The sequence below is a fragment of the Phaseolus vulgaris genome, chromosome 4, assembly GCF_000499845.2.
Source record: "Phaseolus vulgaris cultivar G19833 chromosome 4, P. vulgaris v2.0, whole genome shotgun sequence".
Lineage (NCBI taxonomy): Eukaryota > Viridiplantae > Streptophyta > Magnoliopsida > Fabales > Fabaceae > Phaseolus > Phaseolus vulgaris.
In genome coordinates, this window is record NC_023756.2 from 18,323,966 (window position 1) to 18,396,054 (window position 72,089).

At 39.9% G+C, this 72,089-nt stretch overlaps 2 protein-coding genes across 3 annotated transcripts; both read left to right on the plus strand.

Annotated features, from left to right (window-relative positions):
• The first annotated feature begins 31,842 nt into the window (after window positions 1-31,842).
• LOC137838410 (uncharacterized) lies at window positions 31,843-32,562 on the plus strand. The gene is made up of 2 exons (XM_068647656.1): window positions 31,843-32,107; window positions 32,204-32,562. The coding sequence occupies exons 1-2, from the start codon at window positions 31,843-31,845 to the stop codon at window positions 32,560-32,562; spliced, it is 624 nt and encodes a 207-aa protein (XP_068503757.1).
• Window positions 32,563-46,750: 14,188 nt separating this feature from the next.
• On the plus strand, window positions 46,751-57,783 carry LOC137837374 (protein S-acyltransferase 8-like). 2 transcript variants are annotated; one of them, XM_068646351.1, is made up of 6 exons: window positions 46,813-47,263; window positions 52,952-52,995; window positions 53,097-53,137; window positions 55,702-56,007; window positions 56,123-56,356; window positions 56,934-57,783. In XM_068646351.1, the coding sequence occupies exons 2-6, from the start codon at window positions 52,989-52,991 to the stop codon at window positions 57,453-57,455; spliced, it is 1,110 nt and encodes a 369-aa protein (XP_068502452.1). In that variant the 5' UTR covers window positions 46,813-47,263; window positions 52,952-52,988; the 3' UTR covers window positions 57,456-57,783. The 2 variants fall into 2 exon arrangements, with proteins under 2 accessions (XP_068502451.1, XP_068502452.1); XM_068646350.1 differs by having other exon boundaries at window positions 46,751-47,263; window positions 52,952-53,137.
• Window positions 57,784-72,089: the final 14,306 nt, after the last annotated feature.

A 72,089-nucleotide genomic window follows, 5' to 3' on the forward strand; every position in this document is an offset into this window, starting at 1 on the left:
AGCAGGTAGGGCAGATCATGAAGGCGGCCGGCGAGACCACAGGGAAGGTGTGTACAAAGGCGCCCGAACTCGCCATCCGGAAGAGATCACGCTCCAAGGCATCTATGCACTGAGTGTATCATGCATAAGTAACTTAGCCAAAAAACCTGAAGAGTAAGAAGTGGCGCCCAAGTCAAGGATGCTCCAGATGGTGACACGTGTACAGCTGGATGCGAGCCACGTGTCCAGAAGTGTAACTGTCTGGAGAGAGAAAGTGCGCAGGTATATAAGAGTTTCCAACGAACTTCTGAGGTACGCACGCGTTTAGATTACTTCTTTACAACTGCGAGAACGAGAGTACGCTGAGAGAGAACTTGTCACGGTTCCTTAGAGTTCTTGAGTTTTTCTATTAAGTAATTGGTGGTTCAGTCGCTGACTTGGGCGTCGGAGCGTGATCGGCCGCAGCGGCGCCGTTCCGTCTTTTGCAGGTTCTTGAGGTGGATCGCGGTGAAGGACGGAGGCTAACACGGCGCAGAAGTCGATCCAAGTTTGATGAGGCAGGGCTCCAGCGTTTTGGTCAACAGGCAGGATCATCAGGCGCCCACCGTGGGGCCGTGTAAAACATGTTCCCATCCACAGCGTGAGTTCTTGGAAGTTTCTGCGGTTTCTTTGTGGTTGTGTGTTGGGGCAACCATTTTCCGCTGTTCATCTAAGTTTTGTTCGGTAGTTCCGCGTTTTCCACCGTTCGTTCGAGTTCTTGTTCGGTGAGGTGAGGTTTTTCGCTGCTTACGCGAATTTTAATCGGTAAAGATTGAAGTTTCGTCGCTCGTTTGGATTTTGTGGAGGAAGCGGTGGTTTGTGGTGGAGTCGCGAGTTTCTGTGAAGGTTTTGCTGTCGGAGTTGTGTTCTTGAAGTTCTTCAGAGTTTAGCGAAGTTCTGATCGATTGTTCGCTGAGTTGATCGTCGCCGAGGAAGGTGTTATTCGTCGCTCTTTGTGATCTGTCAAGTTTTCATGAGAAAGATGAGAAGCAACCGATCAAGTCCAGTCGCGCCTGCTGCTGCTAAAGGCGCCATGACTATGGCGCAGATGGTGGAAATCATGCGTTCGCTGCAGGCGAATGTGGAAGCCTCGCGTATAGAGCAGGCGAGAATGCACGAGGACCTGGTCGCCTCTCAGGCCAGGAATGAAGAGCTTAGCAGACTGCGTCAAGCTCTTCAGGAGCAGCGAGGGCGTCCAGTCGCTGAAGAGGTCGCACCGTCAACGCCGCCTCGCGTTTTCCCTATGCCTTTCGCTCAGGCGATTACAGACACGCCAATCCCTGCGAGTGTGGTACCCGTGAAGGCTATTTTTACCGGCGTGGAGGATCCTGAGGCACATCTCACCACGTTCCACACGCAGATGATGCTGTCAGGAGGGTCGGATGCTGTGTATTGCAAGATGTTTGTGAGCACACTCCAGGGGACGGCACTGGAATGGTTTGTGAGCCTGCCTACGGGCCACATAACCAACTTCCAACAGTTTTCGAAGATCTTCGTCGAGCAGTACGTAGTGAACAAGGCGCCGCCTAGGGTGTCTTATGATCTGTTCGACATAAGGCAGTACCAGGGAGAGTCCCTCAGGGACTACTTGAATCGTTTTGGGGCGCAGATGGTCCACTCGCCGGCCAAGGACGAAGAGATGCTGGTATACGCATTCAAGAAGGGCATGCTGTCGGGACCCTTCTGCGAGGCGTTGATTAGGGCTCACCCCGCCACGTTTGCTGAGGTTAGGCGACTTGCGGTGGCCCACATCGCCGATGAAAGTGAGGTCGTCGAGAAGAGGGGAAACGTGGCCCCCGCTAGGCCACGTGCCCAGACCAGGATCCAGCCACAGAGGGTGCTGGAGACAGCGGCGGCCAAGAGGGATCAGAGGACTCGCCATCCTTATGATCCAAGGAAGAACAAGGGCAAGGGCCCAGGGCGCCCTCAGCCAGCACGTCGGGAGTATAATCGCCCTCCAAAGCATAAGTTTGTCATGGGGTTGGCGAATCTGATCGCCATTCCCAATATATCAGCTAGGCTGAAGGCGCCCGAGAAGGTGGGCGACAAGGTGTTGGGACCAAAGCCAGACGCCTGGTGCGAGTTCCATCAGGGCTTTGGTCACACCGTTGACTCATGTTTGGCTTTAGGATACCAGCTCGACGACCTGGTCAAGAGCAGGTTCCTGAACGATTACTTGCTGGATAGAAGGACGGGGGGCGCGTCGAGCTCCCAGCCAGCAGGTGGTGAGGCTCAGCAGCACGAGATGCCTACCCACGGAGAAATCCACACCATTGCAGGAGGTTTCTCGGGTGGTGGATGCACCGCATCACAGAGGAAGAAGTAGGCGAGGTCTGTGATGACGGTGGACATGTTCGAGGACCACTCGCCGGATGTGGACATTACGTTCACAAAGCAAGATCTTCGGGACGTTGTGCCTCATGACAACAACCCCATAGTCATCTCGCTGATCACAGCAGGAAGGAAGGTCCACAGGGTTCTGGTGGACCAAGGAAGCTCGGCAGATGTGATGTTCTGGCCGACTTTCACGCAGTTGGAGCTACCCCTTGACCGGCTGAGGCCCTATGGAGGGTGTTTGTATGGTTTCACAGGCGACCAGGTGGAGGTCAGGGGGTACATTGAGTTGAGGACTACGTTTACAGATGAGGCGGGTTCGAGAACAGAGAAAATCAAGTACCTTGTCGTGAACGCTCCTTCAACATACAACATTCTGCTGGGAAGACCCACGCACAACAGAATAGGCGCTATACCTTCGACCCGGCACATGAAGGTGAAGCTGCCGTCTATGGAGGGGGTGGTGATCACCATCAAATCCGACCAGAAAGAAGCAAAGAAGTGCTATGAGAATAGCCTGAAGAACAAGAGGTCCGTGAGTTATGCGACAACCACCCCGCCTCCCGGTGTGAAGCCCAGGCCGACGGTAATAGAAGAGACCGCCGGAAGCGACGTGCTGGAAGAAGAGGCGAGGAATCGCCCTGAGGAAGCGAGGGAGCTAGGAATCGCCAGGGCGGTGATCGCCAGAGAAACCAGACCAAAACCCGTCGAGCAGTGGCTCGAAAGGGAAATCGGGGGAAAGATCTTCAAGCTGGGAAGATCTCTGGAGGCTGAGCTCCAGGACCAGATCGCCAAGGTGATAGAGCGGCATCTGGATGCGTTCGCATGGTCCGCTTCGGACATGCCCGGGATTGATCCCGACTTCTTGTGCCATCATTTGGCGATGGACAACCAGGTCAGACCGGTATGACAGAGGAGAAGGAAGTTCAACGAGGAGAGGAGGCAGGCGATTAGAGACGAAACCCAGAAGCTCCTCGCTGCAGGCCATATCAGGGAGGAGCAGTACCCTCAGTGGCTGGCCAACGTCGTGCTGGTGAAGAAGAGCAATGGGAAGTGGCGCATGTGCGTCGACTTCACTGATCTGAACAAAGCCTGCCCAGAGGATTCATATCCTTTGCCAAGTATAGATGCCCTGGTCGACAATGCTGCAGGGTGTAAGTTGCTGAGCTTCCTGGATGCCTTCTCGGGGTACAACCAGATAAAGATGCATCCTAGGGATGAAGAGAAGACCGCCTTCATGACCGAAAGGTCGTGCTACTGCTACAAGGTGATGCCATTTGGACTGAAAAACGCGGGGGCCACGTACCAGAGGTTGATGGATCGGGTACTTGCACCAATGCTGGGAAGGAATGTGCAAGCCTACGTAGATGAGATGGTCGTGACCTCGCCAGAGAAGAGCAAGCACGTTGCGGACTTGGAGGAATTGTTTACTACGATCGCCAAGTTCAGGTTAAAGCTAAATCCCGAGAAGTGCATCTTTGGCGTGGAAGCTGGGAAGTTCTTGGGGTTCCTCTTAACTGAGAGAGGAATAGAAGCCAATCCTGATAAGTGTGCTGCCATCTTGGCGATGAGGAGCCCGGCTACCGTGAAGGAAGTGCAACAGCTTACAGGTCGGATGGTGATGGAGATCAAGCCCAAGAGAACATGGAGGCCACTCATCAAGCTCAAGAAGAGGTGGAGGCACAAATGGAGGACGGCCATGGAGGTCAAAGTCCACCTCAAAGGATTACAAGAAGCATGTTCAAAGCCTTGGGAGCTAGAGGACATTTATTTTCTCTTTTTGTAGTGTCTTTAGTTGAAGGTGCTTAGAGGGAAACCTTAGAAACCTCCTTTTGTTATAGCATCTTTTAGGTTTTTAAATAGGAGCTTTAGGGGGGTGTATTAGTAGATAGGTGTAGGAGTAGAATAGGGGGTGCCAAAGTGAAGGAAGGGATCACACCTTCCTTGCTTGGCAATTAGCACCGGTTCTAGATGACTTTTGGAGGGAATTTTGAATTGTTTAGCTTTCATTTTTCAGCACCTTAGGCTATAAATAGAGGTGCCTTCCTTGTAAAATTCAGATTTGAATTTTATCTAAAGAAACTATACTCAAAATTGGAGTGAGCATTTGGAGAGCTTTGAGCTTCTTCTCTAGTCTTATCTTGAAGGACCATGGTTTCCTCAAGTGGCGGCTTCCACACTCATCTAGGAGCATCCATTCTTCTAGTGGCGTGATCATCCAACCATTCCTCCATCTTCATGAGCATTCTCTTCTCCTTCCTTTCTTCTTCTTCAATTTGTTCTTGTTGCCTTGAGTTTTGAGTTGTTTTTGTTTCGGTTCCTTTAATTTTCCAGCACCTATTTTCTGTTTGCTTCACAATTCTGTTCGGTACTTTTATTTTTTAATTCAATTCTGTTCGGTCTCTTCTTTTCATTCTCATTTGTTGATTCAATTTGACAATATTTGGTTCATCCAAATGAGTTTGGGATTTGGTACTTGTTATTGGTGAGTTCTTGAACTTAGAACCATGATCCAACTTCTAAGAAAGTGCCTCTACATTTTCCAGCTCAAGGTGATTCCTCAAAGTGTCAAGAATCTTGTTCTATGTAGCTATTGGAATCACATCATGTGGTATCATGAGTCTTAGGTTCATTCTTGTTTAATTGTTGAGTTGTGTGCACTTTAATTTCAAGAGCTCTTTAATTTTTTCTTGCAATTTAAGTTTCTGTTTTAGAATTTTAATTGAGTATTCTTGCTGTTTTTCTTTTGCTCCAAGTGTTTGTGGAAAGGTTTATGGCACTCATAATTCTTATGAGTATGGTTGCTCTTTTGGAATGGCATTATCCTTCCTAGAGTTTACCTTAAGCTTCCTTCCACTTGTTACAATTTGTGTTGTGTCTTTTAATTTTTGAATCATGTTAAGTTTTGTCTTAGTCATGTTATTCCATATATGTCATTACTTCTAGTAGTACTTTTATTGTTTTGATTGTTTCTTGCTTTGGTGTCATATAATTTTCTGAATTGATGTTGATCCTTTGTGCATTTTCTTTTTAGAATTGAGTTCATACTTGTATTCTAGACCTATACAAGTTCCAATACATCATTTTCTATTATGTCTTTGATAGTTCATCATTCTGTTTTTTTATTCCTATTAGGATTCCTCTGTTTCTGAAAAGAGTGCTTACTGTTTTTCCTTATTGCAACTGATTTACGTACTGTAAAATTCTGAAATTCTGGATTTGAGATATTCAAAGTGTTAGAAAAGAATAGAAAAAAGAATCATTCAAAAATATGAAGTACACAAAAAATGATAAATAAAATAAAAAAAGTGTACATTCCTGCCGAAAAAAATACGGTAATCTGGCAGTGATTTTAAAAAAATTATTTCTCTCAATTGGCTAACTGTTTTTAATTGATTCCAGTGCCATTTTTGAGTTAACATCTTGAAGTTTCTGTGGTAAAAATTTCATAATCCAGTTCGCTCTACAACGTTCCAGTTAAATCAGTGAATATCAAGCACAGTTTGCATATTAAAAAAATTTTCCAGTAGCTAATATTTTTGTTTTCTTCATCTACTCTAGTGCTTTTCCTTAGGTATTCTTTTGTGTGCCTACTTTTCTCATTGAGTTCTTTATTTTCTTGATTGTCTTTCATTCTTACTCTTTGAGTTTGTCTTACATATAGTATTCCTTTTGCAATTACCTTTCCTTGCTTATACCTTTTCTTGTTTGTCTTTATTGTTTCTTTGGTTTTGTGGTGGTTTGCTCTTAAGATTGGTGTGCTTGCTTTGACATATTTCATTTGAGGATTCCAAGGCCTCAAGATCAGATTGGTGCAAGAACATTATTTCTTTGAGAGTGATATCTTTTTCAGCCTTAAATTCACTTCGGCAGTTTCAATTGCAAAGCTCACTGTTTTTGCTAATTTTTAACTTGTTTGCTGTTTTGTGTGTTTGCTGTTTTTTTTAATTACAAATGGCTGGATCTTCAAGTGATGCATCCTACAAGCAGAATTCTCCTTCCAAAGCTTCCATTCTTGGTGAATTACATGAAGCTCAAAGAACAATTAGAAGGTTGGAGGAAAAAATGCAAAAGATGGAGGTCCAACAATCTAGACCATCTCCTTCTATCCATGATGGACATCATTCTCATAGACCATCTTCAAGAGCTTCTTCAAATGATGTTGGCCGTGAAGATGAGCACAGGAGAAGGAGACCTCCACCCCAAGTCCATGGACAAAGACATCATCACCAAGGGGAAAGAATTCACTACGGCAATGGCTTCTACCATGATGCAAAGTCCAAGCTTCCTTCGGTCAAACTACCTTGTTTTAATGGTTCTAGTGATCCAAATGTGTATTTAGATTGGGAGGCTAAGTGTGAACAAATTTTTGAGATCCATGAGATCCAAGATGAGCATAAGCTCAAGCTAGCCACCCTAGAGTTTAGTGATTATGCCATGAAATGGTGGCATGGAATTGTAAAGGACATTATCTATCACAAGGGTCCTCCCGTGGACTCTTGGAACTCTTTAAAGGATCATATGCGCGCTAGGTTTGTGCCCCCACATTTTAGGAAAGACCTCATGTTGAGACTCCAACGGTTTCAACAAGGCACGCTAAATGTGGATGAATATTATAAGGAGCTTGAGACGCTTGTGCTTAAAATTGAATTAGAAGAAAGTGAAGAAGCCATGGTTGCTAGGTTTGTGAGTGGTCTTAGGAAGGATATCCAAGACATTGTTGAGTTACAAGAGTATTCATCATTGGGCTCTTTAGTTCATCTTGCAATGAAGGTGGAAGCCCAACTTGCTAAGAAAAACTCTTTTAAAAATGCTTCCAATAATGGATACTACTCCAAGTCTTGGAGAAACAAAACTTCTTTTTCAAAACATCCTTCCAAAGATTCTTCTTTCAAACCCAAGGAATCTAAGCCATCAACATCTAGACCTAAGTCTCCCACTAGAACATCTAACACTAAATGCTTTAAATGTATGGGTTATGGTCATATTGCTGCAAATTGTCCTTCCAAACGAAGTATGTACATGCATGAGGGCATTGTAGTTAGTGAGCATGATTCGGATTCTTCAAAGCATTCATTGCATTCTCATGCATCTAGTGAGGAAGAGAGCGAATGTCCACTTGAAGGGGACTTGTTAGTTGTGAGAAGACTTCTTGGACAAGTTTCACAACCTTTTGATGAAAGTCAAAGGGAAAATATTTTCCATACAAGATGTCTTATTCAAAACAACATTTGTTCCTTGATAGTAGATGGGGGTAGTTGTGCAAATGTGGCTAGTACAAGAGTAGTAGATAAGCTTGGATTGCCTACTATCTCTCATACAAAGCCCTACAAGTTACAATGGCTTAGTGAAGTAGGAGAAATAATTGTTAATAAACAAGTCCTCATCCATTTCTCCATTGGAAAATACAAAGATGAGGTATTATGTGATGTTGTGCCCATGGAAGCCACTCATGTTCTTTTGGGAAGGCCTTGGCAATTTGATAGAAAAGTTTTACATGATGGCTTTACCAACAAATTATCTTTTGAATTCCATGGTCACAAGGTTACTTTAAAATCTCTCTCTCCAAGAGAAGTCCATGAGGACCAAGTTATCATGAAGAAAAAGAGGGAGAGTGAAAAAGATAAAAAAGATAAAAAAGATAAGAGTTCTAAGCCTACACTCCTTGTGTCTAGGCGTGACATTGAAAGGGACATAGTGGCTCATCACCCTCTTTTTTTAGCCATCCCTAGAACTCTTAGCATAGAAACACTTGTTGATAGTCCTCATTGCTTGGAAAATTTGGTAGAAGAGTTCAAAGATGTGTTTCAAGATCCTCCAAATGGACTTCCACCTTTGAGAGGGATTGAGCACCAAATTGATTTGATACCGGGCTCTTCTTTCCCAAATCGTCCCGCATATAGGACCAATCCAAGTGAAACCAAGGAAATTCGCCAACAAGTTGAGGCTTTGATTGAAAAAGGGTGGGTGCAAGATAGCATGAGTCCTTGTGCTATGCCTATCATCTTAGTGCCAAAAAAGGATGGCACATGGCGAATGTGTTCGGATTGTAGGGCCATCAATAACATAACCATTAAGTATAGGCATCCCATACCTAGACTAGATGATTTGTTGGATGAATTACATGGTTCAAAAATCTTTTCAAAGATTGATCTTAAAAGCGGCTACAATCAAATCCGTATCAAACCGGGTGATGAATGGAAGACGGCTTTTAAGACCAACTTTGGTTTATATGAGTGGTTAGTTATGCCTTTTGGTTTAACTAATGCACCAAGTACCTTCATGCGCCTCATGCATCATGTTCTTAGACCTTTCATTGGTAAGTTTGTTGTGGTTTACTTTGATGACATTCTCATTTATAGCTTATCTTTGAATGACCATAGGTTGCATGTTAGGCAAGTTTTGGAAACCCTTAGGAAGGAACATTTGTATGCTAACCTTGCTAAATGTATGTTTGCTCTTGATCATATAGAATTCCTAGGGTTTGTTGTGAGTTGTAAAGGGGTCCATGTGGACAAAACAAAGGTGGTGGCCATTCAAAATTGGCCTACACCGAAATCTTTGAATGAGGTCCGAAGTTTTCATGGGCTTGCTTCTTTCTATAGAAGATTTGTCCCAAACTTTGGTACCATTGCCGCACCACTCAATGACATAGTGAAAAAGGATGTGGTCTTTCATTGGGGAGAAGCACAACAAATTGCTTTTGATACTTTGAAAGAAAAATTGACTAATGCTCCCATCTTGGCCCTTCCTAATTTCACTAAGACATTTGAGATTGAGTGTGATGCTTCAAGCATAGGTATTGGGGCTGTTCTCCTTCAAGAGGGCCACCCCATCGCCTATTTTAGTGAGAAATTGAAGGGAAGTCATCTCAACTATTCCACCTATGATAAGGAATTATATGCACTTGTTAGGGCTTTGTTTACTTGGCAACACTATCTTTTTCCCAAAGAGTTTGTGATACATAGTGATCATGAATCTCTTAAATATTTGAAAAGCCAAAACAAACTTAACAAGAGGCATGCTAAGTGGGTGGAATTCATTGAGCAATTTCCTTATGTGATCAAACACAAGCAAGGCAAAATAAATATTGTTGCGGATGCTCTTTCTAGAAGATACACCTTGCTAAATCTTTTAACCTCTCAATATCTTGGTTTTGATCACATTAAGGAACTTTATCATGATGACCTTGATTTTTCTCTCCTCTATCAAGAGTGTCTTAAGGGAGGACACAAAGACTTTTTTATTCAAGATGGCTTTCTTTTTAAGGGAAAACGTCTTTGTGTTCCCCAATGCTCTATTAGATTATCTCTTGTTAGAGAAGCTCATGAGGGGGGCTTAATGGGACATTTTGGGGTTGCTAAAACTTTGGATGTGTTGCATGAACATTTCTTTTGGCCTCATATGCATAAACATGTTCATAGTTTGTGTGATAAATGCATAGCTTGCCGCAAAGCTAAATCTAAAATGCATCCCCATGGTCTTTATACTCCTCTTCCTATCCCTTCAATGCCTTGGGTAGATATATCTATGGATTTCATCTTAGGCTTACCCAAGACATCAAAGGGAAAGGACTCCATTTTTGTGGTAGTGGATCGTTTTTCAAAGATGGCTCACTTTATTCCTTGCCACAAAGTGGATGATGCATGCCACATTGCAAACCTCTTCTTCCAAGAAGTGGTTCGCTTGCATGGGATTCCTAGGTCTATAGTGTCCGATAGAGATCCTAAGTTCTTGAGTCACTTTTGGAAGACCTTGTGGGGCAAGCTTGGAACTAAGCTTTTATTTTCTACCACTTGCCACCCACAAACTGATGGTCAAACCGAGGTGGTGAATAGAACTTTAGGACAACTATTGAGATGCTTTATTTCGGGGAATCCTAGAGTGTGGGAGAATTTACTACCCCATGTTGAGTTTGCATATAACCGAGTAGTAAATTCTACCACCTCCCATTCTCCTTTTGAGGTGGTCTATGGGTTTAATCCCCTAACACCTCTTGATCTTCTTCCTATTCCCCTTCTTGACGATGTCTTGTGCAAAGATGGGGATGAAAAGGCTTCTTTTGTGAAAACTTTGCATAAAGACATCAAGAAGAGAATTGAGAAGAAGGTTGGCAAGTATGCTGAACTTGCCAATAAAAGGAGAAAAGCATTGTTGTTTGATGAGGGCGATTGGGTTTGGCTTCACTTGAGGAAGGATCGTTTTCCTACTCAAAGGAAGTCCAAACTAATGCCTCGAGGGGATGGACCTTTCCAAGTCCTCAAGAGGATTAATGACAATGCTTATGAGTTAGATATGCCTGATACTTTCTTAGGTAGTCATACTTTTAATGTCAGCGATCTAACTCCTTTTTCTGTAGGTCTCCAGAATTCGTGGTCGAATTCTCTCCAACTCGGGGAGTATGATGGAGATCAAGCCCAAGAGAACATGGAGGCCACTCATCAAGCTCAAGAAGAGGTGGAGGCACAAATGGAGGACGGCCATGGAGGTCAAAGTCCACCTCAAAGGATTACAAGAAGCATGTTCAAAGCCTTGGGAGCTAGAGGACATTTATTTTCTCTTTTTGTAGTGTCTTTAGTTGAAGGTGCTTAGAGGGAAACCTTAGAAACCTCTTTTTGTTATAGCATCTTTTAGGTTTTTAAATAGGAGCTTTAGGGGGGTGTATTAGTAGATAGGTGTAGGAGTAGAATAGGGGGTGCCAAAGTGAAGGAAGGGATCACACCTTCCTTGCTTGGCAATTAGCGCCGGTTCTAGATGACTTTTGGAGGGAATTTTGAATTGTTTAGCTTTCATTTTTCAGCACCTTAGGCTATAAATAGAGGTGCCTTCCTTGTAAAATTCAGATTTGAATTTTATCTAAAGAAACTATACTCAAAATTGGAGTGAGCATTTGGAGAGCTTTGAGCTTCTTCTCTAGTCTTATCTTGAAGGACCATGGTTTCCTCAAGTGGCGGCTTCCACACTCATCTAGGAGCATCCATTCTTCTAGTGGCGTGATCATCCAACCATTCCTCCATCTTCATGAGCATTCTCTTCTCCTTCCTTTCTTCTTCTTCAATTTGTTCTTGTTGCCTTGAGTTTTGAGTTGTTTTTGTTTCGGTTCCTTTAATTTTCCAGCACCTATTTTCTGTTTGCTTCACAATTCTGTTCGGTACTTTTATTTTTTAATTCAATTCTGTTCGGTCTCTTCTTTTCATTCTCATTTGTTGATTCAATTTGACAATATTTGGTTCATCCAAATGAGTTTGGGATTTGGTACTTGTTATTGGTGAGTTCTTGAACTTAGAACCATGATCCAACTGCTAAGAAAGTGCCTCTACATTTTCCAGCTCAAGGTGATTCCTCAAAGTGTCAAGAATCTTGTTCTATGTAGCTATTGGAATCACATCAGATGGCCGCCCTGTCTCGTTTCGTGTCGGCCAGCGGAGAGAAGGGCCATCCGTATTTTCAGTGTTTAAGGCGGAATAACAAATTCGCCTGGACGAAGGAGTGTGAAGAAGCCTTCGTCAAGCTTAAAGAGTACCTTGCGAGCCCGTCGGTTTTGTGCAAACCGCTGATAGGGACCCCTCTCAGGTTGTATTTTGCTGTGACTGAGAGGGCGGTAAGTGCGGTGCTCGCCCAAGACCAAGATCAGGTCCAGAGGCCTATCTATTTTGTTAGTAAGGTGTTGCAGGGCCCCGAAACGAGATATCAGGCCCTGGAGAAGGCTGCACTGGCAGTAGTCTTTTCGGCAAGGAGGTTACGCCACTATTTCCATAGCTTCACAATACTGGTGATGACCGACTTGCCCATCCAGAAGCTCTTGAAGAAGCCCGACGTCACTGGGAGGATGGTGAAGTGGGCGGTGGAGCTGTCGGAGTTCGACATCAAGTATGAGCCCCGAGGTCCGATTAAGGGACAGATTTCGTGGTCGAGCTCTCGTCAGAAGCTACACGAGTTGAAGGGGATGACTTTCGTTGGGTGCTTTCGGTGGACGGATCGTCGAACCAGCAGGGCAGTGGTGCTGGAGTCATCTTGGAAGGGCCCAACGGCGTGCTGATCGAGCAGTCCCTGAGGTTTGCCTTCAAGGCCAGCAACAATCAAGCAGAATATGAGGCGCTGATCGCCGGTATCTTGCTGGCCAAGGAGATGGGGGCTAGGGTGTTAATGGCTAAGAGTGATTCGCTGTTGGTCACGGGACAAGTAACAGGTGAGTTCCAGGCCAAAGATCCACAAATGGCGGCTTACCTGGAGTATGTGCAGGAGTTGAGGAGTTCCTTTGTCTCCTTTGAAGTGGTGCATGTGCCCAGAGAGCAGAATGCCCGAGCAGACTTGCTAGCTAAGCTCGCCAGTTCGGGCAAGGGGGGTAGGCAGAGGACGGTGATCCAAGAAACTCTGAAGACGCCCAGGGCATTCGTGGCAGATCACCTGGTTCTTCAAATAAGCAAGTCGACGGAGAGAGCGGCGAGGAGTCACAGGTCTTTGACTCAGGAGACCTTGAGATCGCCAAGAATAAGGGCACATCGGGGAGACGATGTGAACTTGGCACAGGTCTGCGCTACCCTTGAGCCAGACACCTGGGTAACACAGTACAAGCGATGCCTGGCGGATGGCCTTCTCCCGCTGGATCCGACGGAGGCCAGGAAGATAAAGAAGAACTCCAGCAAGTTCACGATGATTGATGGCGAGTTGTACAGGTTTGGGTTCACTCACCCACTCCTGGAATGTGTACATGGCGAGAAATGTACAAGAATTATGGCAGAGCTCCATGAAGGGATATGCGGAAGTCACGTCGGGGGTCGAGCTCTTGCCGCAAGAACCCTCCGTGCAGGTTATTATTAGCCTACAATGAGAGAAGACTGCAAGAAATATGCACAGTGTTGTAAGCAATGTCAGCAGCACGCTGATTGGCACAAGGCGCCTCCCGAGGAGTTGAAGTCGATTTACAGCCCTTGGCCGTTTCATACATGGGGAATCAACATCCTGGGACCATTCCCGCTGGCGATCAGACAGATGAAGTACTTGGTGATGGCGATTGAATATTTCACCAAGTGGATCGAAGCAGAACCAGTGGCTCAGATCACCGCACACAAGATCGAGAGCTTTGTGTGGAAGAACATCGTGTGCCGGTTTGGTGTGCCCAAGCGCCTGGTGTCAGATAACGGAACTCAGTTTGCAAGTCACCTGTTGAAGAAGCTGTGCGAAGGGGTGGGAATTCAACAAGTATTTGCATCTGTCGAGCACCCTCAGACGAATGGCCAAGTAGAGTCAGCCAATCGGGTATTACTCAGAGGCTTGAAGAGAAGACTAGAGAAAGCCAAGGGGTCGTGGGCTGAGGAGGTACCCCGTATAGTTTGGGCGTACCACACCACTAAGCAGTCAGGAACCCATGAGACCCCGTTCGGCTTGGTTTATGGGTGCGACGCAATGATTCCAGTAGAGATCCAGGAGAGCTCGCCGAGATTCCAGAACTTTGTAGCGGAAGACTCGAACGAGGAAAGAAGGTTGAATCTGGACTTACTGGATGAGGTCAGGGAGGACGCGAGATTGAAAGCTGAGGCAGTGAAAAGAAGGATTGAACGAAGATATAGCTCGAAGGTGATACCAAGGCAGTTCAAAGAAGGCGACCTGGTGATGAGGAAGGCCCACCAGTACGAGATGGAGAACAAGTTGTCGCCTAAGTGGACGGGACCGTTCAGGATAACCGAGGCGCTCGGGAACGGCGCTTACCGTTTAGAAATGTTGGAAGGAGGGGTGATTCCGCGCACTTGGAACGCCACGCACCTCAAGTTATATTACAGTTAAAAGCTTTGTAAGTAAAAACAAACACGTAGAGTTTGCAAGCTTTCTGTTAAAATAGTTTGAAGGGGGCACTCTTTTTTCCCTAAGGAGGGTTTTTAATGAGGTCACCCAATAAAAGAAGAGTTTTCGAAGTTTAAGATTGTTTAGATTGCATGCTTGTTGTTATTGCGAAAGTTTTGAAGAGAAAAAACCTTGTCACTCGAACGTGATTTAGGGCAAGTTTTGAAGTTATGTTGCATGCTTTCTAAAAAGTTTCTAAGTCCCCATCGTTTTTCGGCGATTGGCGGCATCAGTTAAAGTTTAAAGTCCTCATCGTCTTTAGGCGATCGGAGGCACCAGTTAAAAGACCTCAACGCCCTCGCGCGTCTTGAGGCGAGAAAGAGATAAAGACCTCCTCGCCGTCGAGCGAGTGTAGGCGAGTTAGAGTAAAAAGTCCTCAGTGCTTCCAGGGGAGAGAAGATGTAACCTCTGGGGCAATGTAGAGGCACCAGCAAAAAGTCCTCAGTGCTTCCAGGGGAGAGAAGATGTAACCTCTGGGGCAATGCAGAGGCACCAGCGAAAAGTCCTAAGTGTTTCTGGGGGAGAGAAGATGTAGCCCCTGGGGCAATGTAGAGGCACGAGTTAAAGACCTTCTCGCCGATGAGCGAGTTCAGGCGAGTTAAAGACCTTCTCACCGATGAGCGAGTTCAGGCAAGATAAAATCCTTCTCGTCTTGAACGAGTTCAGGTATGGTGTAAAGGGTGGAAGAAGTTCAGAGGGTGGCTAAGGTAGGTTCGAAGAGAACGCCCAGCCACCCAGTTCTTTGTTCTGAAGCTCAGGGAGGTAGAGAAGGATCCGAAAGGCGCCTCTACCCCCAGATGAGGGAACAATGGCCCAGTTGTGAGGGCCAGAGGAAGCCTACATCGCCAAGACCCTCTGGCGATCAGATTCGGGCGGTGGCACGAGCAAAGGCCCATTTGATGGAGCAGACGAGGTAAGCTATGCCTTAAGCCGTTAGTTGAATTGAAACTTGCTGTTTAGTGGGTAGTTTTACGACGAAGTTCGCTGCTTTTAAAAGTTTACGAGTTATTAGAATGATGTTATTCGAAAGTTAATAGTTTAAGCAGCAAGTAAACAAGTTGCGCCCGCAGAATTGCCAAGTTAATTTCGTTTGAAGTGAATTGTACAAGGAGAGATAAGGCAAACAGAGAAGTTGTAAGAAGAAGCAGAAAAACTTTATAATAAAGTGGTATCAGTTCAGAATACATATACAAAGAGGAAAGTTATTACAATAAGTTGTGTAAGAGAAAGACAGATGAGTAAGTGATGGAGGGAAGCAGCAAGCAGCTAGTCTTCAGAAGGAACGATCTTCCCATCCACCACTTCATTGTTTAGCGACACCATGGAGAGATCCAAGTCAGGGTACTGACAGGCGAATTGTTCCAAGGCAGCGTCAAACCCAGCAGCGAGGATTTGGGCAGAGCTCAGCTCGAGTTCTTCAATCTGCTTCTTGAGCCCCTCGTTCTGCTGTTTTAGTTCTTCAGCCCTCTCCCGAGCTTGAAGAAGGTCTTCAGTAACCCTCTTGTTCTCTGCCTGCTCTTGTTTCAGCTCTGCGGCGATCCCTTCGTTTTCCTTTTTGGCCTCGGCGAGCTTCGCCATGGTGTCATCTCTCTCTTTTTCGGTTTTCCCCAAGAGGACCTCCCGATCTACGGACCTCTTCTCAAGGTTTTCTACCTTGGCGGCATCTGCTTTAATCGACGCCTCCAGGCTAGCCACCTTGAGACGATAGGGGACCAACTTGCTCTCCAGCTCGATCTTCTCTTGAGCTAAGAGGTGCACCCTATGGCGTAGATCAGTGGCCTCCTTGCGCACCACCCGCAGCTCGGTGCTCATAGCATCCTCCACTCGCGAATGATCGATCTCCGCCACTGATCCCCTTCATCCCCACCTGCCGCAGTTTCGGCGATTGAGGCGGTTGAAGGAGGACCCCCTCCAGCAGATACAAATGGCGTGGAGGCGCTTGGGGGGTTCTCCATGAAGTTAGGCTCGGTAGCCTCAATCATGGGGAGTGCAGCCGCCAAGGGAACTGCTTGAACCGGCGGTGTTGCAGCTGGCGGAGAAGGCGGTGTTGGAGTGGGAGCTGGTGGTGAGGACGGTGTTGATGTTGGAAGAGGAGGTGGAGCAGGTAGTGAAGAAGGCGCCACCCTCCTTCTTTTCGTGATGAGACCGTCCTCAGTCGCCTCATCGTCTTCTTCTTCATCCTCATGAACCACCTGAGGGGTTTTCCTCTTTGGCTTCCTGAGGACGAGTTTTTTGCATTGTGGGGCGGGCCGGGCCTCTGAAGGAGCTGCACCTTTAGGGGGCGATCTGCCCTGGGCCGCGGCGATCTCCACCACTGAGTTGGGCACAGTCTGGGAGCCCGACGCCAACCCATGGGCTCGGGCGAGCGCCCTCAATTCCGCCAGTTTTCCTTTGCCCAACATGAGATCTGCATAATACAAAAGGTCAGCCCAAAGAGAAAGATAAATACATGGGTAGATATGCAAATCAGGCAAACAAGTGATGCAAAAAATAAAAACCAAGTCTTGTGCACAACAGACAAGGCGCCCAGCAACAGTTAACAGAGGTGCAGCACAGGGCAAAGACTTAAGCGTCGAAATAGGCACTAACCTATACGAGCCTCGAGTTGGTCTTCGAAGAACTCGAAGGAGATGAGCGCGGTGGTGAGGAAGGTGATGTTAGCGTCTGCCACACTTTTCCATAAAAGGCACAAGTCCTTGTCCAAATCGCCCATGTTGTCAGGGCTTCTTGGCTTCCTGAAGCTTCCCTTGGAGTCTTTGTTTCCTTTGTTTACCCAGTACAAGGGAAAGTCGTCGAGCAGCGAAGCGTCCTGGTCGTTTTGGCGCACTTGGACAAATTTTCCTTTCCAATCCTTGTAGGATTGCTGGAAGATAGAGAGGATCGACCTCCCAGCAATCCCGTTCAAGCTCACCCAAAGACGATCCCCAGGGTTCTTGGCCTCGAACAGAAAGAGGAACACGTCTACCGAGGTCGGTAGTCCCAAGTGCGCGCATATGATCTGAAACGCCCGCACGAATGCCCAGCTGTTGGGATGGAGCTGGGCGGCAGCGATGTCGAGTTCGGTTAGTAGCTCCCTTTCGAAACGAGTAAAGGGAAACCTAAGTTTCACCTTCTTCAATAAAGTGGTGTACACAAAGCAGAACAACCCGCCGTTGTTCCCTTTGTCGTCTGCACAGACCGGCACATCGGGGGGACAAGGCAGCACGGTTAGTTTATCATCGTGCTCCTTGTGGAACGACAGGTGGGGCTCGTCCCCTTTCTTCAATCGAAGCACTGCCCCGGCAGAGTTTATTGAAGAAGTCTCCTTCAGCAAGGTCGAGGTGGCCCATGGGTATAGCTTCTTGTAGTCGGGGGAAGGAATGGAGGCACCTCCGGCGATGGGTGGAGTTGCCTGAGCAAGGTTGGGATGAGAGGTTGCAGGCCTCTCAGCCTGGGAGGAGGAAGCACCAGGTGCTCACGGTGGGTTATGAGCTTGAGATGGAGGGTTTCGTGACGAGGGAGGAGGATTCGGGGTGATCTTTGAACGAGCCATCGCGGAAACTGCAAAGGAAAAAGAAAGGGAAAGGTGAGCGAAGGTTGCAGAGGTTGAATCGATTGTGAAGGAAGGGTGAAAAACGAACGAATGAAAGTTCGTTGTAATGGAGACGAAGCCCTAAGTTACGAGAAGGGAGAAACAGAGGAAAACAACCCACAACGTATGCACCAGACAGTTAATGGATGATGCGAATCGGTTAAAATGTAGAAAAACTTAACAGGAGAAGTAAAGGGAGTACCTTTCGATGATCAGAAGAACGCTGAAGGAAGTTGAGGATTCAGAAGGTTGAAGAGCGTCGTGGGTTTTTGCAGAAGAAACTCAGAGCGTTTGAGAAGGCAAAGAGGTGATGGAACAGTAGAAGGGAAATGGGTTTAAGGGTTTTTCAAATGATTTTTGGAAGCGCAAATGACAACTAAAGACAACCGTTGATGAAGCCACGTGTCGGACGATTGGGAGAGTGTTTGGTGGAGCGTCAAGAAAGCAGAAAGTACAAACGTTTGGAATTCTGCGCCAGCGCCACGTAGATCGGTAGTGACGTGACTTCTTTAGTCTTTTCGCTGGACAAGTCTTCGCTTAAGACTGGGGGGCTTGTGTACCGCCCTGGTAGTCGGAAGTGTTGACGTGGCATCGAGCTATTATAAAGGCGTGTTAAACGGGACACCTGGCTAGCAGAAGGCAAGGAAGTCGGGGGGGCTCGTGTAGTCGCCAGTTATTAAGTTGGCGTGCTCCGATCTCCAGCATACCTAAACCGGCAGTCACCGGTTTAAAGATGAAGTCGCCAGATGTGAACCCAGTCAACCAAGTGATTAGAGATCGCCGAAACAAGGACATCACCGAAGATGAAGGCAGATAGTCATTTCCCAGCTGGCCAGAGGATGAGCTCGGGAGACAGCTTACTTGAACATATACGGTGAAGCAGGTAGGGCAGATCATGAAGGCGGCCGGCGAGACCACAGGGAAGGTGTGTACAAAGGCACCCGAACTCGCCATCCGGAAGAGATCACGCTCCACGGCATCTATGCACTGAGTGTATCATGCATAAGTAACTTAGCCAAAAAACCTGAAGAGTAAGAAGTGGCGCCCAAGTCAAGGATGCTCCAGATGGTGACACGTGTACAGCTGGATGCGAGCCACGTGTCCAGAAGTGTAACTGTCTGGAGAGAGAAAGTGCGCAGGTATATAAGAGTTTCCAACGAACTTCTGAGGTACGCACGCATTTAGATTACTTCTTTACAACTGCGAGAACGAGAGTACGCTGAGAGAGAACTTGTTACGGTTCCTTAGAGTTCTTGAGTTTTTCTCTTAAGTAATTGGTGGTTCAGTCGCTGACTTGGGCGTCGGAGCGTGATCGGCCGCAGCGGCGCCGTTCCGTCTTTTGCAGGTTCTTGAGGTGGATCGCGGTGAAGGACGGAGGCTAACACGGCGCAGAAGTCGATCCAAGTTTGACGAGGCAGGGCTCCAGCGTTTTGGTCAACAGGCAGGATCAATTCTTAATTCTCAAATCTGTTTTTCTGAATATATTCAAAGATGTAGTTTGTTATCAAATCTTAACAAACTCTTAGATTGCATTAAAAGATTGGTCAAAGCATTTAATGACTGGAGCGTAAGCAGTTAAATCATTTAAAGCTCAGTCAAACATAAAACAGTTTTTCTATTATGGTCCCAAAACAAACAATCGGTTGTTTCCTCGAATCAATCGGTTGTTTTGGTACTTAACAGTTCAACCATTTTAAAAACAGTTTTCAATCTTTTTCTCAAAACACCTAAGTACAAACAATCGGTTGTTTTAACTTAGTTTGAAAACATTTTACTTTCACAAAGATTGAGAATGCTAATGCTTTAGATTTAATCAAAGGGTGGATTACAACATATAAACTACCCCAGAACTAAGCTAAACCAGTACAACAACATCAAGCATAGTCAAGGCTTCAACATCCTTCATAGGGTTTGGATTTCTTCAAAACTTGAACACCACTTGGTTCAACAATCTCCCCCTATTTGATGAAGACAAATCCCTGGTGCTTGTGTTTGATCTGATTAAATCTGAAGTAGTTCCTGCAAAAATAGCATTTATACTGTCCAAAGCTTCTTACAGCAGCAAGTCAGTTTATTACTCATCAAAGAATAAAACATGATAAACAATCGGTTGTTTACACAAAAATCGGTTGTTTATATCAGCAGCAGCAGAAAACACTTTCATATCAGATATTTTAACATTTTATACAGTATCAGATAAAGAAATACAAGAACCAATTAATTATCCCCCTATTTGTCTTCACAAAAGGACTTTAGCATGTATCAAAAACAGATTTAGGAGAGATTATTAAAATCAAGGATACCTAACTCATTTATTAAGAAGAAAAACCTCACTTTTGGTAAAGGCTTTGTGAAGATGTCAGCTAACTGCAGTTTGGTCTCCACAAACTTCACTTCACAGTTCCCATTTTGTGATCCCTGATGAAATGATTCTTTATCTCAATATGTTTGGTCCTTGAGTGCTGAATCTGATTTTTGGTGAGATTGATGGCACTTGTGTTATCACACATCAAAGGAACCTTGCTGATTTGTAATCCAAAGTCTGCAAGTTGTTGTTTGAGCCATAGAATTTGTGCACAGCAGCTACCAGCAGCTATATATTCAGACTCAGCAGTAGAGAGAACAACACATGCTTGCTTCTTGCTATGCCATGAGATTAGGCTTGAGCCAAGAAGGTGACAAGTGCCACTTGTGCTCTTTCTATCTAGCTTACAACCTGCAAAGTCAGAATCTAAATAACCAATTAAATGTATTGGAGAGTGAGAAGGATACCATAATTCTACAGATGATGTTCCTTTGAGATATTTCAGAATTCTTTTTGCAGCTTTGAAGTGTGACTCTTTAGGATTTGCTTGATATCTTGCACATAGACACACCGCAAACATGATGTCCAACCTACTAGCTGTTAGATATAGCAAAGATCCAATCAATCCTCTATATTTTGTTTGATCTACACTCTTTCCAGCAGCATCAACATCCATGTAACAGCTTGATGGCATTGGAGTGCTTGCTTCTTTGCAACTCTCCATTTCAAATTTCTTGAGAATCTCCTTGCAATACTTTGATTGACTCAAGAAGATCCCATCCTTCGTTTGCTTAACCTGCAATCCAAGAAAGAAAGATAGTTCTCCCATCATAGACATTTCAAACTCACCTTGCATTGCAGCCACAAATTCTTCACACAATCTATCTTGTGTAGCACCGAAGATGATATCATCAACATAGATTTGCACAAGAATTATTTCTGCATTTGACTTCTTGATGAAGAGAGTCTTGTCTACCATTCCTCTTTCATATCCATGAGATAGCATAAAGTTGCTAAGCCTCTCATACCACTGCCTTGGAGCTTGTTTCAGACCATACAAAGCTTTCTTCAACTTGAAGACATGGTTGGGATACTTGTGATCTTCAAATCCCGGTGGTTGATCTACATAGACTTCCTTATTGATGTAGCGATTCAAGAAGGCACTCTTGACATCCATTTGGAAGAGTTTAAAACCACTCATACACGCAAAAGCCAGCAACAGCCTCACAACCTCCAATCTAGCAACAGGAGCAAAGGTTTCACCATAATCTATGCCCTCTTCTTGATTGTAGCCTTTTGCAACTAGCATTGCCTTGTTCCTCGTGATCACACCATCCTCATCTAGCTTGTTCCTGAAAACCCATTTCGAACCAATAATATTCATTTCATTAGTTTTAGGGACAAGAAACCATACCTCATTCCTTTCAAACTGATTTAGCTCTTCATGCATAGCTTCAACCCACTTCTCATCCTTGAGAGCTTCCTCAATTGACTTTGGTTCAATTTGAGAGACAAAAGCTCTGTGCCTGCAGGAATTGTGGAAACACCTTCCTTTATCTGCCCTATAATGTTTTCCACTGACAGATCTCTAGGAATCCTCCACTCCTTGGGCAGCTCACTCTGTTGCAAAATTTCAATCGGTTGTTTCTGCGAATCAACCGGTTGTTTTTCTACACAGATTTCCAGCTTCTCCAAACTGATGTTCTGTTCATCTTCTTCAGCACTGGTCTTTGGGATTTGACTGATTCTGCGATCTACCTCATCAAAGACAACGTGAACTGATTCTTCTACAGTCATCAACCTCTTGTTGTAGACTTTATATGCATGACTTGTGAGTGAATAACCAATGAAGATACCAAGGTCCGCTTTCTCATCAAACTTTCCCAAGCTTTCCTTTCCATTGTTGAGAACGAAACAGCTACAGCCAAAGACTTTGAGGTGACTGATGTTGGGCTTTCTTCCATTGAAAAGTTCATATGGAGTTTTCTTCAAAATGAGCCTTATAAGCACCCTATTCATCACATAACAAGAGGTGCTCACTGCATCTGCCCAAAAATACTTAGGAAGTGATGATTCACTAAGCATTGTCCTTGCAAGCTCTTCAAGAGACCTGTTCTTCCTCTCTACCACTCCATTTTGCTGTGGTGTTCTTGGAGCAGAGAAATTGTGCAGAATTCCCAACTTCTCACAGAATTTGCTAAACTTCTCATTCTGAAATTCTCCTCCATGATCACACCTTATAGAGCCTATGTTGTTATTCTTTGTGTTTTGTAGTCTTCTTGCTAGCTTTTTGAATGCAGCAAAGGCATCACTCTTTGATTCCAAGAAAAGAGTCCAAGTGTACCTAGAGAAATCATCAATAATAATAAGAGCATAATAATTTCCACCAAGACTCATAGTTCTTGAGGGTCCAAAGAGATCCATGTGAAGAAGTTCAAGAGGTCTCAAAGAAGAAACAACATTTTTAATTTTGAAAGAACTTTTCACTTGTTTCCCTTTTTGGCATGCTTCACAAATGTGATCCCTCTCAAACTTGAGTTTTGGCAGCCCAATCACAAGATCCTTTGAAATTAGCTTGTTCAAATGATTCATCTGAATATGAGCAATTCTTCTATGCCAAAGCCAAGATTCATCTTGCTTGGATAGAAGACATCCAATTGAGCATGGTGAAGAGATATCTAGAAGATACACATTATTAACTCTCTTACCTACCAACATTACCTCTTTGGTGTTGGGTAGACAGATTTCACATGTGTTTGACTTGAACATCACTTGATAACCCTTGTCACAAAGTTGGCTAATGCTCAGCAGATTATGCTTTAGGCCTTCAACAAAAAGCACATCATGGATTACCAAGATGTTCTCATCTCCTATGGATCCTCTCCCAAGGATTCTTCCTTTGTTGTTGTCTTCATAGGTGACATGACCCTCTTGCTTAAAGAAGATACTCAGGAACTTTGATTTGTCCCGTGTCATATGCTTGGAGCATCCACTATCCAAGTACCATAGTTGATGGAAGAGGGCCAAGCACAACCTCATATAAAAAGACAAGAGCCAAGACGTGAGCATCCAAAGCCAAACAAAGAGCGTCTAGGCCAAAGGAAGGAGCGTCTAGGCCAAAGTGAAGAGTGTCTAGCACAAGGTGGATAGCGTCTAAAGGGAGAGCGTCTAGAAGGAAGGGTAGACCGTCTAGGACCTATTACTAGGTCCATGACCAAGCTACGGATGTGAGACTTGGGCCAAGCTATGGATAGGAGAAGAAGCAACTTGTATATGCTACATGAAGGCCCATTAAGGATAGCTTAGTATTAGTTGTGGTGTAAATAGCATAAACTTGATTCCATGAGACTTGACCTAGATTTGCTAAAGATTTGGTCACTTTCTAGAAGGATTCTCCACATGGCCATGTGCTCCATGTGATGTAAATTTGCATTTCATTTTGATTAGCATTAGGGTTGCATTATGGTCTTCCTTAGCCTATAAAAGGAGGAGCCTACACCTTGTATTTTCAAGATTGAATAGAGTATTGTTATGCTGCCAATTTAGTGCCATACATTACTCCTTGCCTAGCTTCTATGTTTTAATCTTCATTTCACCACCTTCAAAGGGGTTGGCCGAACCTCCCCATTTCCACACTCTTCATGCACCTTCAAGGTCACCACACCTTTTAGGAGGACCTTGTTCATCTCTTCCATTAAGCTTCCGCACCATCTTCAACAAACATCCAAGAAGAGCTCATAGGAAATCCATCATTTGGTATCATGAGCTATGGTTCTTCAAAGATGAGTATCTCTTTGTGTCTTTTCTTTTGAGTTCTTCTTATTTCCTAGTTGTTCATCTTGTTTCCATATTGTCTTGTTGTTTTAATTTTCGTTTTGAATTGGTGTGCTGTTTGGAATTTTCCAATCGGTGCATCTTGTTCAATTGTTCTTGAGCAATCTTTGTGCAATTTTTGGTAGAATTCCATATAGTTTGTGTTTCTGTTTTTTATTTTAGGTATTTGAGTCCTTATTGAAATTTTAATTGGTTCATATTGTGTTCATTTGAGTCTTTTAATTTCTGAATCTATATGTGTTTTGTCTAGTCATGTTTCTTCCAAAAATGTCATCAAATCCTAGTAGTACTTTTTTTGGCTTATTTGTTTCTTGTTTTTGGTTTAAATGCTTGATCTGAATCTGTTGTGTTTTTCATCCTTTGGTGTTTTTTATTTTTAGTTTGAGTTCATATTTGTGTGTTAGATCCACACAAATTCCTTTCACTAATTCCATTGTGTTTCTTTTGGTATATCATTATGTTTTTATTTCCAGATTTATAGAATCCTCTGTTTTACACCATTCTGTTTTGGCTGATTTTGCTTATGAAAATTAAAATACACATAAGAAATTTATGAGGGCCTCTGGATTTTGCAAGATTGAGGTGTTATCAAGAGGACAAAAAAGAATCAGTTCAAAAAAACAAATAGAAAAAAAATGATAAATATTACAAAAACAGTGTGCAATCCTGACGCTACAATTGGCGAATCTGAGCACTGATTTTAGAAAATTTATTAAAAAAAATTGTTGCATGCGTTTGGAGTGAAACCAATGCCAAAAATTTGTTGAGATCTTGATCTGTTTGAATATCAATTTTCAGAAGCAAATATTAAAAGTCCAGCTCAACATAAATCTGTGAAAATCACGCATAATAACTTGTTTCAATGGTGCTGTTTTTTATTTTGAAATCAAATCTAGTGTTATTCCTTAGGTTCCATTTTGTGTGCCATCCTTTCTTTGAGTACCTTTTATTTGCTTGTCTAATATTTCATTGAAACTCTTTCTAGTTGTCACATTTAATTCCATTTGTGTGGTACTGTTTTTCAAATTAATTTGTTTCTTGCTTTAATTCTTTGACCTCTAAGCTTGGTGGTGGATTAATTATCAATTGGTACTTGATTGAGTGGGAATTGACTTGAGGAGAGTCTAGTTTGCTTAATAGGTGCTGGATTGAAGAATTAATTACCTAATTCCAAGAGGAACAAAGGCAAGGGGCAGAAACAAACACTTTCTAAATACACCACATACATTGGAGGGCCCAACATAGAGGAGACAACAAAGGAAGTGCTAATAGAAAATCAACAAAGGGAGTTCCATCTAATTTCTTTGCAACTTAACTCTTGTTAATTACTTTTTTAATTAAGCAATTAGACGGTGAGTGTGTCTTCAAGGGCTCCAAGTGTCCAAGAAGCCTCACCTAGGGCCGACTAGTTTAGAACTATCTAGCCTAGTTTTTGTTAATTGCTTTAATTGCATCTTTTTGCCTTAATTAGCTACGCTTATCAAACTGTTTTGTCTTGTTTAAGCTTTGTTAATTTTGCTTGGTTGATTAGATAGTTTGCATTGTTTTCTTGCATTAAAAATTTGATTTCTCCAACTTAATTGTGTTGTAAGTGGTTTACAAGAGAAAGATTTGTGTGAAGACATTGAGGAATAGTTTTTGGCTAAGGCAAGACTTGGTATTTAAGTAGTCCATTGTGACTCACCTCTCTTACCTGGAAAACTACCTTCTTTAACTTCCCTAATTTTTCTCAAAGTAAAACACTTCTATACACAAAGCTCTAGTCATGTCTTCTCCTTCTCATTCTGCAAAGTCTATTGAAAGTGATGTAAAGTCCATGAAATCTCTTTTAAAACAACTTGCAAAGGACGTACAACTCATTTCATATAGACAATTGGAAAACGAGTCTAAAATCAATGAGTTAGCTAGAGCAAAGGAAGAGAAATCCCAAAGTTCAAAAAAATCCAATAACCATGCATCTCTTTCACAAATCCAAGAATCTCTAGGGGAGGGAAGCCTTAGAATCCATGATTACTACCAACCACCCCTTAGGAGAACTAGAAGAAGAGAGGAAGAGAGCCCAAGGGAAGTAAGGGTAGACCTACCCCATTTCTATGGTAAGGAAGATGTAGAGGTATACCTAGATTGGGAGATGAAAGTAGAGCAACTCTTTGCTTGCCATAGGGTGAGTGAAGAAAGGAAGGTACCCTTAGCAACCCTTAATTTCCAAAGTAATGTCGTGTATTGTTGGACCTCTCTAGAGAGAGACCGACGTCTTCATAGGGAGCCTCCCATAGAATATTGGAATGACCTTAGGGGAGCCCTAAGACGTCGCCACATACCTTCCTACTACCATAGGGAGTTAATGGACAAGCTCCAAAGACTCCAACAAAAGAACATGAGTGTGGAAGAGTATAGGCAGAAAATTGAGCTCTACATGATGAGAGCATCCATTAGAGAGGAAGAGATCACCACCATATCTAGGTTTCTAAGTGGGCTCAACCTTGAGATAAGGGATAAAGTTGAACTTCTACCCTACCAAGACTTGAATGACTTGGTTCAACTTTGCATTAAAGTTGAACAACAAAATTTGCGCAAAACTTCAAGTCAAAGGGTGGGTTCATACTCCAACTTTTATCCCAAGAAAGAATTTAAAAGGGAAGGTAGCACATCTAGAGAAGAACCCAAAGAAACTACCAAACCTTTAGTAAAAGATGCCTCCACCCCACCCATCCGTGTTAGGGACACCAAGTGTTTTAAGTGTTTTGGAAGAGGGCATGTGCAAGCACAATGTCCAAACCAAAGGGCTTTGTTCTTAAAAGGAAAAGATGAGTACACTAGTGGTGAGGATGAACCTAGTACACAAGAAAAGGGGGAAGGAGAGAGGATAAATCCTTTGGAGGGGGACTTATTGATGATTCAAAGAATCCTCCACAATCAACCTAGTGCATCCATCGAGACACAACGAGAGAACATCTTTCATACTAGATGCAATGTTTTAGAAAATATATGATCTCTCATTGTGGATGGTGGATCATGCTGCAATTGCTGTAGCACTAGATTGATTGAGAAACTAAATCTACAAGTAGTTCCTCATCCAAAACCTTACAATTTACAATGGATCAATGAGAATGGGGAACTACGTGTAGACAAACAAGTGGAAATCAAGTTTTCTATAGGTAACTACAAAGACAAAGTTTTATGTGATGTAGTACCTATGGAAGCTTGCCACATCTTATTAGGTAGACCATGGCAATTTGATAAGAAAACCTTGCATGATGGTCTAACTAACGAGATTTCCTTCATCCACAAGCACAAAAAGTTTGTACTTAGCCCTTAACCACATTCCCAAGTGGTAAAAGACCAAATACAAATGAAACATAAGAGGGATGAAGAGAAAATAGAAAAAGAGAAAACTTTTGGGAAACAAAAGGCGTGGGAGAAGAGTGTTCCTTCCCACAAGGTCATTCAACAAGGCAAGCACATTGAAAATACCCTTGAAAACATGCTTCTTGTTTAACAACCTAGCCTTACCTCTTGTAAAGGAACACTTGCAAGCATAAGCAAAAAAGAAGAGTCTTTAAAAGAAGCTTGCATAGATAAAGATAAAGTAGATTATTTCTCATATGTGCTAGGATATCACCAAGTGAATGTCAAGTTATCTATAAGCATCTACAAAAACAAATTTTTATGTGAAGTAGTGCCTAAAGAAACTTGTCATGTCTTATTGAAACAACCATTGCAAAGTGTACAAATTCTCATAAACAATGGTTGTAACAACGAGACTATCTTTACACATAAGAGAAAAAGTCTTCATGAAGGAGAACTCATGGGCCAAATTAGAGTTGATAAAACTCTAGAGCTTTTAAAAGGAAAACTTTTGTCACCCATGAGAAAAGAGGTTCAAAGACATTACCTTAGGTACAATTCTTGTTTTCAAACTACACCTAATGCAATGTCTCAAGAACTCTATACTCCTTCACCTTTTGTAAATGATCCTTGGGAAGACACAAACTTCATATTAGAGCTTTCTAGGACAACAAAAGGTTTTGATTCGATTTTCATGGATAAACTCTTCTCTAGAGAAGTGCTACATCTTCATGGTTTATCCTCAAGCATAGTGTTGGATAGAGTTCCAAATTTCGCAAACCATGATTTGAGGATTCTCTTTGGAAAACTTGCAACTAAGTTGTACACTTTAAATTCTTATCATCCTCAAAGGCATGGTCAAAATACATTTGAAAATCTAGCTCTTTCTACTATGCCTAGAATAATCATAAAGGACAAACATAACTCTAGAGATGAGCATACATACCATAAAGTAGTTCACAAAACTACTTGTATTTCTACTTTTGAGGTTATATGTGGGCTAAATCATCTTTCTCCTTTTAAGTTGTTACCATCTCCTATAGGATTTATGCCTAAAGAGAAAGTAACCACAAATGAACATTTCAAAATGCATAAGATGATTAGAGAACACGTACAACAATCAAAAGAGAAACATTGTCCAAAGTTGCTGATCCTGCCGGTTGACCAAAACGCAAGAATCTTGTCACGTCAAAGGTATCTCCCTCTGGATCGGCTTTGCACCACGCTAGCTTCCGTCCTTCACACCTCGATTCTCCTCAAGAACCTGAAAAAGACAGAGTGGCGCCACTGCGGCCGATCGCGCTCCGATGCTCAAGTCAGTGACAGAATCACCAAAACTCTAAGAGAGAAAAGCTAAAACTCAAGGAACCGTGCAAAATCTTTCTCAGCGTACTCAAGTGTTCTCACAAGCGTAAAGAAGTGTTCTAAACGCGCGTACCTCAGAATCTGTTAAGAGTTCCTTATATACCTGTGCATTTTCTCTCTCCTGACGGTTACAACTCTGGATACGTGGCTCGCATCCAGCTGTACACGTGTCACCATCTGGAACGTCTTCTGCTTGAGTGCCATTTCTACTCTTCAGGCTGTTCGACTAAGTTACTCAGATGAGGAGCAACTCGGTGCATAGCTGCCTTGGAGCGCGATCTCTTCTAATGGCGAGCACGGGGTGTCACCATGCACACCTTCTCTATGGTCTCGCCTGTCGCTATCACGATCTGCATTACTTGCTCATCGTGCATGTTCTGGTAAACTGTTCCCTGGCCTCAACCTCTGGCTAGGGAATGATCATCTGATAACTTCATCCTTCGTACTCGTGCCCTTTGAAAGCTTTGAACAAGCTTCCCTGATCTTTCAGCGATGTCCCCCTGTCGGCGATCTCTGACCACTTGGTCGTCTAAGCTCGCATACGGCGACTACGACACAAGCCTGGTGACCGCCGATTTAGGTATGCTAGAGATCGGAGCACGCCAACTTAACGATTGGCGACTACACAGACTTCCCGATGTCCTTCCCTTCTGTCAGCCAGGTGTTCCGTTCAACACGCCTATATTTTCGCTTGCTGCCACGTCATCAATCCCGACTACCGGGTCGGTACACAAGCTCCCCAGTCTTAAGCGAAGACTTGTCCAGCGAAAAGACTAAGAGGTCACATCACCGTCGATCTACGTGGCGCTAGCACGGAATTCCGAACGTTCGTACCCTCTGTTTTCCTGACGCTCCACCAAACCCCTTTTTCTAATCGCTCGACACGTGGCTTCATCAACGGTCATCTTCAGCTGTCGTTTGCGCTTCCAAAAACGTTCGAAAAACCTTTAAACCCCTTGCACTTCCACTGTTCCATCATCTTTCTGCACTCTCAAACGTTCTTAAGTTTTTCTCTGCGAACCCACGAAGCTTCTCAACTCTCTCAATCTCCAACTCTCTTCAACGCTCATCTGATCACAAAAAGGTACCCCTTTTACTTCTTCTGTTGATATTTGCTGCATTTTAACCGATTCGCATCATCCATTATCTGTCTGAAGCATATGTTGTGGGCTGTTTTTTCCTTTTCTCCTTCTCTCGTAGCTTAGGGCTTTGTTCTTCGTCACGTTCATCCCAGCGAACTCTTGTTCGTTCGCTCTGTCTTCTTCGTTCTCAATCGAGTCGTTCTGTTGGCTTTGTTTCATCCCTTTCATTTTCCTTTGCAGTTCCTGCGATGGCTCACACAAAATCCACCGCGAACCCTCCTTCTTCGTCGCGAAACCCTCCACCCCAAACGCGTACGGTTGCTCCTGGGGCAAATCCTCCACCAGCACGCAATCCACCACGAGCCTCTGATGCTCCTTCTAATCAGGCTGAGAGGCCTGCTTCTTCTCACACCAATCCCGCTCAGGCAACTCCACCGATCGCCGGAGGAGCCTCCCTGCCTCCAAAAGATTACAAGGAACTCTACCCTTGGGCCACCCCACTCTTGTTAAAAGAGACTTCTTCAATAAACACGGAGTTGGGCGTACTCCGACTAAGGAAAGGAGACCAGTCCGACCTCTCCTTCCACAAAGAACATGATAGCAAGGTGGTCGTGCTGCCCTGCTTCCCGGATGAGCCGATCTGTGCGGACGACAAAGGGAACAACGGCGAGTTGTTCTGCTTCCTCTACGCCACCTTTTTCAAGAAAGTGAAGCTCAGACTTCCCTTTACTCGCTTTGAAAGAGAGCTGCTAACCGAGCTCGATATCGCCCCCGCCCAGCTTCATCCCAATAGCTGGGCGTTTGTAAGGGCGTTCCAAATCATCTGCACACACCTGGGGCTGCTGGCTTCAGTAGATGTCTTTCTTTTCCTGTTCGAGGCTAAGAATCCCGGAGACCGCCTCTGGATTAGCTTAAACAGGATTGCTGGGAGGTCAATCCTCTCAATCTTCCAGCAATCTTACAAAGACTGGAAAGGAAAGTTCATCAACGTGCGCCCAAACGAGCAAGACCCCTCACTGCTCGACGGTTTCCCCTTGTACTGGGTACACAAGGGGAACAAAGACTCCAAAGAATGCTTCAGGAGGCCAAGGAGTCCCGACAACATGGGCGAGCTAGACAAAGATCTCTGCCTTTTCTAGAAGAGCGTAGCAGCTGCCAACATCACCTTCCCTACCGCCTCAATCATCTCCTTCGAGTTCTCCGAGGCCAACTTGAAGCTCACATAGGTCAGCCCCTACCCCAGCACTAAGACTCTTGTTTTGTGCTGGAAGCAACTTAGCGTTTCTACCATTCCATTCTTTGGCGTTCTACTTGTTCTGTATTGGTCTTGATTTTGAATCCATGTGCCACTTGCTTGCGTTATTCCTACGTGCATATACTTGTATATCTTGCTTCTGCTTTTGTGCTTACTCATCTATTTTCTACCCTGTGCAGACTTCATGTTGGGAAAAGGCAAACTAGCTTAACTGAGGGCGATCGCCCGATCTCACAAGCTGGCGACGGGCTCCCAAACCGTACCCAACTCGGTAGTGGAGATCGCCATTGCTCAGGGCAGAACTCCTCCCCAAGGTCCAACTCCTTCGGAGGCACTAGCCGCCCCTCAAAGAAAAAAGCTTGTCTTGAGGAAGCCAAAGAGGAAAACTCCTCAAGTAGTACAAGAAGAAGAAGAAGATGACGAGGTGACTGAGGATGGCCTTGTCACCAAAAGAACAAGGGTGGCTCCCTCTTCACCACCTGCACTCCCAACTCCAACACCGCCCTCACCTCCAGCTCCAACACAACCAGTCCAAGCAACTCCCTTGGCCGTCGCACCCCCCGTGGTTGAAAGCAGCGACCCAAACTTCATTGAGAATCCTCCGAGCGCCTCCACGCCATTTGTATCTACTGGAGAGGGTCCTCCTTCAACCACCTCTATCGCTGGGGCTGCACCAGGAGGAGATGAAGGTGGCCATAACTCGCCAATTTTGATAACTGAGTCTCCGACTTCACCACCACGCCAGGAAACCCCCCTCGCCCTTCAAACTCAAGAGGGTGGTGGTGAAAGTCAGCACCAAGCTCCTCCAGCACCTCCACTAGCAACAACTTCAAACTTCCCCCCCTCCATCGAAGAGATCTGGGGACCCTTCACAACCAAACTGAAGATGATGGCAGAGGATCTCCCCTCAATTATAACGAAGGCTGTGAAGAACTCGAGCAAGAAGCTCAAAGATGAGAATGCGGCGCTCAAGGAGTCAAACCGCCTGATAAGGATGGAGGCGGAGAAGCTTTCTTGCAATCTGATGATGGCAGAAATTGACCATTCAAGGCTGGAGGACGCCATGGATGCTGAACTAAGAGGCGCGCGCAAGGAGGCCTCCGATCTGCACCAAAAACTGCACCTCCAAGCTCAAGAGAAAATCGAGCTGGAGAGTAAGCTTGTACCTTACAGGCTCAAGGTGGCCAACTTGGAGGCTGCAATGAAAGCAGATGCGGCCAAGGTGGAAAACCTTGAAAAGAGGTCGGCAGATCGGGAGGTCCTCCTTGGGAAGGTCGAGAAGGAGAGGGACGACACCAAGGCTGAGCTCGCCAAAACTCAAGAGGAAAACACAAAGATTGCTGCAGAGCTGGCCCAGGTTCGGGAGGAAAACAAAAAGGCTGCTGAAGAGCTTGCTCGGGCTCGTGAAGAAACTGAAGGGCTGAAGAAGCAAACCGACGAGCTGAAGAAACAAGCTCAAGAGCTCGAGCAAAGCTCCGCCCAAGTCCTTTCCGCCGGGTTCGACGCCGCTTTGGAGCAAGTCTCGTGCCAATATCCCGAGCTCGATCTCTCCATGGTGTCAATCTGCAACAAAGTGGTGAATGGGAAGATCGTGCCCTCTGAAGATTAATCGCCTCCCTCCATCATTTTGTTTTTTGAAACTTGGTGCTCATTTCTGTTTGTAAAAACTTTTATATGTAATTCTTCTTCGTATGTACTTGAACTGACATTGCTTTATATAACTCCTTCTGCTTAAGATGTTGTTTTCTAATATCGTGCCTCAAACGCCTCTTACTCGCTGTGTGATTAACCAACATAACCGGTAGAACTCGCTTAAACAAATTAACTTAGCAATTCCTCGGGCTTAACCGTTCACTCACTGCTTTGAACTCGAGCAAACTGTTAATCTTATAACAATTTATCAAACTGTTAACTCGAAGTAAAATTTGAGCAACTATTAACTCTCAAACGATGACTCTTAATACAACTTGCATACTTAAGGCAATAAACCTCAACATAATCCACTTACTTGGCAGCAGGTTTTAACTTAAACTGGTATCACAATACAGTTTACCTGATCTGCCCGGCAAGGTTAGCCTTTACTCCTGCCATCGCTTGGAATTCTTCTGATCGCCATAGAGTTCTGGCGATGTAAGCTTTCTTTGCCTTCATAACTTGGCTATTGTTCCCTCATCTGGGGGGTAGAGGCGCCTTTCGGATCCTTCTCTACCTCCCTGAGTTTCAGAACAATAAGCTGGACAGCGAGGTGTTTTCTTTGAACTTACCTTAGCTATCTTTTAAACTTCTTTCACCCTTCACGCCATACCTGAACTCGTTCAAGACGAGAAGGATTTTATCTGTCTTCACACCGCCTACAAGCGTCGAAGCTTTCTCTGGTCTTACTAAGTTAATATTGATGTTTCGCTTAAAGGGGGAGAGGCGTTTTCCTTCCCTTCCCGCCGTTTAAGGTCACGAACACCTCTGACTTTTCAGTTCATCTTGCCTGAACTCACTCTGAGGTGAGGAGGACTTTTTCTCACCTGAACTCGCTCAACGGCGAGAAGGACTTTATCTTGCCTGAACTCGCTCAACGGCGAGAAGGACTTTATCTTGCCTGAACTCGCTCAACGGCGAGAAGGTCTTTTTCTTGCCTGAACTCGCTCAACGGCGAGAAGGTCTTTTTCTGGTGCCTCAACTTGCCCAGGGTGTACATCTCCTCCCCCCTGGATGCACTGAGGACTTTTTCTCTTTCTTGCCTGCACTCGCTCGAGGGCGAGGAGGTCTTTTAATCTTTCTCGCCTACACTCGCTCGAGGGCAAGGAGGTCTTTTTCTTTTCTTGTCTCCAAACGCACGAGAGCGCTGAGGTCTTTAGTCATCGTTGGTGCCTCCGATCGCCGAAAGACGATGAGGACTTTAAAACTTTAACTGATGCCGCCAATTGCCGAAAAACGATGGGGATTTTAAAACTTTTACTTAGAAAGCATGTAGCATAACTTTAAACTTGCCTTGAATCACATACGAGTGATAAGTTCTTTTTTCTAAAACTTTCGACACAACAAGCATGCAATCTTAGATGCTTTAAACTCTTTGAAAACTCTTCTTTATTGGGTGGCCTCATTAAAAACCCTCCTTAGGGAAAAAAGAGTGCCCCCTTCAAACGGTTTTAACAGAAAGCTTGCAAATCTCTTCATGTTCGTTTTTACTTACAAAGATTTAACTGTAATATAATTTGAGGTGTGTGGCGTTCCAGGTGCGAGGAATCGCCACTCCTTCCAACGTCTCTAAGCGGTAGGCGTCGTTCCCGAGCGCCTCGGTTATTCTGAACGGTCCTGTCCACTTAGGCGATAACTTGTTTTCCATCTCGTACTGATGGGCCTTCCTCATCACCAGGTCGCCCTCTCTAAACTGCCTTGGCATCACCTTCGAGTTATACCTTCGCTCAATCCTCCTTTTCACTGCCTCAGCCTTTACCCTTGCCTCCTCCCTGACCTCATCCAGCAAATCCAGATTCAATCTTCTTTCTTCGTTCGAGTCTTCCGCCACAAAATTCTGGAATCTCGGCGAGCTCTCCTGGATTTCCACTGGAATCATTGCATCACATCCATAGACCAAGCTGAACGGGGTCTCGTGGGTTCCTGACTGCTTAGTGGTGTGGTACGCCCAAACTATGTCGGGTACCTCTTCAGCCCACGATCCCTTGGCTTTCTCTAGTCTTCTCTTCAAACCTCTTAGCAACACCCGATTGTCAGACTCTACTTGGCCATTAGTCTGAGGGTGCTCGACGGATGCAAACACCTGTTGTATTCCCACCTCTTCGCACAGCTTCTTCAATAGGTGACTTGCAAACTGAGTCCCATTGTCTGACACCAGGCGCTTAGGCACACCAAACCGGCACACGATGTTCTTCCATACAAAACTCTCGATCTTGTGTGCGGTGATCTGGGCTACTGGTTCTGCTTTGATCCACTTGGTGAAGTATTCAATCGCCACCACCAAGTACTTCATCTGCCTGATCGCCAATGGGAAAGGTCCCAGAATGTCAATTCCCCACGTATGAAACGGCCAAGGGCTGTAAATTGACCTTAACTCTTCTGGAGGCGCCTTAAGCCAATCGGCGTGTTGCTGACATTGCTTGCAACATTGTGCATACTTCTTGCAGTCCTCCCTCATCGTTGGCCAGTAATACCCTGCACGGAGAGTTCTTGCAGCCAGAGCTCGACCCCCGACGTGACTTCTACATATCCTTTCATGGAGCTCGGCCATAATTCTAGTGCATTTTTCTCCGTGCACACATTCTAGGAGTGGGTGTGTAAACCCAAACCTATACAGCTCGCCATCTATCATGGTGAACTTGCTGGAGTTCTTCTTTATCTTCCTAGCCTCCGTCGGATCCAGCGGGAGAAGGCCATCTGCCAGGCAGCGCTGGTACTGCGTTATCCATGTGTTTGGCTCATGCGTAGCGTAGACCTGCGTCATGTTCACCCTCTCCCCCCGACATGCTCTTATTCTCGGCGATCTCAAGGTCTCCTGAGTCAAGGACCTGTGACTCCTCGCCGCTTTTTCCGTCGACTTGCTTATCTGAAGAACTAGGTGGTCTGCCATAAATGCTCTAGGCGTCTTCAGAGTTTCTTGGATCACTGTCCTCTGCCTACCCCCCTTGCCCGAACTGGCGAGCTTGGCTAGCAAGTCTGCTCGGGCATTCTGCTCTCTGGGCACATGCACCACTTCAAATGAGACAAAGGAACTCTTCAACTCCTGCACATACTCCAAGTAAGCCGCCATTTGTGGATCTTTGGCTTGAAACTCGCCCGTTACTTGTCCCGTGACCAATAACGAGTCACTCTTGGCCATCAGCACCCTAGCCCCCATCTCCTTAGCCAACAAGATTCCGGCGATCAGCGCCTCATATTCTGCTTGATTGTTGCTGGCTTTAAAAGCAAATCTCAGGGATTGTTCTATCAGCACGCCGTTGGGCCCCTCCAGAATGACTCCAGCACCGCTACCCTGCTGGTTTGACGATCCGTCCACTGAGAGTACCCAACGAAAATCATCCCCTTCAACTCGTGCTGCTTCTGACGAGAGCTCGACCACAAAATCAGCAAAAATATGCCCTTTGATCGGTCCTCGAGGCTCATATTTGATGTCGAACTCCAACAGCTCCACCGCCCACTTCACCATTCTCCCAGCTACATCAGGCTTCTTCAGGACTTTCTGGATGGGCAAGTTGGTCATCACCACCACTGTAAAACTTTGAAAATAGTGGCGCAACCCCCTCGCCGAAAATACTACAGCTAGTGCAGCTTTCTCCAAGACCTGATACCTCACCTCCGGGCCTTGCAATACCTTGCTGACGAAATAAATAGGCTTCTGAGCCTGGTCTTGATCTTGGGCGAGCACCGCACTCACCGCCCTCTCAGTCACAGCAAAATACAACCTGAGAGGGGTTCCTACTAAGGGTTTGCACAAAACCGGTGGGCTCGCCAAGTACTCTTTAAGCTTCACGAAGGCTTCTTCACACAACTTCGACCAGACAAACTTGTTGTTTCGCCTTAAACATTGGAAGTACGGATGGCCTTTCTCTCCGCTAGCTGATACGAAACGAGACAGAGCGGCCATTCGACCTGTAAGTTGCTGCATCTCCTTCACGGTAGCCGAGCTCCTCATCGCCAATATGGCAGCACACTTATCAGGATTTGCCTCTATTCCTCTTTCAGTCAAAAGGAAACCCAAGAATTTCCCTGCCTCCACGCCGAAAATGCACTTCTCGGGGTTCAGCTTTAATCTGAACTTGGCGATTGTGGTGAACAACTCCTCCAGATCCGAGACGTGCTTGCTCTTTTCTGGCGAAGTCACGACCATATCATCTACGTACGCTTGCACATTCCTTCCCAACATTGGTGCAAGTACCTTATCCATCAATCTTTGGTACGTGGCCCCCGCATTCTTCAGCCCAAAGGGCATCACCTTGTAACAGTAGCACGACCTCTCGGTCATGAAGGCAGTTTTCTCTTCATCCATAGGATGCATCTTTATATGGTTATACCCCGAGAAGGCGTCCAGAAAACTCAGCAACTTGCACCCTGCTGCACTGTCGACCAGGGCATCTATGCTCGGCAAAGATACGAATCCTTTGGACAAGCCTTGTTCAGGTCAGTGAAGTCGACGCACATGCGCCACTTCCCATTACTTTTCTTCACCAGCACGACATTAGCCAACCACTCAGGGTACTGGACCTCCCTGATATGGCCTGCGGCGAGGAGCTTCTGCGTTTCATCCCTAATCGCCTGTCTCCTCTCCTCATTGAACTTCCTTCTTCTCTACCGCACTGGTCTGACTTGTGTGTCCATTGCCAGATGGTGACACAAGAAATCGGGGTCAATTCCCGGCATGTCCGAAGCAGACCATGCAAAAGCATCCAGATGCCGTTCTATCACCTTGGCGATCTGGTCTTGGAGCTCAACCTCCAAAGATCTTCCCAGCTTGAAGACCTTTCCCCCGATCTCCCTTTCGAGCCACTCCTCGACGGGTTTGGGTCTGGTTTCCCTGGCGATCACCGCCCTGACGATTTCCGATTCCCTCGCTTCCTCTGGGCGGTTCCTCGCTTCTTCTTCCCGTGCGCTCTCTCCCTCAACCTCAGCATCCATCATGGTGACATCGCCTTCGGCGGCCACTTCCATCGCCGCATCAACAACTCACCATTCTGCAGGCCTGGGCTTCACATCGGGAGGCGGCGTCGTGGTGATGTAACTTACTGACCTCTTATTCTTGAGGCTATTCTCATAGCACTTCTTCGCCTCCTTTTGGTCAGATCTGATGGTGATCACCACCCCCTCCATCGATGGTAACTTAACCTTCATGTGCCTAGTTGAGGGCACAGCTCCTATTCTGTTGAGGGTTGGTCTCCCCAACAGAATGTTATGTGCTGAGGGGGCATTCACAACGAGGTACTTGATTTTCTCCGTCCTCGAAGCCACCTCATTCGTGAACGTTGTTCTTAGCTCGATGTACCCCCTGACCTCCACCTGATCACCAGCGAACCCATACAAGCACCCTCCATAGGGTCTTAGCTGGTCAAGGGGTAGTTGCAACTGCGTGAAAGTCGGCCAGAACATTACATCCGCCGAGCTTCCTTGGTCCACCAGTACCCGGTGGACTTTCCTTCCTGCCGTGACAAGCGAGATGACTATGGGATCGTTGTCGTGAGGCACAACGTCCCTAAGATCCTCCTTTGTGAACGTGATGTCCACATCTGGTGAGTGATCCTCGAACATATCCACCGTCATCACAGACCTTGCGTATTTCTTCCTCTGTGACGCAGTGCATCCACCACCCGAGAATCCTCCAGCGATGGTGTGGATCTCGCCATGAGTGGGCATCTCATGCTGCTGAGCCTCACCACTTGCCGGCTGGGAGCTCGACGCAATTCCCGTCCTCTTGTCCAGCAGGTAATCGTTCAAGAAGCCGCTCTTGACCAGGTCGTCGAGCTGGTATCCCAGGGCCAAACACGAATCAATAGTGTGACCAAAACTCTGGTGGAACTCACACCAGGCGTTTGGTTTTGGTCCTAACACCTTGTCACCCACTTTTTCAGGCGCCTTAAGCCTGGCTGCTATGTTGGGAATGGCGATAAGATCCACCATCTGGAACGTCTTCTGCTTGAGCGCCACTTCTACTCTTCAGGCTGTTCGACTAAGTTACTCAGATGAGGAGCAACTTGGTGCATAGCTGCCTTGGAGCGCGATCTCTTCTAATGGCGAGCATAGGGTGTCACCATGCACACCTTCTCTGTGGTCTCGCCTGTCGCTATCACGATCTGCATTACTTGCTCATCGTGCATGTTCTGGTAAACTGTTCCCTGGCCTCAACCTCTGGCTAGGGAATGATCATCTGATAACTTCATCCTTCGTACTTGTGCCCTTTGAAAGCTTTGAACAAGCTTCCCTGATCTTTCAGCGATGTCCCCCTGTCGGCGATCTCTGACCACTTGGTCGTCTAAGCTCGCATACGGCGACTACGACACAAGCCTGGTGACCGCCGATTTAGGTATGTAGAGATCGGAGCACGCCAACTTAACGATTGGCGACTACATAGACTTCCCGATGTCCTTCCCTTCTATCAGCCAAGTGTTCCGTTCAACACGCCTATATTTTCGCTTGCTGCCACGTCATCACTCCCGACTACAGGGTCGGTACAGTTGCCAAAACCAAAAGAAAAACAAAAATTGCAACATAGTAAAATTGATTTTCAAACTAACACCTATGCTTTATTTGATGATTTCTATAGGTGGTCGTTTGATCCAGGAGGACAAGCTTTGGCGAAACAAGAGGCTGCTATTCGAGATCAAGTCTGTAGATCTGAGGATAGATCTTCTCAAGAAGGAGGAGATGATGGACACCATCCAGCCACATCCATCCCCCTAGTTGAAGAAAAAGCGTTGGATTTGAGGACAAATCCTTTTCAAGAGGGAGGGGATGATGGAAGAGGGCCAAACACAACCTCATATAAGAAGACAAGAGCCAAGACGTGAGCATCCAAAGCCTAACCAAGAGCGTCTAGGCCAAAGGAAGGAGCGTCTAGGCCAAAGTGAAGAGCGTCTAGCACAAGGTGGAGAGCGTCTAAAGGGAGAACGTTTAGAAGGAAGGGTAGACCGTCTAGGACCTATTACTAGGTCCATGACCAAGCTACTGATGTGAGACTTGGGCCAAGCTATGGATGAGAGAAGAAGCACCTTGTATATGCTACTTGAAGGCCCATTAAGGATAGCTTAATATTAGTTGTGGTGTAAATAGCATAAACTTGATTCCATGAGACTTGACCTAGATTTGCTAAAGATTTGGTCACTTTCTAGAAGGATTCTCCACATGGCCATGTGCTCCATGTGATGTAAATTTGCATTTCATTTTGATTAGCATTAGGGTTGCATTATGGTCCTCCTTAGCCTATAAAAGGAGGAGCCTACACCTTGTATTTTCAAGATTGAATAGAGTATTGTTATGCTGCCAATTTAGTGCCATACATTACTCCTTACCTAGCTTCTAGGTTTTAATCTTCATTTCACCACCTTCAAAGGGGCTGGCCGAACCTCCCCATTTCCACACTCTTCATGCACCTTCAAGGTCACCACACCTCTTAGGAGGACCTTGTTCATCTCTTCCATTAAGCTTCCGCACCATCTTCAACAAACATCCAAGAAGAGCTCATAGGAAATCCATCAATAATTGCTTGCTCTCCTCCAAGATTTCCTACAAAACAAATTTTCAAGTACAAAGATTTGGTCCCCTTATGAATGTGGGTCCATCTGGTTTATACTCATCAATTAAAGCTTTATTTCCCTTAGGAATCCACTTCATAAGCCCTTTAGGAACAACATGTTTTCTGATTTTACAGAACCTCACAGAATGACCTCTTCTCATGCAATAGAAGCATGTAACAATCGGTTGTTTCGATGGTCCAATCGATTGTTTTTCTGGCATTTTCGAAAATGATTTTGAAAATCTATCTTGTTTGTTTTGTGGATTAAAACCCAATCCAGCTTTTCCAAAAACGCAGTTTTAAGATGCTAGAACACTCTCAAAGTTGGATTGGCCTTTAGAAAGCTTATCCACTATTTTAACAAGATAATGGACCTTATTTTCAAGATTTTCGCAATTTTCACAAACTAGAGTATCATACTTGCAAGAGGAGTTTTTGTAAATGATTTCCAGATTTTCAAAATCTGTTTTTGAATTTTCTAAATCCTCTTCCAGTGCCTTTACTCTGTTTTCAAGCCAGCTGTTCTTTTCTTTTAACTGATTGTTCAAGAGAGCCAATCGGTTGGCTTCTTCATGCGTTTCTTGAAAGGCTAGAAGCAATTGACCATAATTTTCAGAGTTTGAAGAGTTTGATGAACTTACACTTCTTGAGTCATCCTCCCTTCTGGCCATGAAGCAAAGATTTAGGCTTTTCTTATTTTGCCTTCTTTTCCTTCTTGCTTGACTCTTTGTCGTTGCTTCCTTTGGTTCATGAGCAGCCTTGATTGTCTCCCACATTTCCTTAGCAATTTTGCACTTTGATATTCTAAAAAATTCATTAGTATCTAGTGCAGAAGCTATAATGTTTTGAGCAGACCGATCAAACTGGGCCATCTTACATTCATCTTTTGGCCATTTGGACAAAGGTTTTGCAATGAAAGAATTATCCTTTTTGAGCTTTGGAATGTAAGGACCATTCTCAATTGAGTCCCAAATTCTTTTATCAATAGATTCAATAAAGATTTTCATTCTTACTTCCCAAAACTTATAATTCAATCCACAGAATAAAGGTGGTTTGTAGATTGAAGCACCTTCCTCAAAGGATAGTTTTCCAGCCATAGAAAAATGGTTTTTAGATCAACTTGAATAACTTTCAAGAACCAAGCTCTTGATGCCAATTGTTAGAATATATGGCCTTAAACGAGAGGGGGGTGAATTGTTTAAGAAAGATTTTCGTAAACTTTTAAGCTTAGAATGAAAATACTTCAAGAAAACCTTGATTAAGAATTCAGTTTTTCAAAACATAAAGCAAAAGCACAATACTGGAAAAACAATCGGTTGTTTTACCGAAACAATCGGTTGTTTATACCAGTTATTAATTGACAAAACTGAATTTAAAGAGATAGGGATAGAGAAATTGTACACAGTTGTTTATACTGGTTCACTCCAAACCCAGAGCTACATCCAGTCTTCTCAGAACCCTGAGGAAATCCACTAAGCAATCACACCTTGATCACTTACACAACAACCAAGAGAATGACCTTGAACACCTCAAGAAACACACTCCCCTTGATCAACACACCAACACTAAGATTGTTGATCTTGATCCCCTCAAGAACACACAGCCAATCTCAGCAAAACACAGAAACGAATACTTGTTCAACAGAGTACAAGGATTACACTTGTTACATAAGATAATCTGAAATCAATACAAGCAGAATCCTATTCCATACACTTTGATCAATCACAAACTTTTAGCAATCTCAGTTCTTTGAAAAACTCAAAACTCTTAGGAAAAAACTTGTCAAAGATTCTTAATTCTCAAATCTGTTTTTCTGAATATATTCAAAGATGTAGTTTGTTATCAAATCTTAACTAACTCTTAAATTGCATTAAAAGATTGGTCAAAGCATTTAATGACTGGAGCGTAAGCAGTTAAATCATTTAAAGCTCAGTCAAACAGAAAATAGTTTTTTTGTTATGGTCCCAAAAAAAATAATCGGTTGTTTTGGTACTTAACAATTCTATTCCGACCTCAAGTCGTTGTGCATCATCGCTAGGGTCAATCACCGCATCTGAGGTATTGTCCGCTTTGGAGGTCGGTGCTCCGTCACGGTTTTGTCCTTAAAAGGCGCCTCGAAGGGTGAAGAGAGGAGGGAGTATATAAACTGCCCTTGACCTCGATTCCTGAGCGATGTGGGACTGTATTGGCATACGGGAACAAGCCCCCCAGTCGAGGTCTAAGGGGAGTGGATCCCCCTAGTTGAGGGGCGAAGGAGCCTCTTCGGTCCCATGGTGGGCGCCATTGTTCCGCCCTCAAGTCGTTGGGCAGCATCGCTAGGGTCAATCACTGCATCCGAGGTATTGTCCGCTTTGGAGGTCGATGCTCTGTCACGATTTTGTCCTTAAAAGGCGCCTCGAAGGGTGAAGAGAGGAGGGAGTATATAAACTGCCCTTGACCTCGATTCCTGAGCGATGTGGGACTGTATTGGCATACGGGAACAAGTTCAACTATTTTAAAAACAGTTTTCAATCTTTTTCTCAAAACACCTAAGTACAAACAATCGGTTGTTTCGACAAAACAATCGGTTGTTTTAACTTAGTTTGAAAACATTTTACTTTCACAAAGATTGAGAATGTTAATGCTTTAGATTTAATCAAAGGGTGGATTACAACATATAAACTACCCCAGAACTAAGCTAAACCAGCACAGCAACATCAAGCACAGTCAAGGCTTCAACATCCTTCAAAGGGTTTGGATTTCTTCAAAACTTGAACACCACTTGGTTCAACAGCAATATCTTATATGTGAACAAACTAACTATGTTATTTGCAGGAGTTCTAAATTCGATGACAAATTCTTTCCAACTTGGGGGGCATGATACAATCCAAATAGCCAAGAAGATGACCAAGGACACAAGAGACATTTCACACTTTGATAAGTCATCTCAGCTTCCAAGACAAGGCCCCACCAAATGTCGGAAGAACCTCAACAAAAGAAGAACTGGGCATAAATCAGAGCATCAAATGTTTTTTCTTTTGGTCTTCTTACGAGACAATTTTTGTAAATAAATTTTGCCCTCCACTCATCTTGCCCTCCAAGTCACTCATTCCTATATAAAGGGTGCCTTTCTCCATGTATTGGCACATTGAATTTTGAAATAGAAAGGAAACTCTGTAGGAGTGATTAGTGAGCATAGTCTCCTAGTATTTTTAGGTCTTATCTTGAGTTGTGTGAGTACTTCAAGTGGTGACTCTTCCTCACTTATCTTGGGGTTTCCCACCCTCCAAGTAGCGTGACCATTCTCCCCATTCTCCATAAGCTTCCTTCATCTTTTCTCCTTTCCTTCCTTTCATTTATGCCATTTACATTCCTTCTTTATGTTCTTGTTTATGTCTTTTTCATTCGGTCATCTTCATTCATTATTTGCTTCATTTGCTCTTTAATTTCTGCCCCATTCACCATAATCACCATATATTTGTGTTTTTCTTTTGCCCTATAGAAGTGAACATTCACACTTACTTAACCTCTTGGTTAAGTTCGTGTCCAGTGGGGATCTTCTTTGGGATCTCACCTTACATTGCTAAAAATAAAAAATCATAAACAAAGTGCCACCCATAAAATGTGTCAATCTAAAATCAACTCACATCACTTGTGCCCATGCTCAAGCTTGATCGGGCATGGGCCCACTAAGCTAGTCCTAGGCTAGGTCGACTAAGCTAGAGTTAGGTTGGGCTAACTATGCTTAACATAGGTTGGGCCAACTCGGATTGACCTAGTTTTAGGTCAACTCTACTCGAATTAGGAAAGGCCTACTTAACTTTATCTAGTCTCGGTCTGACTTTGCTCGACTTAGGCTCGACCAACTTAAATTAAGATAGCCTTGGGCTGACTCAACTTATCTAGAGCATGGACCGACTCGGCTTAACCTGGGTCTAAGCTGAGCTTGAGCCTGGGTTGTCTTCAACTAGACTCGACTCGACCAGGATCTAGGCCGACTTAGCGCGATGTGTATCAAAGTTGAATCAACTTAACCTAGACATGGGTTGAGTGGACGCTACCCAAGCTTGGGTTAACTCGACTTGACCTGGGTCTAGACTGAATCGACTCGACCTTCTCCTAAGTTGACTTGATCTATGTCCGAGCCTACTCAACTCAACCTGAGCTTGACATGGTGCTACCTTAATTGGATCTGACTCAACCTACCATTTCATAGCTTGAAACAAAGGAGACACACATTAATTTTGAATTTTTAAAATTCAAAAGATTATCCAAACTAATCCAATTAAATTTAGTTACATAAATTCATTTAAACAGAGTTAAAGTAATTGTATTTTTTCCCCATTCTAATATATTATAATATTTATAAATACGAGTAATATTATAAACATAATTTAAATATATTAGTTTTGAAATGTTTATTTTTAAAATGTACTGCTAACTATATTTATAAACATATAATTAAATTTATTATAATATAAAAATATTATTTGGAAAAAGCTATTTCATTGACGTGATTTTCAATTTCTAAAAACAGGTATACTTATTTATTGCAAATAGATTCTTCAAGGAAAAAAAATTTCTACAATACTTTATTTCTTCAATCTCTTTCTTCTCCATTCATTTATTTCATCAATCCCATAGAAGTTTAGCAGGTGAAAAGGAAAACGAAAATTTAAGAAGATCATGGATAAGTCATGTGAGTGAAAAGAAAATGAAAGTGAAAGGTTCTATTACTCACTCTCACTTCACTTTTATTATTTTTTTATTTCTACCATTTTTTCACCCATTCAATCTTCTCTCTCTGTCTCTGTCTTCATTCAGTATGGAGAAACAATTTCTTTTTTTACTATCTCTGTCATAACTTTTGTCTTCATGTCATTCCTCAAAGTGGGTTCCAATTCTAAATTAGTTTAATTTTTTTTTTTTAAAAATAATATTTAATTTAGTAATTAGTTATTTTTTTAAAATTAGTTTTTATTTCATAATTTTTTAATAATAAAAAAACTTGATATAATATATGATTGATTCTTATTTAAGAGGACATTTTGATATAAGAGAAATTTAAGACTTTGGATATTGTACAAGATTTTGGATTATAAAGTACTTGTATTACAATTTTTTAAGAATAGTATGATACAATGACATTAATAAAAAAGTAGAATATAATGTTAAATAAATATTAAATTTCATACATTACATTTAACAACACTTATAATATTATTAATGAATAAGAAATATAAATGTAAAAGAGTGTGCTTGGTAAGATAATAAACTGACGAGTATCTTATTCTATTAGTTATAAACTAGTTTGATTAATATAATACTACTTAATAATTACCTTAAAGTAACTTATTTTAAAAGTTTGTAATTTATAATTATAATAACTTGCAGTTGATAATTTATTTAATTTTTATTATCATTATTTATATTTAAAATTATTGTTTTGCTATCCTTAATTTTATTTATTTATTATTATCTATTTTAATTTTAAAAAAATTAATTGTTATACTATTTTAGTATATGTTGGATTTTTTTTTAATTTTATGTAGTTTAAATTAAAAAAAATTGAAATAATAAAATTCATTAGATATTATATTGTTATGTCACACACAATAAAATTGATTAATGCTTATTATATAAAAATAATTTAAATTAAAAAAATAAAAAATAAATTTCTAATAAATAAATTTGATTAATGCTTATTCTATTATCTCATTTTATAGAACGACTTCTCTTCATCAAAATAAGACATGCAACTTTTAAAAATAAACAGAAATATTTAAAAAATTAATTATTTTAAAAATATAAAACCATAAATAAATAATAATATATTTTTATTTAAAAACTTATAATTTAATTATATAATAAAATTTATAGCATTATATTGTATATTATCAACTCTTTTATTAAATACTTTTAATATAATAATTTAATAAATTAAGTTATCAGTTCCAAACTTGTAAATTAGAAATTTAAGAGCTACCAACATTTTAGACAAAATTCTTCTTCAATATTTTCCTTTTATTTTTTTAAAAGTGTTGGGATTAAATTTAAATGATAAATAATAAGTAAACAATTAATTTAGTAAATGTATCATTAAATAATAAATTACAATGTGTAATGTGTTTTCTCTTTTACCTAAAAGCTAACAATATTACTAATTCATTTTTCATAATTAAAGGTCTTTGTGTTTTTTAACCACTTATTTAAGGTACTTAAGGCACAATGTTGATAAATTCTTAATGAGCTAAGAAACTGATTATTGTTTAAATCATACTTGAAATAAATAGCTTAATTTTTTTCCAAAATTGGAAACATAATTGGTTTCTTAGTAATGTATTTTGCTACAGTGGAACCATTCTCACAAATTCAACTAAATTGTCAACTAAATCACTTTTAATAGACAATATGTTTTTATTCAGAAATAAAAGAACATCTTTAATAAATATCAATTAGAAGATGTGTGAGAAAATGGTATATTATTATATTTTATAATAAGAGTTTTTTTTTTATATTTACACCAATGAAGTAAAAGTCAATTAATAGTAATAAATGGTGAAACAAAAAAAAAATGGTGAAAATTAATAAAAGTGAGAAAATTGGGTAACGCTCTTCTTCATGGAGGTGGTGAATTTCAGAGATTTCACATTCACTGGCGAAGGGTTTCTGGTCACACAACACAACAAGGCAAACCCGTGTCTCTTCCTTCTTTCTTCAACACTGTTCTGTTCTTTCTTTCTCTCTCTCTTATATTTTATTATTCGCTTGTTTTATTTACCCGAAAAACCAAACCTGCAATTTCCGAACCCGAAAATCGCCGTCTTTGAATTACCCTTTTTGTTTCTCGCGGAGGGTTCTTCACGCGCTAGACCCAAATCGTGGAAGCCTCGGATTTTGACCCTTCAATCGCTGAATCGAACTACCGTTCAGCGGTGGGGTCGTTTGGGGGTGGTTGAACGCGTTGGTGAGATGAGAAGAACTTTCATGTTTTGGGTTTGCAAAGAGTTATTATAAGAAGGAGTTGTTGCAGCAGAGCTTCTTCTTCTTCTTCTTAATGGCAACCAAGCGCGTTTATGAAGCATGGAAAGGAAGTAATGTAATGTTCTTTCTCTGTATTTTTTTTATCTTGTTCTTCGTGAGTATAGCTTATTATGTTTGATGTGTTAAATGGGTATGTGCTGGATTTGTTTTTGTGAGTTGGGAAGTGTTGTTTTTGGTAATTTTATTTTTTGGATTTTTGAAGGGGTTAGTGGTTTGCACTTTGAATTTCTGCTGATTTTGTTGGTTGAAGGTTGAAATTGTGAGTGAGGATAGAGGGGAAAATATTAACTTGGAAGTGTGGTTTCAGAATTTAGGAGGTGAGTGTATGTTGAGTTGGTGGAGTTTTATAATATTTTACAATTGAATGGGCTGTTTGGTTTGGTTTGTCTTTGTCTTTGTCTTTGTAACGTTGTTTGTGTGAGGAAGCTTGATTCTTGATTTTGTGAGTTTGAACTGATAGGCATTGATGGTGGTCATTGGAGGAGTCAGTTGAAAGAAAAATTTAATGTGATTAATAGCTGCTATTGGCTGGCTGCAGCTGGTAATCTGCTTAGAGTTTTGTCTTTTTTCTAGTGAGGGAGAGATGCGTGAAAACTGTGAAGCTGTACTTCAGGCTCATGCATCTTGTTTAGGTTGAAGACAAAGGTTGGGCTGGACAACTTGGTTTGTCTCATGGGTAAATGAGTGACAGAGATATATAATTTGTGTCCCCTTTTGTCTTGTTCATGATGATGGGTTTTTATTACTAATGCTGTTCTTATTGTCTCTTGAAAGTTGAAAGTGTGTTGAATTGAAGAGATACGAATGAAACTGGAAGTGTAATAGTCGGTATCTAGGAGCAGGTGTCTCTGTTCATGTAGAGCTGGTGGAGTGGGATTATCTGCTTTATGAAGTCTGAAAACATTAAATGAGCTGTTTTGTATGTCTTCTGTAAGCCTTATCTTGTTTGTTTGTGTGAGTAAGCCTGACTTTGGAAGAAAACTGATGGAACCTTGATAGTGGTTCATTGGAGGACATAGTTGAAAGAATAATTAATGTGGTTGTTCAACTTTGTGCAATCTCCCAGGTTAATGATGGAGCTGCAGCTTGTTTTGTACTTTGTATATGTAATATGGGAAAGATGCCTGAAGCATTATCCTCAATTTGTTGAGATACTTTGTCTCATGGACAAAGTAGTTTTAATTTTACAGTTTTTTTCTTGTTTTATTTATCTGTCTGCTCAATGGTGTGCATGTTCAGTTTTGATTTTATGGAGTTCAAGAAGGTATGAAGTATCATGAACTTGAGCTTGTTTTTGATCAATTTTCTATATGCATTTTTTTATGGTAGTTTTCACATACAACAGAAATTGTCTTAGCTAGGATTGAATTAGAATCAATGGATTGCTTCATCTTTATGTTGGATGAAATTTGTCAATATATTCTATCTGTTTCTGTGCTTGAGATAGTGCTAAGCTACTATCTTTTTTGGAATTAAAGTATTACTGGAGAGGCTAATAATTTCAGCTCCATGTAGAACCAAAATCCTTGTGGAGACTTCCTCTAAACAACCTCAGTTCACTTGTAGTGTCCCGGTGTCCTGTTTGGAATTTCAAATCCATGGTTTGGGTAAAATCTTCAAGAGATAAGCTTTTGCTCAAAGGATGGTTTGGGTCTTTCCCAATGGAATTCCAAACATATTTGTCATTGGCTTTCTAAAAATCCAGTTAAACTTATTATTTACATCAACCACCAACATATTTGCCAAAAGCATCAGCTCCAGGAGTGAACAGTGATTTAGCCATTAGTTTCTTTTGCATTGTGGGAGAATAATTGACAACGGTTATGTTGGGAAGAGAACTGATAATAGCTGTCACAAACAGTTTTGTATTACTAGATATAAGTGTAAGTAATAGTAATAGTAATTGGCAGTTATGAGTAGAAGATTGGATCAGTAATGTATTATTAGAATATGTGATAGATAGCAAATAACTTTTCCTTTATTAGTTGTTTAGTGTTAGCTCTTTATTAGAATACGAAACTTCCTTGATGATAGTTATTCATAAAAATTAACTGATGTTAGTTATGTATCATCATGGTATATTTATGGTGTGTACTATGGAGTAGGGTGTTGTTATTTGCAGTTCGTGGATCCAGAATATTCTCTGTACGAAACCGTTTTTCTTTGGACAGAAATTGTATTGCTGTATTGTGTGATTTCCGTGTTCAGAATCACATTTTATTAGTTTATCAATTCGTGTTCTATCAGATTGATCTACATGCTATATTGTACTTTTTCTCATCACTTTTGTTATATGCTTGTATTTGGTCTGGGGCTTGGCCTCACATGTGGTCCAATGATAAAAGCTTATGATACCCAACCAGAAATTTAGATGGAGAATAGGAGTGGGATTAGAATGACTATACCAATAGGCTCCAGACTGATGGCCATATTTCATACAGAAGCCTCTCTACACCTTAAATAATTATGATTGACAAGAATTATCCATATTTCTTTATTTTTTTTTGGTTAAAATTGCTGATATAGTGTTAAGTGTCCACCACAGAAGTCCACGTTTACAAGACCTTTCATTTTTTTTTATAATTAATGCTCTTATTTTTATTAATTGTAGTTGGAGCTGTATAAGTTGTAAGTTCTAGCACTAATATTTTTTAAATGGCTCCTTGTAAGACATTTCCTAATGCATAAGCCCTTTGGGCTTGAAGCATTGCAATGCTTTGACCCACTTTCCTTAGACTGAATTTACTTTTATTATGGAAAATGTGAGCAGAAGGCATTGCATGTTGATGACTTTGAAAGACTTTCCATACCATATTAAGGACAAGGGGCCAACTCTCCCACAGGCTTAAGCTATTAGGTGGATTCCAAGGAATTTTATAAATATCTAGTAGGAAAATATGTTAGAAACTAAAAGTAGGGTTTGCAGGAAAACACTTCAGATGAGTTAGAATACAATTCCAAGCCCTTATTGTTAGTGAAAAGAGCATGCAACTGAGCCAATCAGTGTAAATATTTTAGTACCAGAGTTTCTTGTAATCAGATAGCAATACAGAGATGCTAAGTGATAAAAGGGATCATGAAACAAAAGGAAGATATTCCCCTAACAGTTATGTCATCCAAACCTCTAGTGGGAGATCGTAATATTGTTTTCCATTTATTGGAATGAGTGGAGATCTCTACTTTCTGAATTACCAATCAATTTGTTCACCTGTCTAATCCAAAACTCTAGTAGGAGATGATAATATTGTTTTCCAATTATAGGAATGAATTATTTGATGTCATTGATAATGTGGTTTCCTAGAATTTAGTTCCCCATTAAACTAAACTAAGAAGGTAGTCATGAACAGGCTCTCTGAGATCCATTGCCTAAGGCTTTCCCCAAATCCTTTCCTTGCCCAAATAGTATAAGCTTTCTCTTAATTGTGGCTAATAGGTCTTTTTCATACCTACTTCTACCTATGATATTCATCGCTAATTTCATTGGTTCTAACAGCTGCATCCAAAACCTGATTTCATTTGAGAAATGGTATCTTCCAAAACCTTTTTAAATCCTTGCTCAAAATCTTGTTAACAAGGGAGACTATACTAGTAGTTGAAAATTTCTTAACATTTTTAAACTTTAACCTTCAGAAACCAAAGCAATGATGATAGTCATTACTGTCCTAGCTTCACTGTCTAGAAAGCATTTTCTGAGGATCTTCTTGAGATCCTGATTTATAATGTCCCAGAAATTTTGGAAGAAAGTAAGCAGTGGTAAACTGGTCTATGGTTGGGGATTTTATGTTGATACATATTTAGATCCTCCCTCTGTTCTCCTTAGAAGGTGGTTCTACGCAAATGTCTTTTCTTTCAGAAATTAGATTCAACTATTCAAGTTTAAATAAATCCTTGATCTAAATTGTTACTTTTTTTTTTGGTAAATTGAGTCTTACAAAATCCTGTATTTTCCTAACCTAGTATCATCATTCATCAATAGATTTCCTTTCACATACAATCTCCCATACAAAATCTTGTATTTTTCCCAATCTAGTATTGTCATTCATCACTAAATTTCCTCTTTAACATATAATCTCCTAGACCGTAACCACAGCTTGATGCATTTGCAGCATCCACTGCAATGTGTTGTATTATCTTGAATATCTCCATTCAAGAGATGTCATGTTGTAGGAGATCCTATTTTGTTGCCAAAGATAGGAGAACTTGAATTTTATTTGACCTTGCCCTGGGTAGGTGCAAACATCTCTATACATAGTCAGTGCTGTGGGTTTGTGTATACCCCTTTGCAAAAAGTCAGACTTTATACTGTTCTATTGTTCCACCAGCTTTATATTTCAAATTGAAAGGTCATTTGAAGCCAACGGATCTCTTCCTTATAGGTAAATATGTCAACTTCCATCCTTTTTTGTTTTCTCAAAGCCCTCATTTGAATTTTTTTTTTGTCAAATCCCAAATACTACACATTTGAATTTGTCAAAGACATTTTGATTAGTCTTTGAAGTTTCTTCAATATCAACCTTGAAGGTAAAGTATGAAATCCTGTAGACAGATATGGGTTTGGAACAGTGACTATTTGGGAAGGATTCAATATTGAGGTATAAGTTCTTTAAGAGAGATAGGTTAAACTTCAAATGTGTAGCTTTACGCAAAGTTTCCCCTTAAGAAGTGCTTTTGGAAGTAAGTACAGTTTTCAAAGACAATGCTAACAAAGGTTTTCTATTGATGGAATCATAGAACTTGTAGCCTGGAGTAGAATGGCCATTGAAAACACATTTAAGAACTTGAGGGTCCAACTTACTTCAATGATGGGATGAGTGTATATAGATGGTACAACCAAATACTCAAATACCAGAACTAAGGTAAGAAGTAGGGAAAATTGCTGAAATCTTCTGAGGTGTTATGATTATGAAAGAAAACACTCTGCTCAATATTCTATTTATGAGATAGATATCATAATTGCATCTCACTAAAACATTTTTGGCATGCTTGCTTTAAACATTAGGGAACCAACAACTTCTGGGTGTCTACTTTTGCATTTGGCAACTCCATTTTTTAGTTGTTTTTGAGGGCGGGAGAACTGTAGTTAATAACCATACCTTTTCGAAGATAATCAATCTCCCACAGTAGTATTTGAGGTAATCTGTCCCATTATTAGTGTGCAGAATTTGAATGTGTATGAATTTGTGTTTTAAATCACTGAATGAAAGTTAATAAACAAATAAAGGGTAAGCATCTAATATCTTTATAGTATATTGCCAATAATCAATTTTCTAAACATTGTTTCTAATTTTATTTTGTTTCCTTATTTAATCTGTGAAATTGAATTAATTCAACAAAAAGTTGTGTCAAAGTCTTCGCATGTGGTTTGGGCCTAACTCAGCAGACAACACCAAAAGCTAGCTTGTAGAATGAGGGTTGCCCTCACATTTATATCTATTTAGGTACTATCTTTAGTCAATGTTGGACTTGAGTTTTTCTTAATGCAGCTCTCGCGCCCAATACTTGTTGTGGATAATATGGTAGGTGGGTCCAATAACTGATCCAAGATAAACTTTGATATAAATTTAGAATGTATGTTTGGACCTTGGGTTTTTCCCAATACTGAGTAGTAATGTCGACTTTCTGAAATGTAGCATTTTAGGAAATTTGTTTGCTACTGGCTAATTTCGGTAGTGTTATTATTTAATTAACTAATTTCTGTTACGTATTAAAATTACAATCTTATATATATCTTAATCTTATGCAGAAATTCCTATTTGGAGGAAGGTTGATATTTGGACCAGATGCTAGGTCACTGCTTGTTACCTTGCTGCTGATCATTGTTCCAGTTATCGTCTTTTGTGTATTTGTAGCAAGACATCTTCGCCATGAATTTTCTTCGTATAATGCAGGATATGCTATTTTGGTGGTTGCAGTTCTCTTTAATATTTATGTAAGTTTTTCTGTTCTTTGTCATTTGATGCTTTTATACTTTCGTAGTTTGCTTACCGAGATTTGTTATTCTCTAAGCCCCATGTTCCAAATTTAAGATAGGTTATTTCTTTTGATGTTTTTATACTTCCACAGTTTGCTTACTGAGATTTGTTATTCTCTAAGCCCCATGTTCCAAATTTAAAATCAAGCTATTCTCGAGTCTATCCTAGCGAGAGTTTGTTAGGCTTATCTGGCAACCCGCTATAGGGCCGTTATCTGACTACCCATAATATGTTGTTCCACGCATGAGCTGTCACTCTCGGCGTGAGGGGTCTGTTGGAGATCTCACATCAACTAGAGATTAAAACATTTCATAGTGTTGGAGATCCCACATCGACTAGAGATTAAAGCCTTTCATTGTATATAAGTAGGTGCAAACCTCAACCTCATGAGCCGGTTTTATGGGGTTGAGTTAGGCTTAAAGTCCACTTTGTAACATGGTATCAGAGCCATTTCGAGCCTATCCTAACGAGTATTTGTTGGGCCTATCGTGCCACCCGCTATCGGGCCGCTATCGGACCACCCATAATATATAGTCCCACGCACGAGTTGGTAGTCTCGGCGTGAGGGGGTGTGTTGGAGATCCCACATCGACTAGAGATTAGAGCCTTTCATTGTATATAAGTAGGTGCAAACTTCAACCTCATGAGTCGGTTTTATGGGGTTGAGTTAGGCTTAAAGTCTACTTCGTAATACATAGTATATAAGTGGGTGCAAACCTCACCTTATAAGCTGGTTTTATGAGGTTGAGTTAAACTTAAAGTCTACTTCTTAATAATTCATTATATATTTTTTATACAAAATAAAAATTACAATAAAGGAAACATGATATTATCAAGAATTCAATGTCAAATGAACACATTTTCTTACTTTGTATTGCCAAATAACGCAAAAAAAATTCTAATTACATATATGTCAAAATAGAGTACCAAATAAACTAAGGGTGTTTAGTAATTTAGAACGGGGACATGTATGTGGACGAAGATGGACAAATATGTACATACTCATCTTTGACCTGTTTTGATTTAAAAGATCAGGTATTACCCATATCCATGTTTGGTCAATTAGTTTCCTAGTGAACACTAGGACAAGTTTGGATAATACCTGTGGGTATAGGTTTATTTGACATCCCTATCCTCTACAATGTCATCCATCCACACATCAAGTTCAATAGTGGTGGACTTGACATCCCTACCCTCTACCATGTTATCCATCCACACATCATGCCCAATAATGGTGGACGTGAGGACGTGTGTTAGGAAAAATCTACGTCCCACACCAGCTAAAAATATGGTTGAAATATAGTATATTGGTGGGGGATAATTCTCATTTTACAAGCTAAGTTTTACAAAGTTGAGTTATGTCCAAACACATTCCAAGAATTCTAAATTAATTGGTATAAATATAAATGTTTATTCTATCATAAATTTCTATATGCTGCAAATGCAATGATGAATCAGTAAGAATGTGGCTTCTCTTTCTATGCCCTGCCAGCACATTTTATTTTTGTATATTTCATGTCCACCTTATGATTTTTTCAAATTAGTATCTTACAAATTGAAGAAAACATATTTGATGAACAAAAATAGTGTGATTAGAAGTCGGTTTGATATGTAAGAGAGGTTATACTACGTACCTTGAAAATGTAAGAATACAGATAGGAGAGATGGAACAATTTAAACAAAAATAATAAGGTCAATATTGAAATCAAGGTTAGGCAGTAATTGCAAAGCCTGCCAAGGAAGTTTTTCACCCAAAAACAGGCATACCTTGATTCCCACATAGACAGATTCACAAGGTGATCATGCTTGAAACCCTTGTATTATTCCATGGAACCCTTGTCATTCTTTCTAACCCGAGTCTGAGGTATAAAATCTTTCCTATTGTAAGCACCACAAAGGATGTAAGGATCCATAATCTATCCCATCTACTGTATTTCTTTTAAGAGCCAATGTTGACCCGTGGCTTCTTTAAACAGTTCAATAAACAACAGTGCACCACACAGGACTACTTGAGGGTTATAAATGAAATACAAGTCCTTTGAAGAATTTTTCTGGATGGAATAAAAAATCATCGGTAAATGATAATCCAAGAGATTTTTCCTCAGATCCAAGTGATTTTTTTAAGCATGTGATCCAATCTAGGGGTCAAATTGATTATGAAAAATTGAGCTTAATTAGTCAATTTATCTGTGGTCAAGGAAAAACATTATGTAGAACTTGAATAAATTTAATTTAGAACAACAATGGTGTTTGCATTTGCTATAAATTAGATGGTATTCTTTGTTCCTCCCAATGAAAAAAAAAATTGTAACAATAGAGGTTCAGATGCTCACAATTTTTTTCCGAGATAGTGACAACATAGAAAATGTACGATGCATATATTGATACATTTTCTTTTTTTCTAGACTTTCAGATATTTTTTGGTGATCACATTTTCTATCATTTAACCATCATTTTTAGGGAAACTCCTTGTCTAGATATTGGTTTTCTATAATCTTCTGTTTATTATCTATGTTTATAGGTGTTGATTCTTCTATGTCTTACTTCCTCACGTGATCCGGGTGTTATCCCAAGGAATTTACATCCACCAGAGGAAGAGTTCCGTTATGACTCTTCAGTTTCAGTTGATATTGGGGGGCGCCAAACTCCAAGCCTTCAGTTCCCTCGCACAAAAGAAGTAATGGTCAATGGGCATCCTGTGAGGGTGAAGTATTGTGATACTTGTATGCTGTATCGTCCTCCTCGTTGTTCACATTGCTCCATTTGCAACAATTGTGTTGAACGTTTTGATCACCATTGCCCTTGGGTGGGCCAGTGTATTGGGCTGGTATGATTGTTGGTATTCACCATGTTCTTGATGTTATGATAACTACTTTATTCATATTGATGTTCTTGGCTTGTTTGGTTTCTCTTAATTTATCTATTGCTTTTCCAAATTGCAGAGGAACTACCGTTACTTCTTTCTGTTTGTTTCTTCAGCAACTATTCTATGTATCTATGTGTTTTCCATCTCAGCTTTTTACATCAAGGTTCTGATGAACCATTATCACGGGACAGTTTGGACAGCAATGAAAGAATCCCCTGCATCAGTTATATTAATGGCATATTGTTTCATCTCTTTGTGGTTTGTTGGTGGACTTACCGGCTTTCATTTGTACCTTATTGGCACAAATCAGGTCCGTTGACATCTTTTGCATTTCTTAATATAATATCTTGTTTAAGTTATTGTTCGTTGTCCTAAAGACTAAACTGGTACTACGTGAATAAAAGTGCATTAGTAGAATTGTCCTCGGTGAAACTAAATTCAAACAAAACTCTTAAAAATATTTTAATCTTCGAAATCCACCAGGCTCCTTATTTATAGGAAATCTAGTTCATTACTTCATGTTAGGTGGACGTGCAGAGGATGATGAAGGAAAGGAAATTTTTTTAAGATACTTTTAAAATCTTAAGCTCGTTTTTGTCCCTCGTACTTTTCCTTTCAAGATAGCAATCTTAAATAAATCCCAGAAGTTCCGTATGTTCTTTCCCTCAATCCAAAATACATTGATAGTGTAAGCTTGATTCACTTGTACCATGATGTGAAAAGAGTCATACGTACCCTTCTAGTTGTTTTCCATAGTATGAAAGATAAATCATGTTCTATGTACACATTACTTATAATAATACAAATTTATTCTTTGAATCTTTATTCTTAAGAGCCCTTGTATTGCAAGAATTTCATCACCTGGTTGATTGTAACTTGTTTTGCAGACTACCTATGAGAACTTTCGGTATAGAGCCGATAACAGGCTCAATGTTTACAACCGGGGTTGTTTAAACAATTTCCTGGAAGTATTTTGTACAAAAGTGAAGCCCTCTAGGAACAATTTCCGAGCTTTTGTCCAAGAGGACGTACCAAGGCCACCCCCTCAAATCATTTCCCGGGAATCTGAACCGGATCTGGGAGGAGACCCTCGTTCTAAAGTTGAAGACGATCTGGATATCGGTGAAGACCTGTTAAAGATATCTCAGCGCCGGAATATTGAAGAAATTGATGAGGACATCCGGAGTAGAGGGAGTAATGGGCCTGCCCATAATACATCTGAAGTTGATTCAGTTTTGGGTTCAGATCGTAGGGCCCCAACAATTCGATCTGAAGCAAGGCACTCAAGTGAGGGAAGAAGTGAAAGCTGGGAAATTTCTTCCGAGGTCCTTGCCAATTCAAATTTAACTGAAACTAGAGGCTATGTTGCATCAAAGGAGGTGCGCCAAAAACTTGGGGGTTCTTTCTGATATGTGGTTACTTAGATATTAAAGGTGGAAAAGGAAATGGTGTTTGATCAGATTATAGGGATGGGAATTGAATTGATTGAGGCATTAAGTACAAAAACTTGTTTGATCTTTTTTGTGGTAAGCTTAGCCCTTTTGGAAAGAATAGAAATGTGTGTAATTTTCGAGAGACAGAGGAATAGTATCTTTTCTTTTCTTTTTCTTTCTCTTTTTGTTAATTTTTATCCTACACTCCAACATGTGCATTGCATCTTCATGTGGTTTTATTCTTTGTGTATATAACCAGTTATGATGCTAAATATCTACATGCTTTGATTTAGGTATTGTAAAACTGGTTCCTCCGCTAAATTCTTTCATCGTGCTACTATGGTACAATGATGTGTTGGGATTTTGATGACTTTGAAAGGTTTGAAGGCTTTTGATTTTAAGTACAGCTTATGATACAAAGAACGGATTTCTATTGTTCATCTTTTATTGAAATTCTACCTTCCAATTTTCTCAAGTCTCTTAGCAGATGAAAACTAAAACTGAAACCTGGGAAGGGTGTATAAAAAAAGGAAAGATAAGAAAAAACTAGAGGCAGAACATAATTTCTTATTAATAAATGCCTTTACAATGTAGTATACTACTGTCACATGATGAAACTGAAAAATGAGACATTTGCTATGCTTTTAACTAGATTTGCGTAATGAATTTTGCTCTATCATTCATTAGAAAAACATCAATGAGTAAAAGTAAAACAAATTTAAGGGAGTTTCACCTCTATATTTTTCTTTCTGCATTCCTATTTTTTTTTTGAAATATTCAAATGACACTTTTGAGTGATTTTGGAATACAGGAGGAGGATGTTTCATAAGTAAAAAGTGTTTTTAGAATATAAATTCTGGAAGATAAAAAATTATTTTGAAATATCTTTCTGGAATGTTATTTTTGACTTATGGTAAATCCAGAATTCATAAAATATATTATGAAAAGTATGTTGTTAAAACATTTTAGAAAGAATAATTTAGAAATATTTTAAAAAAAGATAAATAGTCTTTTTAAAAAATAATAGAGTGCAAGGAGAATTTTTTTTGGAATAGAGGAAGAAACACCCAAATTTGGTATCAAACTTGTTACAAACTGTTGACATAAGGAGTTGTAAATCACGTACATAAAGTAAACTTCCATCAACTTGGGAGGCATCAGAACTAATTGTTTAACTTGAAAAACATGAAATTTAAAATGTGATAAATAGTGTCTTATGTGTTTTAAGTATTCTAGACTCTATTATCCATTTTAACCTTTTCTTAACCTCCACTGTCTCACGTCTCATTAACCTTTTGAAAATTATTTGTATAGTTAATTTATGTTATGTAACTAATGGCTCACTTTTTGTAGGGCTAGAGGAATTTTTGGAAGGGATTTAGGATTGCTTTTGTTAGATTTTGTTTTGTTATTTAGAGCTTAAGTGGTGATGAGGTTTGTTATACTTGTATAAGGGTTGAGACATCTGAAGTGTCTATTTAATTTAATTTTTTTATTTTTTGCAAAAAAATGGTTCATTTTTCTATTTGATACTTATTCTCAACTATTATTATGATATTATCATTGTTCAATACATTATATATAATATTTTCTTCCTGTACCTTTATATGTTCATTTAGCACTCCATATAAAATATGAAAATACTTTTTTATCCTTTTTGTTTCATCTCCATATTTCATATTACATAATCCAAAATGGTATTCTGGATTACATAATCTGAAAGTCTGAATTTTATAGTAGCTTTCAGATTATGTAATCCGGACACACATTTGAAAAAAGGCTTCCCGATTACATAATCCGGAAGCTAGGAAAGACTTTCAGATTACGTAATCTGGAAACTAATCATGCATTTGACAAAAAAGACTTCCAGATTATGTAATCCGATAGCTAATTACGAATTTGAAAAATGACTAATCCGGAATATTACATAGGGACATATTTGAAAATACAAAATTTTATGGTGGTGGGAGAAGATTATATGGTGATGTGAGTTGCTTTTAGGATTGTTCATTTAGGTGACAATTTAGATTTATGATTGAGATTGTTAAACAATTAATAGTGAACACCTAAGGAAAATGGCCACTACACATTAACTTAACTAAGTGGTTAAGTAGATGGGAAAGTTCATTTCACAAAGGCAAAAGGAAGAGATAATTATAAGATGAAGATGATGACAATTATAGGTGCGGAATTTAAGCATGGAAAGCTATAACAAAAGGAAATGGCCTAATAGAAATAAAGAAACAAAATAAGAACATATTTATGAATTGAATGAAATGACAATGGAAGGAAAAGATGAAGGAAAAGGAAGCTTATGAGAAATAGAGTTTGAGATGATGAGCATGCCACTTGGATGATGAAATGACTCCAAGATAAGTGTTGATAGCCGCCACTTGAGAGCTCTCAAATTCTCACAAGATAAGACTAAAGACTAAGAGGAACAAGCCTCACTAGTATCTCACACAAAATGTGCAGAGTAACTTTTCTCTGTTTCATTCAACTTGTAAAATACACTAGGTAGGCCTCCTATTTATAGGTGAAGGAGCCTTAAAGAACATGCTAAAGGGGTAGGATGGAAAAAAGGAAAAAATGGGCAGCCTTAGGGTTTGACTAAGTAAATCCCGCATCCTAGGCTTGTCCTTCTAGAAACTAGGTCAAAATGCCTTCCAAAAGGGACCAAAAGGAAGAACTTTTGATATTTTGGTTTATAGCTTCTTCTTCTTTTGTTGATTCTTTCTCGAGGCTTGGTGGGGTCTGACTTGTATCTTGAGATGATTGACCCTTTTGGGAAGTGCTTGTTGTGTCCTTAGTCATTTGTCGGTTTGTATCAGGAGGTGCAAGAAGAAACAATCTATATATAATATCCTTTTATGGAATCAGAGTTGGCCTATGTGGTTAAGCTTTAGTCCATTAGTGCTTTAAGCACCTGAACCTCACCTTCACATTAAGAATATGACTGTTACTTCCTACCTCCATATTTCTTATGTCACCCCATACAAAATATGAAAGATCTTTTTATCCTTCTTGCGTCACCCCCATATTCTAGATTACATAATCTGAAAGTTAATCTCGAATTCGGAAATAATTTCCAGATTATGTAATCCAAAATATATTTTTAAAAAATGGTATTTTGGATTATATAATCTGGAAGTCTGGATTTGAGAGTGCTTTCAGATTATGTAATATGGACACACATTTGAAAAGAATAATTTCGAATTACATAATCTGAAAGCTAATTTAGACTTCTGGATTATGTAATCCAGAAACTAATCATACATCTGAGAAAAGGCTTCCGGATTACATAATCCGGAAGCTAATTATAAATTTAGGAAAAGATTTTCAGATTACGTAATGCAGAATATTACAGAGGAACATTTTTAGAATACCAAAAGTTTATAAAGGTGTTGAGAAGAAGATATGGAGGTATAGGAAGAAACAATTTAAGAATTTTACCTTCCAATGTCTTCCTCATATTTCTCTTTTCCTTTCACATTTTCCCGATTAGGGTTTACACAACCTTTCGACGGGAATACAACCTTCCTGCATAACCTTTTAGGTAGCATACAACATATACATGTTTTCATCTAATGCATCATATTACCTAACATCTCTTGCTCAGCATACCATTCACCATTTACTCCAATATAGAGTCACATCAATCACTTTATGGTTTTAACTCTCTTTTTTGGCTGTGGTTAGATTTTGTTAAGAAAGTGAAATTTAAATATAACCCAACTTCATAAAATTGACTTAATAAGATGAGATTTGCATTCATTTGTATATTATAATTTGTTTATATATCAATGGATGTGAGATATTCAACACATCACTTATATCGAGGACTAGAGGTCTCAAGCGTAGGATTAGGAGGAACCTAATAAGTCCAACAAAATTGAGTATAACATGTTAAGAAAGTGGATTTTAAGCCTAATTCAACCTTATAAAACCGATTTTGTAAGACGAAGTTTGCGTCTATTTATATATATATATATATTAATTTGAACATATTTCTAGTCTTTAGTCAATGTAAAATCTTTTAATTTAACTACATTGGTCTCATATGACTATTCTTAAAGTTTCCAAGAGCATCTTCTCATGTTCAATCTTTAATTAGACCACCGATCCAAGTGATCATATTAACTTTTATTAGTTGAAGCAGGTATCTGTTGGTATGAGGGGACAATTAACCATCCATTTTTGGAAGACCTTTTTTCATTTCTTCACAACTCATTAGAAGTTGGGTAATTTACTCTTTTTTTCTTTAAGGGTTGCATGATTTTTGAAAGCTAAAGGCATAACTCGTCATGAATAAAAACATGAAGGTTTTAACTTTTTGAATGGAATAAAACACTTAAAATCTATGTAGAAAATAAATTCATAGAAAGATGGTGAGAGAGACGATTGATGATTCAAAAAAGACTAGGGAAAACTAGAGAAGCAAAGGTGATATATCGAGATTCTTCTTCACCAACTTTTTAGAAGAGTACAAGGATGAAGACTTGTGGAATGTCTTATAGAGATTGGGAGAGTGTGGGAGATGTTGTGCACCAAGTGTTAAATTCAGCCTAAGAACAAGGAAAGAGCGATGCAAGGTAGATTAAAAATAACACCCACTAAAAAGATAAAAAAATTAAGAACAAACACAAAACTAGAAAATATTGAATTATCTTGTATATTACACAAGATAAGCATTATGTTGTATATATCTCTTTTTGTAATATAAATCACCCTTATAAAAGGTCAGTTGAAACAATTATAAGTTAGGATTGACAAACATAATCTTAACAAACTAACTAAAAATATACAATGATCACTAGTCATCAAACAATCTATTGGAAACTTCATCATATCATTTACTCCTAAATGTATACAACTACACAGTGTATCCTATAAATATTCCAGTTCAACAAGATCCACAAACTTTACCATGGATTGGAACATCTTTCACCTAGAATTACTAATACCAGTTTGTGTTCAATAAGTCAATAAGTCCAAGTATTGCATGAACTTGCTCCTCGAAACTAACTTCGTTTAGACATTTATTGAATTCTCCTTGGTGTTGATCCTTTATATTTCAATCAACTCCTCAATACAAAAGAAGTAATATTTGACATCGATATGTTTTATCCTACCATGTTTTACATGATCATTGGAAAACAAATTGTACTTAGACTATCGTAGAAGATAATTGTCTTCTCTTAAGTAAATATCATATCATCCATCAAACCCTTCAACCAAATACTTCCTTAATTGTTTCTACCAACGTTGTATACTCCACTTCAGTGCTTGACAGGACTACTTTTGGTTGGAGAGTAGCTTTCTAACTAACTAATGGCCCACCAACCGTGAACACGTAGCCAATAACAAATTGTTTAATATTATAGTCAGAATATGAGAAACTTGTTAGAGTACATTGTTAATTTTATTTTAAGGTAATTTCAATGTTCTCAATTCCCTTTAGGTGTTTTAAGATATGTTTCATAGCTTAAAAGTTTTCCTTTCTAGGATTTCTCATATATATACTTATAGATTGTCTAATTGAGAAAAAATTGGTCTAGTGCACACCATCACATACATCAAACTCCCCATTATACTAGCATAAGGAACACAAGACGTGTATACCTTCTCCTCACCAATTTGAGTAGAATTGAGCTTAAGAAAAGGTATAAACATTGTTATAAGCCTGCACACAACTTGAACACCTCCCATCCAAAAAATGTCTCAAACCCTTTTGGATTTACTACCTTTGACATACAAAAGGACTTTTCTGAACTTGATCTCTATTGATCTCCATTCTTAAAATCATTTTAGTTGCATCCATATCCTAATCTCAAAGTAGTGACTTAAATCTTTTGATCTCTAACGAGTCTTGAGATGTTATCAGCATGCTGTATGCATACAATAGTAAGTAGATAAACTCACTTTTTTCACCTTTTTACGATAAACATATGAGTCATAAAGACTTTTGTGTACTCTTGAGGGATGATGAATTGATGAAACCTCTCCGTAAAAATAGTTGTTCTCTCATTGTGGATTGTAAATCATACTATAACTTTAATAATACTTGGTTGATTAAAATGTTGAACTTCAACTCCATTCTTTAGTTTGTATACTTTCTTTAATTCAAAATGATGGGGATCTATTTGAGGATCAACTAGTTAAAGTAAAGCCTTCTTTAGGACACTATGCTAAAAATATTTTAAGAAACATTGTGCCTTTAGAAACTTGTAATATTTTGTTAGAATAACTTGGCCAATTTGATTACCATGGTTGTTCTAACAAAATCACTTTTACTTACAAAGGAAATAAGTTTGTGGTTAGTTTTTCAACACTTTCACAAGTAGTGAAAAAACAACTACAAACACAGTTTAATTTTGAAGAATCTCTTCATTGTGCTAAATTAAGTATACATGCCAATTCTTATAGAGAAAACCTCGTGAAGTGTGGCCTAAAGAACAAAAATCAAAAGATTAATCAACATCACAAAGTAAGAAAACAAAGAAGTAACTGTACTCCTTGGATTAATCTTGTCTACCTATCAGGTAAAGGGTACAAATTCCTTCCTTCTACTTTTGTTATTACTAATTTTAAACAAATACCATATGTTTTACTGTTTGCTTGTTTCTACAGTATGGTGTTTGATCCAAAGGAGAGTGAAGAAAATAAAGAAACAAAGGTGGCAACCTTATAGTAGAAAGTCAGGATATGAGGATAAATCCTTTTGAAAAAAGGGGGTGGGGGATGATGGAGGACCATCCTAGACACTAAAACATATAGGCTAAGAAGAGAGCAAATAATGATTCAAAATATATTTTTTATGATTTCTCCTTCTTTAGCCTTGTATAAATTGTAAAGAGTAGATAGGATTCTAAATTTAGTCTTTAATTTTTGTATAGGAATTTTGTGCCAATTTCCAATTTCTAGTTTAGAATAGAAGAGCTTGAATGAAAGTCTAAATGGAATTCACATAGGCGTCACATGGACACCTAAATGGAGCCTTTTCCTTCCTTTTCCTAAAGTGACTAGTTTTCTTCCACATGGAGCAAAGGGGCGCCTCCGACTTTCCTTCTCCTCTTCCTGATGCCACTTGTCACATCTTAAATGGAGAGCTTTGAGATACATGGATTGCCACATGGAAAATCATGAATGGAGATTATTTGATGGAGTTCTCCCTCTCCTTCCCTAAGTTCCTCGATTTTTGATGGTTAATAATGATAGAAAACACATGGCAGCGAAAGATTACATTGAAAATGGGTAAAAAAATGAATGAGTTTGGGTTCGGAGATGAATGAGTTTGGGTTTGGAGAATGGTGCCACACTATTTTTTATTATTTTTTTTAAAGTAAATTAGAAGGTTCTCCCAAAAACTAGGTTACATAAAGTAAAACATGCTTACAAATTAGAAGACATAAAAAATCTTATTATATTTAATACATGTCTAGGTATCATGTTATAACCTAATAGGCTTAAAAGGTTTCATGTCTCTAATTTGTGATTGATTTTTTTATTTGATTATATTGTGCACGAATGTTAAATGAATGCAAATAGCAATGAAATAATTGTGCAAATAAAATAAATCACACCAACGAAGATGAAAACACAATCTCATATTGCTAATAGAAAGTAATTATGTTATGATACCCTAAATGTGTCTCCCAAAAACACATACAACTCACTCTTATACAAGGGACATGATAACACATATAATTTGTTAGAGTAGAAACAAAGAAAAATAATTAACTAACAAATCATCTACTACTAGACATTCTACCAATGGAAGATCTATCGTGAAAGAGTTAAATACACAAGGAATCATTTTGGATAGTGACTGCAAAACCTTGATTCCTTAGTCGTGAAAATATTTTCTTCTAGTGTCCAAATTGCTTGCTGAAATTACAAATGTCTTTTGGATCAACCGTCTTTTCCTCTGCTTCTTAACTTTTTTTTATCTTTATTGAAGGCTACCAACCGAAAAGATAATGCTCCTATTTCATTCTCATATATGCCTTGTATAGAGGCTTGAATTGGTCTCTTTAAGTGTAATGTGATTTTTTCCTATACTTAAAGAACTCACAAAAGTTCTCTTAGGACACTGGGAGAGAGATTAAAATAACTATTGTTACATCCTCATCTTCTACTTTCATGTTTATATGTCTAGACACCATTAAAATTTAGTTGAGCTCATCAAAGGGGTCTTCAGTGGCGTACCCCCTCTTTATACGCAATCCAAAAAAGTAATCTCTTCAGCAACATGTTAGAAATGAATCTCATCACGAAGTGATTTTATAGCTCTAGCCATAACATTGTAAAGTCTTCTCTTTAGAACCTCATAAAGAACATGTGGAAAATAGAAAACTCACAAAATTGGAGGGTTCAATTGTAATTTAATTTAATTTTAAAAAAATTCGAATGATGGTATTTAGACGAGGGTTTAGATTATCAAGCATTTAGAATGTAACCCAATTGTCTGATATATCATGTTAGACACAACTGGCTAACTTTATTGAATTACGTGTCTGTGATATTTTCTTACAAATGATCATATTGTAATCCTTGTGTCTAATAGATTACACTTAATGCACATATGGCTTAAGCTGATAGGTTGAAAAGATAGACTTAAAAGGATAAATAGTTTTCAACAAATTTCATCTGATAAAAGACAAAAGGTGTATCCTCGTCATCTCATAACAAATATGGCCAGATAGACATATTTAAAAGCTTGTTTATCACCAACTATTTTAGGCTAATTTTTCACATCAAACGTAGATTTTGTAACTCAAGTGAATCACTTAATTAGTATATTGAATGTTTTCTTTACCAAGGGAGCATATCATAGTTCTTGCGTTTGACCAATTGATACAAGTGTAAATCAAATATTTAATTCTAAAAACATTTTGGTAAATTTTTTAGTACATATGCATACATTAATTCTTCTTCTTGGGTTAGAAAAAGTAATGATAAGAAATATAAAGGAGATAAGAAAGAGAAATTACTCACAATAATTTATACTGGTTCGTCTATCACAAAATGGAGTTCATGGGGAAATTGCAAAGAGCTCTAGGCTCCAAGGAGTGTCATGAGGAGTGTGGAGAGTGATAGTTAGGCTTAATCACTTGGAGTTCCGTGTGAGAGAGAGATCAAACACGATGTCTACCATAGAGAGAGGGGACAAAGAGAGTTTGACTAGAAAATTCTGCAGCATAACTCAATGATATTTTATCTATATTTTTATGTAATTTGCCCACTTATTTAGAGTGGAAGGGGCTGAACATTTTGGAGCTAAAATGTGAAAATCCAAATTGAAACTCTCCATTGAGAAACGTCATGTTGACTCATGCTTTCCATGTGTAGCTCACACCTTTCATGCTAAATCCTCTTCACTCATAGGCTGCCATGTGGACATCCATGTGCTCCTTGCCAAGGTAATTTTCGTCCTACATTATACCCTAGACATTCTAGGGTTACATTGGATTCAAAGAAGCCCAATTATAACCCTAACTAGTGCAGAAATGGCATACTCACTTATGTTCTTTTTCAAACTTTTTTTTGTGAGTTTGGTATATTACACCGGTTAAGCCATCTAGCCAGTGTAATATACGGTTCCTAGAGCAAGAATTTTTTTTAAAAAATTTAACTCTAGGCAGTATACATTACATTTGTTAGATGGCTTAAGCGGTGTAATGTGAGCCACTCTGATTAAAAAAAAATATTAAACCGATTGTTACTAAGAACCAGTGTAATATATTCTCTTTTACCCTATTTTCAAGCTTGCATCTCATTGCTCATTTGCGCTACTAGTCTTCTGTTCCATTCTAATCCTTCATCTTCCACCGCCGCTCCTCGCGCTCTCATTCTATTTCTTTTCCTTCTTTTTCTTTCTCGCACTCTCATTTTGCTTCTTTACCTCCATTTTTCTTCCTCCACTGCTGCCCTCTAGTTCGTTCACCTCTTCTCGCTATTCGGTTTGCCACTGTTCTTCCTCTTTGGTGCCATCGTTCTCCCTCTTCGTTGCCACCAATCCTTCCGCTGCTACGCCTCCATTGTATCGCCACATTGCCCTTCTTCCGTGGCCACAACTTCTCCATTCACGTTCCAATGTGAGTTTTTTATTTTCAAATTTTGTAATTTGATTTTTAATTTTAAATTTTAAATTTAATATTAGTTTTATTTTTAAATTTAATTTTAGTTTTAGTTTCAGTTTTAGTTTTAATTATTAATATAGTTTTAATTATTTTTATAGATAATTTTTTTGCTGCTTGGTTTCACTATCGTCGTCATAACTTGTCAGTTCACTCACCAGGTTAGTTTTTTATTTTTTATTTTCAAACATGTTAATTTTAAATTTAATTATTGATTTAGTTCACAATTATTTATATAGATAATTAGTTTTATTTGTATTTGAAATATACTATATTATGATGAACGTTTTGGTATTGGATCCGGGGTGATCAATCCTTGACAATTTGTAATGTGTTTTATTATGTTTGGAATATAGTGTTGTTTTATTTTTTATATGTTGAATGCTTTGGTATTGGGTCCAGAGGTGATTGCCCTTTGACAATTTGTAATCTGTTTTATAATTATGTTTGGAATATAATGTTGTTTTAATTTTTATACGTTGAACGCTTTGGTATTGGGTCCAGGGGTGATCGACCCTCAACAATTTGTATTTTTGTTTACATCAACTAAACATTAATTAATATTGATAGATTAATTTTTCTATTACATAGTACTAGTCATGGATCGAAGTTAGATAAATGAGATTTGTGTCCGTGATGTGTATGAAAATGGTGTCGAAGAATTTCTACAATTTGCTCAACGGAATGTACAAGTTGTAAATGGAAGATACTTTTGTCCATGTGTTAATTGTGTGAATGGGAAACGATTAGAAATTAGGTTGATAAGAGAACATGTTCTCTGTTATGGTTTCTTGAAGAATTATATAGAGTGGATAGGGCATGGAGAGTTTGTAGACGTAACACCTCTATCTGACGATCAATATTCTAATATATATTCTGAAGCTCGCATGGAGGACATGATTCGTGATATTGGAGAAGATAGTTTCCAGCAAGCACATATGTGTGATTCATTGAAAGATGATTTTGAAACACCTATTTATCTCGATTGTTCAAGTTTCACACGATTGTCAGCAGTATTAAAATTAATTAATATTAAGGCAAAATGACTTGGGCTTTACTTTGGTTGATCTTACAAAGATAGTGTGGAAGGAAAACCCTTTCATTATGGCTTACCAAGCAAAACAAGTTTTCTATGTGAAAGATCCTTCTAATGAAAGGTTGTCAGTTGTTATACATGGGAGAACTTATTATGATGTTCATCCACAGGATGACTCAAGGGTCAATTCTGTAGAGAAATCTTCATTCTCAAGACAATTACCTCCTTTCAATGACGAAAATGATGTAGATGAAGTACATGTTACACGCCATGATCACAATGAAGGAATATGGGTGAACATTTTAACACTTCCACAATAGAAATCAAGTAGTTTTATTAGCTTTTCTATTTAAAATTAATTCATTTTATTTAATTTAAATATATATCTTAAACATATTTTTATTCTTTGTAGGTCGATCACATGGATGAGTCATCAAGGAAGACTCGTGACCCTACTCAACTAAGAAATTTTGTGATTAGGTGTATGGGTAGTAATAAGGTTCTAGTTCAAATAGGCCCTCGAACGGGTTGGGCATCAGACCTTAATCAGGCTCAATTTGTAAGTTATTTGGGAGTCTTAGCTTGATCTAAGGTCTCTATCTTGATCCTTGACTAGGACCACGTATCAGAAGTATACAAGAATCTCATCTAGGAGGATATTTGTGTAAGTTATTTATTTAAATGTTATTAAAAAAATTGTTTATTGAATTTACATTTTAATGATTTATTTATTATAATTTGTAGACAAATTTTGAGTTTGAGACTTCGAATTTGAATCAGAGCAAAACAATGTCTTCAATAACTACAAAGTGGAGGCAATTCAAGACAAATATTACATCTTTGGTAAATACAAGGACAAGTCTCCTTGTGGAAAATATTCTATAGATGAAGAGACATGGTTTTAATTTGTTCAGAGTCGAACGGATCCCAAATGGGAGGTTGGTGAACATTTCATTATATATGTTATTTTATCTTATCATGGAATTCATAATTTATATGTGTATGATGTACTTACAGGAAAAGAGGAAAAAAGCTCATATGATTGCACAAAAAAATACTACCCCCCACAAACTGTCTCGAGGAGGTTATGATTTGCTAAAGAGAAGAATAGTAGAAGAAAAGTTAAAGAGATAACAGGCAAAATCTGGTTCTATTGAACTTATCTCTCCTCCATCCCCTCATAGTCGACATGAGAAATGGAAGTTGGATAGAACTAAATCAGGGGGTCAGATGACATCTGAGAAATCATTAGAGATTTCTCAGCGTATTGTAAGTTCATAATTACATGTCATATTTTTAGTCTTACAAACTTATCATTACATATTATTATATTAACACATTGTATTATTTTTTACAGGATGAGCTAGTGGAGCAAAGCTCCCACGAAAGTTTTGTTCCCAAAGGTCGAGATGACTGTTGAAGATGGTTGCTACCCCTTCAAGACATGCGTTTGATGAAACCATTCGTGTAAATTTCCTTAGTATTTACATTTGCTTTAAGAATGTCCTAGGTATAGTTTAGAGGTTGTTTAGAGTAGGCTTTTTGCTAGGTAACTCAGCTCTTAACCCCAAACCATGTGATAAGAGCAAGCACAAGTTTTATGAAACTGTTTTTCACATGTTTTTGCAAAAATATCCTTTACTGCATAAAAAATAAATATGTTCCTTTCTAAATGAATAGATTCTTTTCTTAAATTGATGCTTTGATTAAATATCTTTAAAAATCATGTTTTGTGCATCAAGCATTTTGACTAAGTCTTCATTCCATCAAAACGACTGTGTTTCACTTGTTAAGAAGTTTTTGTTATCGTTTTGAAATTGAATTTGTTCATCTGTAAATCAATAGATTCTTTTTAGTCTGGTGCCATGTTTACCTTAAAAGGCTTTTTACGTTTTATCCTTGCACCAGGGTGTTTGACTAAGTCTCATTCACATAACAGACTCTCTAACTGCCTTTGAAAATAAATCTGTTATTTTTATTTTCAATTTGTTCTTTTTATAACAGCTTCAACTGTTTTTTGAAAATCTGTTATAAGATGCTTTTCTATAAAAGGAGAGTTTGTTCCTGCGTTTAAAGATTGATCATACAATTGAGAAAACAAGTTTTACAACAGAGAAATAAGAATTTTCAGAGGATTAGCATGTGTTCTTGAAAGATTTTCCAAATCACAAAGTGTGCTTGTTCTTGGTTGCTTCTAAGGCTTGGTTAGAGGTGTTGTCACTGTGTGAGCAATCTGTTTTACTGGTCTAAGACATATTTCTGCATTCTCTATCAAGTGTATTCGTTTCATACTTCAATTTCTTGTAAAGTGTGGTTGTGAACTCTTCTTGATAATGTTTCTTGAAGAGTGTGCTAGAATAGTGTTTTTCAGCTAGTGTGCCAAGTTTCTTGTAGGGTTCAAGAACAATGGCTGTGTAAGTGTGTTTGATACGTTTGTTTAGTGGATTTCACCTTGGATTAGGTGAGACTGGATGTATCTCGTTTGAGTGAACCAGTATAATCGTTGTGTGTTCAATTTCTCTTCATCCATGCACTCTGTTATTGCTTTATCTGTTAATCTGTTAAAAATTGAATCTATTCAATTACAAATAAATTTGTTCTTTCTGGGCTTGTTCGTTCTGTTCTTAGTTTCTAGAAAATTTGTTTAGTTCTTTTAAAAAGGTATATGAACTGTTGAATACAACTGGAACCGTTTGATTGTGGAAGGTTACCCAATTAATTGTCAAGCTAGTAATTGAACTTTTATCACTTGCTTTAGAAGTTGAAGGTCACTGATTTTGCTTTTCATAGTTTCCTCTCTAAAATCAATGTGTGTGTAGCTTGAGAATTAATCTGCTTCACATCAAGAATTACTTAACTGATATAAACGATTTTAATACATAAAAAGTGTACAAATAAATCTGTTCATTGATAAATAAATCGATTTATTTTCTGTGTACTGTGATAAAATCTGAATCTGCGCGAAAGTTTTAAAAGGTCAATTCACCCCTCCTCTTGAACTTTGACACTATTGAACCCAACAATGACATCTTGACCATGGCCATTGGCACTGAAGAACACCCTGGGCGTGTTCGTACGACGTGTTTTGGTGTTGGTGTTAGACAATACTTTGGATCAGTTTATCGACCTAGCTTTTCTACAAATGCCAATCAACAAATGATGGATGAATTAGCTACACAAGGTTATGTAGAGGTTTCTTTTATATGTTCCCCCCTCTGGAATTCACCCTTGTCATAAGGTATAAAATCTTAACTTTGTTTTTTCTTTTCTCAAAATTTGTTTTTCAACTTTAATGCAAAGTTGAATCAAGTCATTTAGATCTCTATAAGGTAAAAGTTCCAATTTGTATCTTATTTCAAGATTGAGACCACTTAAGATCTAGATATGGTGGTATTATTTTCTTCCCTAATCCCGAACCTTGTCATATTTAGCTAT

Excerpts from the sequence above, each read along its gene's own strand:
- LOC137838410 (XM_068647656.1), top strand. The coding sequence starts at position 31,843 with ATGGCAGAGGATCTCCCCTCAATTATAACGAAGGCTGTGAAGAACTCG. Across the intron at positions 32,108-32,203 it reads AGAGAAAATCGAGCTGGAGA|ATCGGGAGGTCCTCCTTGGG; the intron begins GTAAGCTTGTAC and ends AGAGGTCGGCAG.
- LOC137837374 (XM_068646350.1), top strand. The coding sequence starts at position 47,222 with ATGGCAACCAAGCGCGTTTATGAAGCATGGAAAGGAAGTAAT. Across the intron at positions 56,008-56,122 it reads TGGGCCAGTGTATTGGGCTG|AGGAACTACCGTTACTTCTT; the intron begins GTATGATTGTTG and ends TCCAAATTGCAG. Across the intron at positions 56,357-56,933 it reads ACCTTATTGGCACAAATCAG|ACTACCTATGAGAACTTTCG; the intron begins GTCCGTTGACAT and ends CTTGTTTTGCAG.